This window comes from Suricata suricatta, chromosome 3, assembly GCF_006229205.1.
Source record: "Suricata suricatta isolate VVHF042 chromosome 3, meerkat_22Aug2017_6uvM2_HiC, whole genome shotgun sequence".
NCBI classification, from domain to species: Eukaryota; Metazoa; Chordata; class Mammalia; order Carnivora; family Herpestidae; genus Suricata; species Suricata suricatta.
The window spans coordinates 127471642-127543730 of record NC_043702.1 but is presented as its reverse complement, the minus strand read 5'-3'; the positions used below and the strand labels follow the sequence as shown (position 1 = coordinate 127543730).

Below are 72089 nucleotides of genomic sequence, written 5' to 3'. Positions count from 1 at the left end.
ACCCCTTGGTCCACAAGCTCCAGAAAAGAGCTTGCTTTGACTGCCCCTGGGCTGTCCCCTGCCCTGCACCAGTCCTTATCACACTCCTCAAGGAACTGCCATTCCTGTTCCCTTGACAAAGATGATCACTCAGCTCTCAGACACTCCCGAATGTGGATGCTTTTGCTCATTCCTGCCCACTCCCTCCCCAGGCTCAGTGTGAAGCCATAGAGAGTGGGATATTTGGTGCCCAGATAGAAGCCTTTTGGCCAGGCTGTAGATGGTTTTAGTAATAATAATGACGAAAATGTCATAAGAGATACCAATTACAGAAGATCTGCTGTGTTTCTGTGCTTTCCCTCATCAATTCATTGAGTTCTTATTCTAATCCCTTTGGCCTCCAACACCACCTCTGTTCCACTAAGCCTTGACCAAATGTGGGGGCCTGATCGCCCTCCCTTCCTTATGCACCATCCATTCTTAAGGATTCCCAAGTCCTGGAGTTTCAGATCTTTTATTCATTTGGAATCACCTAAGGAGCCACAAGACAGTTAACATCATTATCTGATAGGCACACCTGGTTTCCTTTCTACATCAATCAACACCTCACAGCCCAGTCCCATGGGGACTATTTCTGGAGTCTAGTCTGTCCCAGACCCCACTAGACCCTCTGGTGTCAGCATTTGGTGCAGAGCATGGGCCCATCTGTACAGCTGCTGGATAGCTTCCTGTGGGGGGGAGTGTTATGCAGGCAGAGGGTTTTTCATGACAATGTGAGCTACGAGGAGTCTGGGGAGACCCAGGGTTGCTCCAGGACTAGCATCTTTTCAAAGGTAGAGTCTTCGTTCTGAGCACAGACTGTGACAAAGGCCATAGCCTAAGAAGGGGGGGCTTGAGATGTCAGCTGGCTGAGGACCCATCTCTCTGTTAGTTCCCCTCTTTGAAGAAGGTGTGGGGGGAGGAGAAGATGGGGAGGGAGAGTTTGAATGTGGTTGCTACCAGACACTGGGGGTTCTTACAAAGGCACACCAGACCATTCTTCCATTCTTGTCATCGGAGAGTTGTAGTGTGATGCCACAGTCTCCACACACACACACACACACACACACTTTCTGCTGGTTCAGTCATCCTCCAGAGAGCAAAGCACATGGCTTGCTTTTCCCAAATTGCCTGATCTCTCTTCTCATCTCCTTTAGATGTACAGATGCTGCAGACCTCCTTCTCCAGATTTCTCCTAGTGCTTATTTCTGTCCTGGTCCTGTGCTGTGCCTGACGTTTCTCTCCTTTGCTTTGAAGAGTGGGGACCCTGCTTTGTAGGATAACAAATAGAAGTGTCAAACACATCAGCACTGCCGCCTGCAAAGAGAAATGGGGCAACACGTGGAGCACCCTCTGTGGATCCTGGGGCCCCGGCAGGAGCTGACATTGTGACAGATGGGGGGACAAGTGGCACTGACACAATCGGGTCATGTGAATGTCAAGGGGGTGAGGGTGGTGCCTGCTTCCCTGCTGGCTGCCCCTCCCTCTGTACCACTTACATAGCATGTTGCTGGAGATCATAAAGAGATAGCAGACAGGTCACTGCTCCTCACCAGGCCTTATGAATCTTCCCTGTCAGTGGCACAGGGCAGGGAAGCAGGCTGTCTACAGAGCTTCTTGCTCTCGCGGCTGTGACAACTGAGTTACCTTGCAAAGGAAGTCAGTCTTAGGCAAAGACCTAGGCAGAGGTTCACATTCAACCTCATCTTTTCCCCAACCTGCCTGTTTGATTAGACTGTCCTGTCAGTCCTTCTTCCCTCTACCCAGGAGGCTCACTCATCTCTCACCCAGAAACCCCTCCCAGGCCTTGCCAATCAGCCCAGGCACAGGATCTTTCTACTCCTTCCTCTTAAATCCAAGGTGGTAATGGTTCACTTTCAATTTTCTTCTTTATTCTGCTTAAAGAGAAGTTTTCCTTTAGTCATAGGTGTTATTCTGAGCTGAGATCTTCTCTGGGTCTCTGTCTTCAATATCTATTGCTGATGGGCCACCTGGGACCCAAAGAGTCAATTCAACTCATTAAATGTGTAGTGAGGACCTACTTTCTGTAGAGCAATGTGCTGACTGATATGGGTTGGTGGCAGGCAGAGAAAGGGGCTGCAGACATGAATAAGCCATGGCTTGTCACATTTGGGGAATCACAACTTAGCTGAGGAGAGACACACATGAGTAGCTATAATATAAGGCTAGCCATGAACAAGAGGTAAAGGGGTAGAGTGAGAACAGAAGGAGGAAGATTAACCTTGACTGGGGAACAAGGACATCCTTGAGGAACAGGTGGAATTTGGCAGGGACTTGAAGGCTGAAGAGGGTCTGAATGGACTGAAATGTCAGGGAAAAGACTTTATAGGGGAGAGGAGGAATTCAGCTAGAGCAGAGCATCTAGAGCAGAGATGGGCAGAATGTTCTGGGGTCTGGACATGGCCAGATATGACTGCGTGTGTGGTGTGGAGTGGGGAGGAAGTGGAAGAGGAAGAGAGTATCTGGTTGGGAGAAAAGATTGGGCACAGCCTTAGGAGTTTGAATTTCATTCCATATTCAGCTTTGGGTTGGAGGACAGAATGCTACTTCACATTCCATTTTGTCTCTCATTGCAGGATTCTCAATGGAATTGGATACTTCTCTTAGAAATGAGTAAGGAAGTGATCACACAGTTCCCTTGGACACTTCAAAAACTGGGGGATGATGAGTAAGCAGTAGAGAAAGGAAGGACAGAGGGGAGGAGCCAGTGGATGGTGCCTTCGAGTGGAATGAATGGGCTTGGGCCAGCTACTTAAACTCTTTCAGCCTGGTTTTCCTCTCTTAAATAGGGATGACATATATTACCTGGCCTCACAGAGGGATAATATACTTCTCCCGTAGGCTGTTGTGAGGCTCATTTAAGAAAACGCATGTGAAATGTTTGGTATAGTATGTCTCGATACCTGGTGGCTATAGTCGTGATTATCCTGTGCCTCCTGATCCGATTTGGTTGGCGACAGCTCTCAGACGCTGGGAATGGACAGCTGTATGGAGGCAGAGCCTGGTTTGTCCACAGGAATGATGTTGCAGAGGGGTGCTCAAAGTCTAGATGATGAGGAGACTTAACAAGATCAATACCACTTTTGGAAAAGATTATATGCTATACTAGGCAGCAAATAGACCATTGAAACTGGATTTGAAAGCATTTATGGAGTCTATTAGAGATGGTTAAACATATCAACACAGAGAAAAATAAATAGTGGCTACCCCTGTGCATGCACATATGCAGCCTACCGGTGCTCTTCCTTTCTGTGTTCCTCTTTCCCTCCCTTCCTGCCTCTCCATTTGCAGGTTTAGGTAAGTAGGACTGATAATGTAACCTCTTCTGAGAAAACCACTACCTGGTATTGTGGCTGCCCTGGGCTAGCTATTTAGAGTGTGTGAGATTTCAGGAGCTGAACTGGGGAGAAGCCTCAATTTACAGTGGGCAGTGGATGAGTTCTTCCTGATTAATAGGCTGATGGGTTTTCTAGGAATAACTTAGACCTTTTTGGTTAGCTTTTTAAAGTTACTGCTGAGCAATTTAGTGCACTAGAGCAGTAATTTCATGTTCTCTGGTGACTTGAAATAATTAGATTATTTTGCAGAATGAATAAATGAGAAGTTAACTCACTGGCATGGATCAGTGTGGTAACATGATTTATTTCTTGTAAAGGTGAATGCTCTAGGGTCTTAACCCTACAAATAATTGTTTTGACTTCCTCCCCTTTCTCATTTGTAATATGCTTTGGGTCATTTTGTGGGGGAGGTTGCCCAGTGGAGTGAGAAGAGCATATGGACTTTGGGATCAGCCAAATCTTGAATCAGTTTTTAGTGGGTGGGTGACCTTGGGCAAATCACTTAACATGCCAGACCCCACTTCTTAATCAGTGGTAATACTTTCCTTATACGACAGGCACATGAATTAAGTCTATTACTAAAAGGAAGGCCCCTAACCCAGCTCCTAGTCCACATTAGATATCCAAACAAAGATTAGATTCATTTCAGTCTCTCTTCCCGCCATATTATTTTCAAATGATTAATGTTTATACAAGGATAAACAGTGAGCACATTAATTAATTATGGTTTTACTCATTTTTAGGTTAGAATAATCCTCTGTCTTGATAAAGTAATTAATGAAAATGTTACTGAGCTTATGCTCTTGGATGAAATGAAAGGTGCTTGACCCAATCCAAGGCAAAACTTCTATCTTCAAACCAACCAAAGATTACCTTAATGTATAGAATTGGAACAGAATCTTGATTAGGGAATTGGGTTTGTATTATCTTCAGTTACAGTGTTATATACAATGGACACTTTATAGCCCTTAGATAAAGTATAAAAATGAATAGAAATCAATAATCAAACTGCATTTGGAGGTTGTAGGGCCATTAGTATTTTAGTCATTGGTGATAGAAGCAGACTTTGCTTTTACAAGTTTGTTGGTTTGTCATACTACCAGACTACCCAGCCACAACAGGCCCAAATTAATTCAGTAAAGTGGGACGGGGATGTGTGCTCTCAGTACCTGCTAGCACATTACAGCATTGGAATTCTTGTTACAATTTATTTCAAGCCTCGAATCTGTATATCACTTATCCGCTGAATTGAACAAATTGAAAGTGATCACATTTAGGAACTATTGGTAGGAGGTTGGTGCTTCCTCCTCTCTAATAACATCTTGAGAGCTAACGGGGTTCACTGATGTTCCTCAAATCTATCCTACCTCCCTCTGCACAAATGAGCTCAGTTGGAGGTTGAGTTTATTGACGTTTAAATGAGTATATTTGGCTCACTGTAGTGTCTATCTAAATGAACACTGCTTTGGTGCATTGAAACTTAATGATTTACTCTGCATCCAGGTGAGAGAGGGGGATGTTGTGGCATTCAGGCAGGGGTGAGGACATATGGAACACATGTCTTCCAGCCAAGAATAGTTGCGATTTGGTTTAAAAAAATGTTTTTTAAACATTTTATTAATTTTTGAGAGACAGTGTGATCAGGGAAGGGGCAGAGAGAGAGAGGGAGAGGGAGACTCAGAATCCAAAGCAGGCTCCAGGCTCTGAGCTGTCAGCATAAAGCCTGATGTGCGGCTCGAACCCAATAATTGTGAGATCATGACCTGAGCTGAAGTCGGACGCTTAACTGTCTGAGCCACCCAGATGCCCCAAGAATAGTTGCAATTTGAATTAATGTCTGAAATATATCGTAGAAAATTATTTTGATATTGGGATAAGAAAAGTTTAGGAATCTCTCACTGAGGTTTGGAAAAGTAAAATAATAGCTGGGGGTCAGGGGAGGGAAGTAGGAGAACGGCCCAGACTAGACTACTTACATATGTCAGTGTTTTCCTACAACTTCAAGCTTCCCCTTAGGGAACAAAAGACATAAGCCATTTGGTGACTGAGCTTAGAATTTCTGAGGCAAAGTCATGGAAACCAAGGTTCACTTCCTATAAATACTAGTGATCAGTTATGGCAGAACTCCTTCCTTGACTCCACAGGCACTCCAGCCACTGTCTCATTTCTATGATATTCATACACAAAGTTTTCAAAAGAGTTGTCCACACACATTGTTTCCATGTCTTAACTTTCCAGTCTCTCTTCAACTCACTCAAGTCAAACTTTTGACCCTACCAATTAGTCGAACTCAGTTTTGCCAAGATAACTGGTGACCTTCAGGTTACTAAATCTCTTCATTCTCACCTTGTTTGAACCGTCAACATCTTGGGACAATGTTGACTATTTCCTCCATCTTTGAACATTCTCCTTTCCTGGCTTCCATGAAAATTCTTTTTCTGACTCTTCTCTAACCTCACTGACCATGACCCCTCAATTTCCTCTTTCTCCTGCACCCAACTTCTAAATCTTGAGACCCTTTAGAGCTTGGACTTGGCTCTTCTTCTCTTTTTCTTTCCAAAGTCTTGTCCTATCTGACCTACTCAAGTGCCATATATATAAATAGGTTTATACTGATGTCCACAATGTTTATATCTTCTATTTAAAAAATATTTTAATGTCTATTTATTTTTGAGAGAGAGAGAGAGAGAGAGAGAGAGAGAGAGAGAGAGAGAGAGAGAGAGGTGGGAGGGACAGAGGGAGGGAGGGAGGAGGGGACAGAGAGAAAGGGAGACAGAATCTGAAGGAAACGCCAGGCTCTGTGCTGTCAGCACAGAGCCCACTATGGGGCTCTAACTCATGAACTGTAAGATCATGACCTGAGACAAAGTTAGATGCTTAACCCACTGAGCCACCCAGGTGCCCCAATATTTATATCATCTGTCTCACCTCCTCTGAGTTCTAGACTTATAAATCCTATTGTCTACTTGACACTGTTGCCTATAAACATTTCATACTGAGTGAGACCAGAAAGGTACTCTTGGGCTTCGCTCTCCACTCTTCATATCATATCCATCAATAAGTCCTGTCACTCCAAATTCAGTAATATTCCTTACAATGTCCACTGCTATTCCTAGTCCCAGCCTACATCATCCTCCTCCTGGACCAGTGCACCGACCTCCTAAGTGGTCTTTCTTCTTCCAGTTTTACTCTATATAACAGTCCATTCTACACACATTGGCAACTTTCCCACTCAAAACCCTCCCAATGTTTGCATTGCCTCTAGAGTAAAACCCAAGTTCCTATCATATATACCAGACCTTGCTTGCTCTGGCCCTTACCTCTCCAATTTTTTTCATACCGTATTTTTATCTTTATTAACCATGCTTCAGTCATGCCAGTCTTCTTTTAATCCATTGAACATATCCTACTCCCTTACACATCAAGGATTTTGCACATGCTGTCCCCTTTGCCAGGAATATCAATTTACATCACTAATTTAATGGCATTTATTATGAGCCTAGCTATTTCTAAGTGCTTTCCATGGATTAACACATTAAATTCTCCTATCACCCACATAAGATGGGAACTGTTATTCTTTTATTTAACAGATGAGAAAATTGACTCACATTTACTCATCTGAATGCTCTTTCCCCCTTTTCCTGTAACAACTTCCTCTTGTTCTTTTAGGTCTTAGTCGAAATATCACTCTTTAAGAATGCTTTCCTTGACTCCCCTATCCTGAGTGCTAATTTCATTCTCTGTCCCTTGTTTTGGCTTTTATAGCATCAATGATAGCTTGCAATTTCTTTATCTACTGGTGTTTTGTCTGCATGGGCTGGGATTATGTCTTCCTCACTCACTCAGAATGGCACCTGACTCTTAAATCTTTGTTGAATGGGTAAATGATGGAATGAATGACCACCTTTCATGGAACTTAATCAATGAATGAGGGATAGGAAAGGGAAAAGGGTGGGTGGGTATGTTGCGTGGAAACACTACATAGATCATAGTAGATCATAGAAGTGGTACCCTGGTCCACATGACTTTTTCCATTTCATTCTATTCTTTCTGAAACAACAACAAAACTAAACAAACCACCAAAAATGAGTGAGAAAGAGCTTAAAGGGAAGACAGGTTACTCATCTATATTTCTCTGATCATGGCATAAACCCTGAAGTAACAAATACCTAGCAGGCACACACTCTGTGGGAGACATGATGTAGACAGAAGTGTGGAGGCAGGAATCAAGCTCGGAAGGTTGACTATAGCAGTCTGTCTAGGGTAGAGGGTTTGAGTATGAGTGCGGTGAGAGATTATTCAGGAAATTAGGTTGTAGCTCGGAATGCTGGCCTAGGGAATGTGGAGGTGAGTCATCGAAGGTGAAAAGCCACTGGATACCTTTGTACAGTAGTTTAGGAATTACTGAGAATCATGAAACCCTCAACATATTACAGATATTAAATTTGTGGTCGAAAGGCCTTGCTGTTATGGCCTTAGCTTGTATTGAGGGAGGTTATAAGAAATGTATTTTCTCTATGCCATTTACTGCCCACCTCTATGAGGACCCACAGTGTCTGTGCCAGTAAAGCTATGTTAGACAAAGTTAGCATATATTTTCTTGTAGCTAATTGTGTTTCTGTCCTTGTTAGGGTGAATAGAAATCTAGACCTCAAATTTAAATGATTTAGATCATTGTGCACGTCTTTTAATCTTGCATTTTCCTCTCCTATCATTCCATGGCTTCATATTAGTTAGATATTATTTCTTTATTTTAATGTTGTCATTTTTATTTTTATTTTTATTATGTATTTTGCATATTTTTATAGCCTCCCACAAATCCTTTTTTTGGTACAATGGGTTATCTTTTGATTAATATATACACAAAAGAAAGGTTTCATAGGCTTAGACATGTTTTGGGGGGTATATTATTCTTGTCTTTGCTAGTGTAAAGGTGACATTTATTTATTTGACATGGGATTGGTGTATGGGTAATTGATTGTACCTTTTCCTTTAAAACAACTTGCTTTATCCTTGTAAGTCATTTGGTCCTCAAGAGGTTGAAACAGGATTAATGGAGGAGAAACACTAGTATAGCAATGACCCTGCCTTAAATTTCATGGGACCTGATGTAGAGAGTATTAATGTTTCTGGGGAGTTGCTGTCCAACCTTAAAAACATAATTAAGTGGTTATGGGGGAACCATGTTCCATCTTGACTCTCTACATCCTAAATGGGCATCTGTTCAGGGGTTTAACACACTCAGGTCCCTTAGTGTTTTCCTTTCCTTTTTAACTTTCCAATTTCCCTCCCCCTCACCCCCAACTGAAAAGAAGATTAAATTGTCTTTAGGATAGTGGTTCTCTAAGTGTGGTCCAGGGATTTGGAGGATGTCCTTAAGGCCACTTAGCGAGTCCCTGAGATTGAAAGTATGTTTAAAACAATATTAAGGCATTATTTACTATTTCTACTTTCCATATTATTCATGTACCATGGAATTTTCCAAAGGCTACAAAGACATATGATATCACAGGTGATGAAATATAGAACCAGAAATGAGAATATAGTTATTTTCTTTAAGTTGGGCATTAAAGATATTTGATAAAATGTAAAACAATGCCATTCTTTTTACTGAAGTTATTTGTATTTGAAAAATATAATTTTTCAGAAAGAAAAATGCTATTTATGTTAACATATAGTGGGTTTATTATAGTCATATTAAGTGAAGAAATAAATACATATATCAACTATTTCTTATTTTTAATTTTAAATATGGTAAATATTGTTAGCATTAACAGTTATTATGGAAGATGACCAAACCCCCACTACATTAAACAGAAGCCTTTTGGGGTCTGTAGTAATTCCTTAAGAATGCAAAAAGATCCAGAGGTCCCAAAGGGTGACAATTCCCACATCAAAACTACTAGCAAACCTGTGAAAACATTTCCTTGGAGAAGGGGAGGATGATTGAAGAATGGAAGAAATAGAATACAAAGGTGGTGTCGGTGAGGAAGTTAGAATGGAAGGAGCTCACATTAAACCAGGGCTTTTGGAAGGCAGAGGTGTGGCTTGCCCACGCTGTCATCTTCCTCCCCGTGTACAGCATTATACCTAGCACACAGGAGCAGCTCAATACAACTTGGGATATTGACTGAATGGATGAATGAATGGGAAAACCCAATTCATCCTAGGGAAAAGTGCATTTGACATGGTACACTAGGTCTAATTACGACCAGTCCTGCCATCAGCTATTAGGGTAAACTTTCATTCATTGATTCAGTTTTAATTCATCCATGTATTCAGTAGGTATTTACTGAGTACCTATTATGCGCCAGCTGCTATGTGTAAGTCACGTTATGTCTTCGATTTTCTCATCTCTAAAAAGGATGCTCAAATAATCTGTGAAAGCCCTTCTAGCAATGTCTTCCTCTGGATAATACCAGAACTCTATCTTTGTCTGTCTTGGATAAGCTAACACAAGAAGGAAGATAACTTTCCTCAGGCAAAAAGCATTGTCTGCTTTAAGTGCTACTGCAGAAACTTAAGTGGCAGATGGTCTCCTGCCTTGGTGTTTTACGGATAGAAACTGTCAGGTTTGGAAATGAAAAAAACCCCCAAAACTTGATGCATGAAATCAGCTAGCTCCATCTTATTTCCTAGATCTATTCGGTATTAGACTTCAATTAAATAATTTCAATTTAGAGAATTTGGAAACTCAACTAGTGTCTCTCCCCTAGTAGAAAGATGATAATCAGAAGTCTTTTGTGAGAAATCAGAGAGATTTTGTGCAGTGAATGCATGAGAAGAAATGGTATCGTCCTCGAAATGGACCATGACTTTGGGAGAATGAATGCCCCATTCCTTTAGTCATTTGTCCAGAACTTCCATTCAGGTTGGCAGAGTTTTAGACATGGAGGCTCCATTTACCTGTTTCTTGGAGCCTTGTGTGAGTAGGTTCCCACCTGTATTAGTCAGTTTCCATCAGATTAGGTTGCAGTAACAAGCAACCCCCACATCTCAGTGGCTTATAACAAAAGTTTATTTCTTGATCACACTTCAGATCATCTGTGGGATGGAATGGCACTGCTCCTACAGCAAATATATTCTTCCTCTAAGAATCTAGGTTGAAGAAACAGCCACCATCTGGGATAGCTCTTCTTATGGGAAATGAAAAAGAGACACGGCTGAATCACACAATGCTTCTTCTGTAGAACGTGGCATGTGTCACTTTGGTTCACAGTGAGTTGGCTGAAGCAAGTCTCATGTGGCCTGTGATCAGTGGGGGCAAGGAGTGTATTTCTCTCACAAGGAGTTTCTGTAAATTGACATTGTTTGGCAGTGGAAATGGACGCATATTTTTCTGATAGGAAGGGAGAGGGAATAATTGAGGACAGTAATAGAATCTAGCAGACCGTTTTTTAAAATCAAGGATTTTAAAAGGATATGTAACATGATACTAGTTCCATGTGTACAACATAATTATTCCATATTTGTAGACACTATGAAGTGAACACTATAATAAGTTTAGTTAATGTTTGTAACCTTACATAATTACACATTTTTTTCTTGTGATGAGAACTTTTCAGATCTACTCTTTTAGCAACTTTCAGATATGCAATGCAGTACTATTAAGCTTAGTCACCATACTGTACATTTATCCTAAGACTTATTTATATTCTAACTGGAAGTTTGTATCTTTCACCTCCTTTACCTATTTCTCCCATCTTCCCCCACCTCTAGCAACCACCAATATGTTCTATCTACAAGCTTCTATTCTTTTTGTTCATTTGTGGGTTTTCTCTCTTTTCTTTTTTTAATTTTTTAATTTAATTCTTTAATTTAATTTAAGTGAGATCATATAGTATTTGTCTTTCTCTGTATTACTTATTTGTCTTTCTTGGTATGACTTATTTCACTTAGCATAGTACCCTTGAGTTTCATCTATGTTGTTACAAATGGCAAGTTCTCATTCTTTTTAATGGCCATATAATATTCCATCTTCTTTATGTGTTCATTCACTGATGGATATGTAGGTAATTTCTGTATCTTGGCTATTGCAGATAATGCTGCAGTTAACATGGGGGTGAAAATATCTTTTCAAATTACTGATTTTGTTTTCTTTAGATAAATACGCAGAAGTAGAATTACTGGATCATTGGGTAGTTCTAATTTTCATTAAAAAATGTTTTTTGTAACATTCATTTATTTTTGAGAGACAGAGAGACATAGCATGAGTAGGGAGGCACAGAGAGAGAAGGAGACACAGAATCTGAAGCAGGCTCTAGGCTCTGAGCTGTCAGCACAGAGCCCGACGCAGGGCTTGAACTCATCAACCACGAGATCATGACCTGAGCCCAAGTTGGCTGCTTAACCAACTGAGCCACTCAGGTGTCCCTATTTTTCATTTTTTGAGGAAATGCTGTTGTCTGTAGTGGCTGTACCAATTTACATTCGCACCAACAATGTAAAAAGGTTCCCTTTTCTCCACATCAGCACCAAGAATTGTTATTTCTTATCTTTTTAATAATAACCATTCTAACAGTTGAGAAGTGATATCTCACTGTGGTTTTGATTTGCATTTCCCTGGCTTAGTGATATTGAGCACTTTTTCATGTAACCGTTGGCCAATATGTATGTCTTCTTTGGAAAAATGTCTGCTCAGATCTTCTGACTGCTAACAACCAGAGTAACAGTTGTTGGCCCCCCATCTCCACCCCATCATCCCTACCCACAGCCTATGGCCCAGCTTTGACAAAGTACACTCAGTTCCCTAATCAGCCATCCTGACCTTCAGGTCCATGCCACTGACCATGTGCCACCTCTAAAATGCTTTTCCTCTCTCCATCCATTGGGTCCTTTTGCTTAGCATGAAGATTCATTTCAAAAGTCACTCATAGACTGATGTTGCTCCTGACCCTCTAGGAGAATAAACTGTTCCGTCTGCTGGTACACCTGAGTCACACTTCAAATACGAGGTTACGCTCTTTTCTTTTCATGTTTGTCTTTTCTGCCAGACCATTAGTTTTCTAAAGGAAAAAACTCTGTCTTAATTATCTCTCCATATGGTGCATATTGCCTGGCCTTTAGTAGGTGCCCAACAAGTGCTTTTTCAATCAATAAATGTGATAAATAGAGTAAGTAATGATGGACTATAGGAAGGGGTTGAATAAAAGGTAAGATATGATAAGCAAAAGCCACACAAAGATTCTAGGATTTGAGGCTTCGGGTGAGAAAACAGAGAATGGGTCTGTACTCTGCCCTGTGAGGGAGTCAACAGTGCCTTGGGGAAAAGTGGCTTTAGTGTATATAGGTCCTTAGGAATATAAATTTATCATGAAAAAAATCAGGAGGGGCGCCTGGGTGGCTCAGTCGGTTAAGCATCCAACTTCAGCTCAGGTTATGATCTCACAGTTTGTGGGTTTGAGCCTCACATCACAGAGCCTGGAGCCTGCTTTGGATTCTGTGTCTCCCTCTCTCTCTGCCCCTCCCCTGCTCTATCTTTCTCTGTCTCAAAAATAAAATAAACATTAAAAAATTTTTTTTTAAATCCTGAGTTAAAAAGACCTGCAAATTGGCTTTTTTTTCTTTATGTAGTAAATAGGTCCTTTATAGGTGTGCTATTAATAACCTAAATCCTGAGATGTCATGCTGCTTCTGACATCTTAAGCCAGCCAGCCCCTTTAAACCGAGTAGGCATGCAAAGGTAAGATCAAACAAGTAATTCTCTTTGCCTGCTGCACACACCATTGTTTAGCTAGAAAAATTAAATTCTTATTCAAGCTTCTCAGTATGTTTAATAATGTTTCAGGTGCATAGAAGCATGTGAGGCAGGAAGGAGCAAAGCCATTCCCTGGGAGTGACATATTTATTAACTATGCTGAGGAATGCAAGACCTGCACCTGGGATGCCGGTCAGGAAGTAGGTGAGCCTGGCAAGGAAGGATGCCGAGAATTCCTGTAACATACCTCATCTGTCTCCTGCAGCACAGGGTAGCTGGAAGGACAGTGTTTCCTCTTTAGTGTCAGGAGACCTGTGTTCAGGTGCCAGCTCGGTGGCTTTGAAACTTGTTACCTTGGACATGTTACTTGTTACACTTTGCCACCCCTCCCCCATCAGTCGCCATTTTGAGAGAACCTTTTATGTACTATATGCTATAGTTCTCTGCTTTACCTTTGTTAGGTTATTATTATTATTTTTTTATAGTGGTAAAATATATGTAACATGAAACTTGCCATTCTAACTATTTAAAAAAATTTTTTTGTTTAAGGTTATTTATTTATTTTGAGAGAGAGAAAGGGAGGAGAGAGAGAGAATTCCAAGCAGGCTCCACACTATCAGTGCAGAGCCCAGCGCAGGGCTTGATCTCATGAACCAGGAGATCATGACCTGAGCAGAAACCAAGAGTCAGACACCTAACTGACTGAGTCACCCAGGTGCCTCTAACCATTTTTGAATATGTAAGCCAGTGGCATAAAGTACATTCACAGTGCCTCCGCTTTAATCTGGCATTCACCCCATGAGACCGTGCGATCATTCTCTTTTTTTCACAGATAAGGAAACTGAGGCTCAGGGAGGTTAAGATGATTCTTAGAAGATTCTTGGTGCTAAATATGAGGTAGCTATTATTATTTTTTTTCTTTCAGGCCACAGCCCGGAAGATCCTATTTAAAGCCTTAGAAAAGGAAAGGAGAGAATGGAAGTTTTAGGCTTATTGATTTTCCTGATATATTAGCAGAAATACATAACAGGCAATGGAGGAAGTGAAAACAGCCAGTTCCCCAGCAGTCTTGCCTTCCCTGCACCCGGCAGATGGGCGTGCGGGCTCCAGCTTCAGCGCTGGTCTCCCAGGGCTGACCCTTTCCAACCACTGCCCCTGGAGGAAGGAAATGAGTTAAGCTTCTCTTCAGACACGTTTGTATCGATTCTGTCAGTTTCATGCTGCTTGCTGACAGGAGATAGATGGCTCATAACGCAGCTGGGCACAGCACATTACGTCCCCGTCTCGGGGCTCCTAAATCATTTCGAAATTTTAAATTCCCTAATCAATATTTTATGGCGAACACAAGACAGTGATCAGGCCTGCTTCTCTCCAGGGCATGTGCTTGCACACTGGGACCGGTGGACGTGAGTGACTGGAGGGGTCAGCCCTGTCTGGGCAGGACTGGAGGCTGTAGCTTCCTGAGGACAGTCACTGGCCAACTCAGGACCAGAAGGGCCTCGGAAGTCACGTGATCCTAGTGCACTCCTTTCAGGGGGAAGAGGCCTGAGGACTTGAGAGATGACGAGGCTGGCCGTTGGAAACCCGGCTCCTGGCAAAAGAGCCATGTTGTATGATATCTAGGCCAAAGCTGTTTCTGTGAAACTGTGCCTAGCACAATGCCTGGCCCATAGAAATACTCAGCAGATACTCGTTCGGTGTGGAACAAATGTTAATACTCACAAAAAGCCAGTTTGGGCCAAATAAGACTTTGTGCTTCTTAAGCACTCACTAAGCACCAGCCTCAGCTCTATATTCTTTACTTGTAAAACATCAGGCCATACTCACCCTCTCGTGAAGTGGGGACTGTCATTATTTTGCATATGGCAAAATTGAGGCTCTGAGGGGTGGTCTGCCCAAGGTCACATAGCTGGCAAGTGAGAAGGACCTCAGACCCTGTGTCTTAACCACTGTGCTACATTGTCCTCCACCCCCACAGCCCCCCTGGAGAGTTTGAGTCTGTTGTTTCCTGGTTGTATTTGGACCCGTATCCACTCTGCACCTGTGTTTCATCACATGGAAAAGACAGATGAAAGAAGAAAAAGGGTGTTTGTTCGGTAACCAGCTGGTGCATCAGAAAGTAAGCAATTGGCTGTCAGATCCAAGGTTTTCAATGATACTGAGTGAAGAAAGATGCTGAAAGCAAAGGTCAGGCTCCAGGGTGTTTAGAGGATGTAGCAGCTGGTGGGGGAGGACAGGGCCCGCCCTGGGTTCCTGAGGTTTGTAGCAGAAAGTAGGTGCTCAACAAAGAAATTTCAGTGATGCTGGCCGTCAGCAGGCCTGTTTAAGTGCTGCTGTAGTGAAAGAAAAACAAAAGACAAAAACCCTCCAAATCCCATAGGCTGGCTAGTAAGGCCTTACATACAGGATCTGGTCTCTCCCTGCCTTCTCTTGGACTCTGCCCCCACTGCTTTCCACCAGTTGTTCCCTTGGCCTGATGTGCTCATCCACATAATTCTCCCACTTCTGGCTCCTGCTTGTGATCTAGAGCCCAGCCCATGACATCACTTGTTCACCTCGTCTAAACCGAGTGCAAGGCCCTTCATGCTGGGTGTCTAGGCCAGCCCCTGCCTTGTGGTAGGTGATGAGCAAACATGAACTGAATGAAAGAAGGGATTTAGGGATGTTTTGAAGAAGGCTCCCCAGGTATCGGGCAGAGCACACTGCCCCTAGACCTGGGTAAGAAGAAAAAGGACAAAATAGCCCCGCCAGAGGGGCATTGGCCTGTGGGTGGCCATCTCCTAGGTGAGGGGTCTCACTTGCCACCTACTAGGGAAGTTCAGGCCACTTTTGAGTGGCTCTGATAGCTGCAAAGTTCTTCCTTATTTGGGCATGAAACCCGACCCACTGTAGCTTTTACTCCCCATTTATTGGTTTGATTCAAATCCTGGGGCTCCCTGGAAGCTGTGCTCCATCAGCAGAAAGCTCCCAAGACACAGAGAGCCCCGCCATTGTGGGCCAGCTGTGCAGGCCAGAAAATGGAGGGAGTAGCTGTTGGGTCTGAGCTGCAGGGATCTTATGATACACTGTGCAGCAGTTTTAGCTGTCAGAGTTAGCTTGCTTTTCCAAGGAAACCTGCAGGGAATTCTGGGTCAATGTTCTTGCAATCCTCCTAGAGCAGTAGGAGGTTGTGCCAAGAGCAGGGGAAGGAAAGCCAAGGACTTGGCGGTTTTCCCTTTTAAAAAACCCCATTTCAAACGTGGCGATAAGAATCACAAACTCTTCCACTCTCACGTTGTTTGATGTGTTGCAAAGCCCTTTCAGGCACATGATGAGGTGCTCTCGTCAATCTTATCACTGCCTCTGGAAAAGAAAGGACTTGCGTAAGATACTCCACCAGCAAGCATTCAACATCCATTCCCCTTCCCCAGTGCTTTACCCACACGCTGTCGATGACTTCAGGCTTATCTGTGATGACGGAGTCACGCTTCTCAAACCTGGGTTCATAAAAGTCACCTGGAAAGTTTGTTAAAACACAGATTCCTAGGGATGCTGGTTCCATAGGTCTGAGGGGCCAGGTGTAACATGCATCTAGGTGCTACTAATGCTGGGGTGCTCCTGTCCAGATGGCTGCAGCCAGCTTCACACCATTAGCTCTCCCTGAACTCCAGTGAGCAGCAGGTAACTGTAAAAAGCATGCTGCGTAAGGTGTCTCACTTGATCTTACTATGAGATAACTACATTTATTCCCATTTCACAGACAAGAAAGTGATGATGCAGAGAGGTCAAGTAGCTCACCCGCAGTCCCTCATTTGGTAAGTGGCTGAGTCGGAATTTTGCTGGACGTCAGAGCAATGGATTTAACCACAATGCCATGCTCCTTTCTGGAAATGAGAGGGATTTCTAGCTACCCGGGTCTCCTGTCCACTTTGGAAGAAGGACCCTGCTTTCACTGGGCACTAAGATGAAAGCTGAGGTCCCTTGGGTTTACAAAAGGACTAAACTTCTTTCTAGGGATCAGGCTGTCCTGACATCTGGGTGCTCTCTATACTGCTCTAGTGCAGGCACCAGACCCTACCCACAGGATCACTTGAAACCTCTGCTAACCTCCAAATGCTATTGTACAGGGCAGAGCAACTCTGAGCAAGACTTCCAAGCAAGTTTGTTGTGGAAACCTCCATCCCTACGTGCTCCTGCCGGTGCCCCCTGTCTCCCCCCACCCCCATTCCTCCCTCCAACCCTACATGCTTCTCTCCCCCCACCACTCCCCTTGTTCCTCCCTCCATCCCTACAAACCCCTTGGGTTCCTCCCCAGGCTCCCTGCAGAGTGATCCTCCTATTCGCTTCCTCCCCATGTCCTGCCCACTCTGTGCTTCCAGCTATGGGGTCCCCACTGCGTGTTCCTCCCTGCCTCCCCAACAAGACTTTCAGAGCTTTCCTGCCTTTTGATATTTTTTGTACAGAATGACAATTATTCAACTCTCAAAATGCAAAGGTTAGCAAGTTCATGAGCAGCAGCTCCTACAAGTCTTCGGAGAAAGGAATGATTAACCAATAGAATTCATGTCTAGCTGCTGAATTTCTGGCATCAGGATGGGCAGGCAGGAGGATTTGGGACAGGGGTCTTCCTCCCTTCCCTCCTTGTACTTTCCCTTCATAGCACTGAGCACAACGTTGTCTTGTATTTCTGTGTGTGGTTGGCTGTTCAGCGACTGCCTTCCCACTGAACCTCAGGCTGCGTACGGGGGTAGAGACTCCATCTGTTTTGCTCTTACTGTTGCCCAAAACCAAGACATGTAATGGGTTTGAAACTTAGTCACAACTCAGATGTGCTAACTGTAATGTTATTTCCTTAAAACTGTCACTACCCATCACTTTTTTGCTATTGTGAAAAGACTTATTCTTGACAATTAAAGGTAGCTTAGTCAAATTCTGTCTCAATTTGTAGTCTTTTTTCACTACTCAGACAGTAAAAACTCACTTATTTATTTTTTTATGTTTACTTATTTATTTTGAGAGAGCAAGAGTGAAGGAAGGGGCAGAGAGAGAGGGAGAGAAAAAGAACCCTAAGCAGGCTCTGCACTATCAGCACAGAGCCTGATGTGGGGCTTGAACCCACAAACTGTGAGATTATAACTTGAGATGAAATCAGGAGTCAGATGCTTAACGCAACTGAGCTACCCAGGTGTCCCCAAAACTCATTTATTTTAAATTCAAACTTTCTATCGGCATCCTTATACCTTAGCATGTGTTCTCTCTTTTCCTACCTGGGATGGCACCTGCCCGCTGGAAGGAGTTATGGAATCATGGCAGCGAGAGGGAGGATGGTCCCTGGCTGATTTGTGTGCTGGCTTCTGGTCCTGGCGGGTCTCTGAGGTGGAGCAGTTGGTCATACCAGCTTTGGGGGGCATGACCCTCTATTCTCAGAGTTGCCTCTGTATGTGCAACTCATGTAATGTGTGGCCTGTCCTCCTGGCTCAGAAGAAGTGACCCTGACCAATGCCCAAAGAAGCTGTGATTGGCGACTTTCTTTCCAGTTGGAATTCTGTAAGCAACCACCTGGAGATGTGCCCCAGAAGGGACAGGCTGAGTCTAATCAGGACGTTCATGCCACAAAACTCTACTCCATGATTTTCCTTGAGCTTCCCCCCTTCCGGTGGAGGTAAACTGCTCCCACTTCATGTCTTTCAACCTGCCTACTCTGCAGACTTCAGAGACTCTTTCATCTTTACAGCTGCCAAGTTCTCACACTAGAAAACCAGGGCTCTCAAGATTATTGTCTTTTCTGTGAACTTAAAAATTGAACTTGAATGTCAAAGCCTTCTTCTTCTTGGGAAATTTAATTCCTGTTCTCTCTTCTACTCCATACCACCAAGTCATGGATAACTCAGTCTCTGAGAGTAGAGGGTTGGTGGGCAACACAAGCCACCAAGTCACCAGAAATGAGAAATATGTAGAGTAACATTGCCAATATTATGTTGCTTAGCTTTAGGCACAAGAACTTATGGAACAAACAATAGTGTGGGCTCAGAGTAAATTCTGGGCTAAAATTAGGGCTCATTTTGAGGTCCTGAGAGCCTTAGAATTTTGAATAGATGAGGACTGATTGGCGCTCTTAAATACCATGTGCTAGGGAGAGCCCAGGGTAACACGGTAATGATTATGATGACATCATTTAATTTACAAGTGTTTTTCCTACCAACTATTTTATAATTTATCCTTCATTTTATTAAGCAATACATTGTATGAAGCATAGTGCTAGGACATGTTCCTATGCAAGGAGACAAGGTTTATTAAATTGCTAGCACTGATAAATTTTCCTCTTCCTCCAGCTAATCAGAAATAATCCTGTTGGGATGCTTGGGTGGCTCAGTCAGTTAAGCATCTGACTCCTGATTTCGGCTCAGGTCATAATCCCATGGTCCTGGGATCAAGCTCTGCATCAGGCTCTGTGCTGAGCGGGGAGCCTGCTTGGGATTCTCTCTATCCCTCTTTCACTGCTGCTTCTCCCTCTCAAAATAAATAAATAAATGAATGTTTATAAAAGAACTGAAATTACAATGTATTTTAGGGGCACCTGGGTGGCTCAGTCAGTTAAACGTCTGACTTCAGCTCAGGTCATCATCTCACGGTTTGTGGGTTTAAGCCCTGTGTAATGCTCTATTCTGACAGCTCAAAGCCTGGAGCTTGTTTCAGACTCTGTACTCCACTTGCACTGTCTCTGTCTCTCAAAAATGAATAAATTAAAAAAAAAAGAAAACACAGCTGTATATTAAAAAAAGAAAGTATTTTAAAAAATCTTGTTATCTAGCCTTATTTTCTCCCCCTGTAGAAATGCAGAGTCTCAGGCACCATCCCAGATTTGCTGAATCCAAATCTGCATTTTGATGAGTGAATTATACACATCACTGAGTAGTTGAGAAGCTCTGCTATAAACAATATTCACTCATCCCCTACCTTCTGACACTGTGTTCGGCGGCCACTTCGCCCCTGGTTTTTTGCCTCCTGTCCTGTCCTCTATCCCTTCTCTCCCGGGAAGATGGGAGCTGGGGCTCTGTAGGTTTACCTACCTTATAAGAACTTGCTTTGCTCTGTGCTGACAAGACATTTGCATTTCAGGGTCTTGTTTAGCTTTGCCTGCACTTAAGCACAGAACTTGAAGTTTCTCCAAGCAATGGTTTCTTGGGGAAATGTCGTCATGAAGGAGTGAGGCAGCTTTTCCTTGGTGACATTCTGTGCCTGAAGATCTGGATCTGGGTTTCAGTATCTGTTGTTCTCCAACTGTGCTGAGATCGTTGTGATCCTGCAATTCTCGCTGAGCACAAACAGAGCCCATCCAACTGGGAACTTCCCCCACCTGGAGAGCCAGGTGGGAGTGGGGGAGCCTGTCTCCCTGACCCTCCCCAGGGAGGTTACGCCTCTCCTTGCATGGATGTTCCCTGTAGTCTACCGACTGGACAGAGGTACTTGATATTGGCTGCCTATTGTGCTCAGTTGCTGATTGAGAAGAAGCATCATTATAACAGTTACTTTTTATTTAGCACCTTCTGTATGCCAGGCACTGTGCTAGATTTATGATTTTCATTTTGCAGCTAATGAAAATAATTCTGAGAGACATTAAGTATGTGCTCAAGGCCATATGGCTAGTGAGTGGCTGAGCTGTGATATAACTCCAGGTTCATACTCTGAACTCTGAAATTCGTTGTTTTGCCACATCACTTTTTAAAGAAATGCTTCTCTTTAATGCCAGGTGGTTCCTAAGTTCTCTTGGGCAAAGGGACAGATTCTCACAATCTTGAGTCTTTGCAGACCTCTAGTGCGGCAGCTCTTAAATTTTAGTGCACATCAGAATCAGTGGGTGGGCCTGTTAGAACACGTATTCAGCAGTTTTGGGAGGGGGAACAGCATTTGCATTTCTTACAAGGTTCCTGGTGATGCTGCTGCCGCTGGCACAGGCCACACTTTGAGAACCACTGTCTTAATGGTTTGGGGAAGCTGGGAAGTGTTGGCAGCAAGGCACCTGTGGTTCCCAGCCCCCGCCCCCCCCCCGCCCCCGCAGCCCATAGCGCCAGTGGGCAATGCTGCTGTAACACCTATGGCTCTCTTAGTGCTTCCTGAACATTATTTCACAGGAGAGCAGGATGGTTATTCATATGTGTTGCAGTGTAGCGTCTCTTACCTGGGTTGTGTTCAGGCTGGTGCACTGCCCTCACCGCATCAGGGTCACCTGCTAACAAGCCAGGGCTTTGAAGGCGTACAATAACATAAGTAAAGGCCTGGAAACTGAAAGCATGTTGATTTATGGGCATTTCCCAGGGACTAGTAATCCAATTCAGGGGTTGGTGGGGGGAAGCCCTGGCTCATTCTCCCTAGATGGCTTATCTGAAATTTATGAGATTTGTAGAAATGAGTTTCACCATTTGCCTTTCCTTAGAGTTAATATTATTATTATTTTTTTCAGTGTGCATAGCCAAGGTTCCCAACAGGGTCAGCTTTGAATTTTCATCATGGGACATCAAGCATGCTTGGATGGACCACTAGGGGTCCATCTACATGGCAACCCAATAGGCATTCGGTCAGAGGGAGTCCTAATGTATGGAACACTGGGGCTAACAGCACTGAGCTGTGCAGTTAGATAGGGCTGGTTATGAGTGCTGGCTCCGCCATTTGACAGTTGAGGGTCTACAGGCATATTACTTAACTTGTCTGGGTCTCATTGTCTCCAGAATCAAGGCTGATATAAAAAAATATTTAGCCAACAGATATGGCATGGGCATCAGCTAGTCAGAATGGATGGAGGCCAAATCAGAAGTGATGCCAGCTGTAAAGAAGCCAGGACCAGTGTGGACGAATGGCTTGCTTTTTCAAATACGATGTGGGTTCCATCTGTGATTTATCTCTGTGCAGGGGATATGGGTTTGACTCAGTAAGGAGGTTGGTGTGTGTGCGTGCATGCACACACACACACGCACACAAACATGTGCTCTCAGAGAACAGCAGGAAGCTTTCATGGGAGTGAGGCCACACATTCTCTTTGAGGGTCAGGAGGGATACCTCTTTTGGAAGCCTTGGACTATGGCCAGTTTGGCCTGTCCCACTCCCTTTCTACAATCTGGTAGCCCATGTATATGAATCTAGGAATGAGAGAGGATCTCATTGGTCAGTTCATCTTACTATGCTATCTTTGGGGAGAGGCAAGGCTAGAAGCTATTGGATGTATAGAATATATTGAATTTATGGAAACTATTGCCTGAGATATTGAAAAGTACAAAAAGGTGGGTAAAGGCCTCCTCCCCCAGATACAATGGAGGACCAGAATGCTCTTTGCATGGTCATATAGTCATTGTCCACTCTGGGAAATAGGACAATGCTACTACCTACCTCATTGGTATGAACTGAGAAGGAAATGAGACAACAAATTTGAAACAATGGCACACAGTAGGAACTTAACAAAAGAAAACTTTGTGTTGGACCACAGATCTCCTAGGCCAAGTACGTAATGCAGCAGGAGCTCTTTGAGACTCGGAGGGGGACTTTGTCTACTGCCCGAGGGCCAGTGGAAGAGGTGATTTTACCTGGAATGCTGTATGGACCTTGCTCATTGAAATCCTGAGTAGGAGCTTCTGGGAAACTTGTACCAAGTTCTAGGACAGATGAGCTATGTTTATTATTCTTGGAGTGTAAGTCAAACAAAATGCTGCTGAGTTGTAATAAGCAAAGTGGAGGAGGTCTTCCTATTTGGGGCCTCAGAGAGTATCAAGGTTGGTGGCAGTAGCATCTGTCACCTCTGTGCAAAAAGCATGGGCAGCTACAGAGGCCACAGCATGGCTGGCAACAGGGTGAGTGACTGGGTCAGTGTCTGCAAAGAAGAGAGATGGTGGCCATTGGGCAGTTGCATACCTGTGTCCTCCCCAAGCTCAGATGTGGCCTCTGCTGGCCCCTGTGGAGGCACATGGCAGCCACGAGGGAGCAGGTGGGAGGAGGGGCTGCTCTGCTCCAGTTCTAGGGACAATCAGTGATTCAGGACACTCTGGCCCCCTGAGAGCCTGGGGGAGGCAGGTGTCCAGCCACACGGCAGCTGGAGATGCAGAGCCAGAGCCCTCTGCCATTCTTGTGCTCTTCTGGACTGCCATTCCCTGGGAAACAGCCACCGACTACGCCTTCATCCTTGGACAGTTCATCCTCTGTCACACCCCTCAGTTATCTCAGTATTTACCCTACCCCTGGGTTAATTTAGAAGTTTGGCTGCTCTATCCCCCCCACCGAAACTCTCTTGTCTCTGGAATCCATGTGATTTGCTACTTCGATCATCCTCCTACCTCCAACCACCTCCTCCCGCCCCCATTTCTTGGAAGTCTCCTTCTTCCACCTATAATTTTACATCTGGTGCCCATCCTCAATCTCACTGGGCAACTCTGGACTGAAGAGTTCAATTGTCCCCTCATGAATGAGCCCCTAAATCTCCATTGCGATCTCCAGTGAGACTCTCTCTTCAATATTTGGATGCCATCTGCTTATTCTTCTTTAGTTCTGCCAGGACCATTGCACCAACCTCCTAACTTGGGGTCTTGCTCCAGGCTCACTGTTGTCTAACCCACACTCTTCCTGTTGCCTGAGTGGTTTGTTTTGCTTTCCCCCAAAGTACCCATTAGATCATACCCCCAAGCAGCTTCAACGACTCACCAATACAGACAGGATAGCTGCCTAGTGTGGTTTAAAAGCATCTTGCTACTTGGGGTCTGCTTCCTTGCCAGCCTCATTTCTTGTTTCCCTCCCACCCCTCTCTCCTACTCTGGCCTAACCGAACTTGTTCCATTTCTCAAATATACTGTGTGTTTCCACCTCCTCATGCCTTTAGACATGCTGTTATCTTTTTCTAGAATGTTCTTCCCCCTCCTGTATGCTGGTGACTTCTTCGTCTTTCAGACTGGGCTGTAGAAGCACCTCCTTTGTGGGGTGGTATGTGACATCCACAGACGCGTGACCTGGGCAGGCACACAGGGCCCTGTGCTCAGAAGATCCTCATACTTGGTTTAATGCTCTTCTGTCACCATCTTAAAATTCTGAGATTTTTATTTTGACAGAGGCCCTGCATTTTTATTTTGAACCAAAGCCCATAAATTATGTATCTGGTCCTGCTGACACCCCTCCCCCCCCAGCAACAGAGACACAGCACAGCCGTGACACTTAGTAGGTTGTATTGTGGTGGTTATTATCTGTCTACTTCCCCCACCGGCCTGTGGACTCCTCAGGGGCAGGGCCTGTGTCTCGCTCCTCTCTATTCCCCAGCCTGCCAGACAATGGATGGCACACAGTAGGGGCTCAGTAAATGCTTGCTGACAGAATTAATTCATGTCTGTGGGTCCTTTTTTCCCTTAGTCTGTGAGAACAGCCTTTCCTTTTTGAAAACATTTGCCATGTGAAAAGCAGGCACCAGAAACTGTGAGCTCCAGTTTCAATTTACTTTTTTTTTTGAACTTGGCTTTATGATGTAATGTAACTGCGTTTGCTTCTGGGAGTTCCAGTTTCCTTATCTGTAAATGAAGGGTACAACGGAACAGCTGGACACAGAAGGGGCTGCCGGCCTGCAGCTCCTCCCCCGCCCCTCAATCTGGGTCTCTCCGGAATCTTGAGAATCCTTATCCTTTGTCCTCATTTCTCCTCACCTTCTCTCTCACTCCCCTTCTTTGGTTTTCCGTCAGGAAAGGCAGGGCCAGACTCTTCACTCAGCAGAAGCAGTGTTTGTTGACATTTGGAAAAAAAAAATGAAGAGAAAAGTCAAAGATCCTTCAGAATCTTGGTGTTTGAATATTTAACAGTGATGAATGCTAGAAACATTGACAGGTTCTGTGTCAGGCTTCATTCTGATCCCTTGGCCCATTATTTAGTCTCTAAAAAACAAAAGTAGCTCCACTTCCAGGGGCCTTGTGCAGAACAGATTTGCTGCTCAGCTTTCCTGCCCGTCGGCTCCCTCCCCCAGCTGCCCTACTGCTGTGCGGCCGTCCTCTCGGACTGTTCCTCACCCAGGATGTCCCCGTGTCTGGACGTGGGCGATGGCATGGGAGGACCAAGCAGGAAGACCTGGTAGATGGGCTCTAGGAGCCCTCGGCCCTACCTCCACCACCTTCCCTGCTTTTCCCCATTGGGTTTCTGTGTAAGGTTTCACTGGATCAAGGGGATTGTAATGCTAGAAAATGCATGAAAGCGTCTGTCTTCTGACCCAGGGTCAGATCTCCGTTTGAGTGTGGGGCCTCAGCAAGCTGTACTGACTCTGTGGCATACTCTTGTCAATAAAGAATCCAAATTACTTATGCTTTCTGTTCTTACTCTCAGCCAAATTATTATGGAGGCATAGGGCTCCTGGGCTGGCCTCCTCATCATGTTTCCCTGGCCGTGGGCTGAGTTTGGGCTCGCCATCAGAGTTCTTGGCAAAAACTAGGACAGAGCTGTTAATAACATCGCCACAGACATTAAATGGCCTTAGACCCCACCTACTTCTTCACTTGAGGGTTTGTGGGCTTGGTAGGAGGCCTTGCAGTGTGGGAGGGGGTAGGGGAATCTGCAGTTCTGAACACCCCTGTCGTATTATTCCCAGATCCAATAATAATAATAATAATAATAATGATGATGATGATGATGATGATAATAATGTTTTCCCCAGAGCACTTCTGGTCAGCCCAGCCATGGAAAACCATGGAACAGAGGAAAGCATGAGACGTAGAGCAGAGATGCCTGAGTTTGAGTCCCCGCTGTGTCACTTAGCTAACTCCGAAGCAACTAAATGTGCCTGGTGCTATGTTACCTCCTACAGGCAATAAAAAGGAGTTTGCATTCTAATTGGGGAGAAAACAAATCTTAACTCTCTGGGTAGCAAGATAGTTCTCTCTCTTTACCTTTACTCCTCAAACAAGCCAGAGAGAGACCCAGAGATGGAGGAGCAGGACCTGGGCACAGTATCTTTCACCATGCAGGAAGGTTGGGAGGGGACAAAGGTAGAATAATCAACTCATAATTGCATTAAGGGGATAAATGTGTCTTTCTAGCAGCCCTGGTGATGAGTGTTGGCAGGATGTGAATCCTTGCAATTTGAGATGTGTCTGGTATATTCAGATATTTGGGAAAAGAGCAAACTACAAACTTGGATGATAAACCCTAAAGTTCTTCCTCTACCCATGGACCCAGAGCCCCCAAACACATGTCCAGCAGCAGGAATTGAGGGCAGAGTAGATCTATCATTGACTTACCACAGACAGCAGAGCCTGAATGGAGGTCTTGGGGCTACAGGATCTGTGGAGGGAGGGAGTGGGGCCTGGGTGTGTGTGTGTGGGGGGGGAGGTTAAAGAAGGGGAACTTCAGGAAGGGGTTAAATAAGATGGGGACTGATGGAGGAGTGCCTGGGTGGCTCAGTCAGTTGAGTATCTGACTCGATTTCAGCTCAGGTCATGGTCTCACAGTTTGTGGATTTGACCCTTGCATTGAGCTGTGCAGTGTGGACTGTGTACTGGCTGCTTGGAATTCTTTCTCTCTCTCTTTCTCCCCCACCCCCATTCCACGCACTCTTTTTTTCTCAAAATAAGTAACTAAACTTAAACTAATATGGGGACTGAAGGAAAAGGATGAAAAAGCAGCCTCGGAACAGTGGGCTTGGTCCCACAGAAGACTTCTCTGGGATCCAGCGAGTGTCTGTGTGCCAGTAACAGGCATTATGGGAGTTCAGCCTCAGAGGAGGAAGGGTTTCTTGAGGCACGAGGGATGCCTCAAGGAGCAGGCAGGATTTGAACTTAACCTGAAGGGCCAGAAGATCCTGCATACAGGCAGCGGGGATTGGTGAGGCCATCTCACGTGCAAGACTGATTCGGTTAAGATGGCATGTTTTCAGTCCTCGCCTCTCCTGCATCCTCCTGTCTCCTCCTTCTCCTCCTTCCAACGGAGCATTGACATTTCACCTGGACCCGGCAGGGGCTGTGGCCCCTTCTCCCCCGCAACAAGCCTGGAGCATTTACTCAAACCCGGGACTGGCCTTTTCTGGGGTCTGGAGGAAACACAAACAAGCCGTGCCATGCCTGGGAAGTCTAAACAGAGGAAGGCATATTTCACATTTCCAATTATGACACAATCTGGTCGGTGTAGAAGTGGGAGCCTGTTGACTTTAGCAGCCCAGCTGCTCTTGTCTTCCGGACAGCAGTCGAAATATCCTCTACGCAGAGGGGCGGACAGTCTGAAGTTCTGTTGGGAGTCCTCCAGGACGGCCACACAAGAGCAGCGGGGGCCTCTGTGCTCGGCCTTGCACGAAGCATGTCTAAATGTCAGTATCTGCTGAGAGGAGTAAGTCCCATATTTCCTGCACTTCACTGAGAAATGTAATTTATTCGAGCTTTCCATTGTCTCACTTTCCTGACCCCTTCTCTCCCTCATACCTTCCTTCAGAGGAGGTAGTTGGGGAAAAACCCTTCTTTTTTTAACTTAAAAAACCTTTTTAATGTTTATTTATTTTTGGGAGAGATCGAGTGAGAGTGGGGAGGAGCAGATGGAGAGGGAGACACAGAATCCGAAGCAGGCTCCAGGCTCTGAGCTGTCAGCAGAGAACCCGATGTGGGGCTGGAACCCACGACTCACCTAGGCAAAAGCTGGACACTTCACTGACTGAGCCACCCAGGCGCCCCCCAGAACTCATTTCTTCCTGAACATCACAAGCTGTGCCCTGCCTGCTTTCCCCAGCCCTCAGCCCTTTCCCTCTCCTCCTTAGATCCCTGTGCACAGGTTTTCTCTCCACCAAGAAGGAACAAACCCCTCTAACTGCCAGGGTTTTTCAGATGTGGTCACCGAACCTGCCTTTGTCTCATGGGTCCCTTTCTAACTTCTAATTACCTTTGAATGCCTCACCTTCTTCTATTTACCTTTTGAACCCCATTACTTGTTTTCCACCTTAACAAAGAGGCCATGCCACGAAATTAATTGCAAAGCAATGGAAAATGTAAATGTAGTAGAAAATATGATTAATCTCTCTTCTGAAACAAATGTACGGTTAAAAATGCTTTATTCATTTGCAGCTCAATCCCTTGTCCCACCTTTTAAAACACTAGATGAGCTGGTACAGCTGCTTCGGTTTCCTGGTGAGGGTTGGTAAAAGCCACCAAACCCTCTTACCAGTGTTTATATTTGAGGTTTTACTGGAAAGCAGTAAGTGTGACTTAAAAAAATATATAAATATACCAGAATTTTGTGAAATGAAAACTACCATCTTCAAAGTTGTGAACTGATAAGCACCCCACACATGCCACCTGCGTGTTTAGAATTGGTGATGCAATTCTCTATCAAAGTTTCATCTGGTTCTGTTCATAAACCACTGAAATAGGTCAGAAAGTTCAGTATTTTAGCATCTAAGTGATAGCGGCAAGGTAGCTTCTTCCACGTGAAAGTGGCTTAAAAAGTCTTTGTCGGAGCAAGTATCCCGGTTTTTAGCTCCAGAAGGTACCACTCACCACAGTTACCATAACCTCATGCCCACCGGGCGGCTGTTACATCAGAACGGAATTCATCAGACTTCAGGATCGGTAATCCCCTTATCTGCTGATCTGCCTTCCGAAGTTTCAATAATCCCTGGTTAATAGTGATCTGAGGGCACCAGCGTGGTTCAGTTGGTAAAAGCGTTGGACTCTTGATGCGGTTCAGGTCATGATCTCACCATTCGTGAAATCCAGACCCGTGTACTGATACTGTAGAGCCTGTTTGGGATTCTCTCTCTCCCTCTCTCCCTCTCTCTTTCTACACTCAAATAAGGTAAACATTAACAAAATAACAGTGGTCTGGAAGCAGAGGATCCGCCTCCTGAAGAATCATCCAAAGGTCAGTAGTAGCCTGACTTTACATCACATGCCTGCATCATTCACCTCGCTTCTGTCTCATCAGGTAGGCATTTTATGGGCTCTGCGTCATCACAAGGAGGGGGAGTACAGTACAATACGACATTTTGAGAGAAAGAGAGCCCACATTCGTGTAACTTTAATTGCATGTATTGTTATCATTCTATTTTATTATTGTTGTTGTTGTGAATCTCTTACTGTACCTAATTTATAAATTAAGCTTTGCTATAGGTGTGTCTGTATGGGGAAAACACAGTATGGCTAGGGTTTAGGACGCTCCACTCCGTGGTTTCAGGGGTCCACTGGGAGTCTTGGAATGTATCCCCTGCAGATACAGGGGACTATTGTATGTAGTAGAAGACCACATTCGTCTCTCCATTGTCATCCTCATATTGGCCCCAAAGTTTTCTGCCTGCTTTATTCCAATGATGTTTGACCGTTTCCTATCTGGAGACAAAACTTCACTGTAGCTAGACTGCAGACTACAGTATTCAAAGAATAGCTGCAGACTCTGAATAGGATTCCTGGAGAGCATTTCCAAAATCTTCTGAAGGATTATAGCATCAAAAAAGAGAGATTTTGTCCCCAGGGGTCCACCTTGAAGGAGATGGTTATTGGGTTGGGGGCAGAGGAGGCATTCTTCCCTTGATTAAATGCTCCTGTGTAGAAGGCTATCTTCTAGAATAACACTGCTGAGCACTCACCACCCTCTCTCTACCCCTGTCCATTCTTCCCCGGGCAAAGGATAACTGAATCTGACCCAGAGTTAGGGAGAAGGACTGGGTGTGGGTGGCTCAGCCTCTTCTGAATCTGAATCTACTTTCAGATTCACCGGTCTGCAGATCTCTTAGCCAGAGCCAAGACACCTGCCCTGGAGAAGTCTGTGTGGGTGGGTCTGATTAACCTGGAGGTAAAGTCTTAGTAAGCCCTCTTGGCCATAGATTTAAAACCTCACGGTCAATAATGTTGGCCATATTTTGAATTGTGTCTGTATGACTCCTGTGTATCTCTCTCATTTGGTTTTAATCTCCAGATGATAAAGAAAGAGGTGTTATTTGTTAGCCTTTTAAAACACCATCAACTATGTTCATTCGGATGTATAAATTCCTGTTGCCTGTCTTAGGAGACCAGCTTCCTGTGTCACAGATATGTCTGAGATAGTAAAAAGTAAGAAGCCACGAGAGAAAGTCTTCCTTGGCCCTATCCCTTTACTTTATTTTAAAAATTTCTCCACAAATATGGAAAAAGAGAAACATGTCCATTTCCTGCTTGTGGAAGTTTCCTGTGAGCAGCTTTTCTTGGCCCTTATAAAAGAGGATGATTTTCTCATGTTGGGTTATTTTTAGAATTGAGGAAATGCACAACTTTTGCTGTAATACTTATTTCCTCCTCAAATATAAACTCTGACAGGGCAGCACTGTGTTGTTTAATGTGATCACACCTTCTTTTGCTGCCAGTTGTGTGGCTGTCTCTCTTTGCCTCCTCCCTGAGGCTCAGGTGTGGTTGTTGCAGAACCTTAGGAGGAGCTATTCTGGAGAGAGGTCAAAGGATCTTTCCTCCTGAGGACCCATGTTGCAGCAACACTCTAGTGAGACTTTATTTTCTTTCATGGTTTCCTTGAGCCCTTCCAACCCCAAGGGCAAGTGACATAGTTCACCCATCCACAGAGGCAGGAAGAACAGGACCTTCACCAGGATAGATATACATTACCCCCTAGCATAGTGTGTGTATATGTGTGTGTGTGTGTGTGTGTGTGTGTGTGTGTGTGTGTGTGTACATCAGGCTCTGCCAGGACCTGCAGGTTCTGACCTGGACACTCTGAAATTGGTCTCAGACTAGTGGAAAAAGTTCTATCAGCTTCTCCTACAGAGTCCCTGAAGGCTCCCCCCCTCCCCTTTGTCTTGGTGCCTTCAGGCTCCAACCACTCCTTTGCTCAGGAAATAGAGGTAAGTTGGAGATGGAAGTGTGGGGGAACCATTATGTGGTCATTCCGCAATCTTTCCAAAAATATTCTTGATTCCAGCCTATTCTAACCAGGTATTAGGCCCTTGTCTGTCTCCAAGAAGCAAATACCATCATGGTTTATAGGGATCACCTTGGATCCCCAGGAACTTGACAGCCTGTTTGGCCCCAGTGGGAAAAAAACAAATCAAGCCCTCTAGCAAGGGTGGATTTGATTGATGTGCAGCACAATCTGACCCCTTCCTGGCCTGGGCCTGGTAATTTGTCCAGGCTGCTCTCTTGTCTTGGTGGTCTTGGGAATCTCTTCTTCTCTAGTCCAATCTAATTTCCCTTTGGGCTTTGTCTTCTCAGCTCTGCACTTCTGGTTTCTTTGCCTTCTTGTCCCTCTCATCTCTGGACTTGGGTTAGGGGTTCCTTTTAGGGAGGGGGGCTTTGTTGTGTGTATGTGCCCACTACATCTAGTCTCTAGGCGGAAGTGCCTTTTTATAGACCCTAATCCCTGTCCTGGACCCTTGGCTGGGGACCTGGCTGGAGCCAGCTCTGCCCTCTCTGGGTGGTGGAAATTAGTCAGGCGCCTGATAGTGAATGTGCCCGAACTGGGGGCTGACATGGGGGAGTTTTGCCTTGAATTGTCAGCAGTCCCTTCTTATTGGTAGGTGGGGAATTGAGTGATCATATTCTGTGACATTTCCAGAGTGAGTTTGGTAATAATGGTTTTGGATACCCCAGGTTGTCTCCAGTATTTTTATAGCCTTCATGAAATTCTCAAAATAAAGTTGCTTTTACTTTTATTTTATTGAAAACAGAACAGTAAGGTATAAAGCTGGATGAGCAAGAAAAGGATTATCAAATCAGAGAAAACTTCTGTAAGATTTCTTTCTGTCCTACTGTCCTTGTGTCTATGGCATGTGAAAATTAGGCCAAAAGAGGCTTAAGTAGGGGAAAAAGATTTTAATAGTAGAGAAGCCTTGCCTCTTGATGTTTTATTTTTTCCCTTTTCAAATACCAAAACCAGACCCATAAGTCTGGGTGTTTAATTTTTGTTTCTAGGACACAGAAGGGAATCTAGAGTTTTTAGAGCTATAAGAAAATTACAAGTGATTTGATTCAAAATGCCTGGCCTGGACATGAAGTAACTAATAACCCAATTGGTGGGATGATACAGGCGTGGAAGTGGGTCCCAATCTCCTGACTTCCCAGCTAGCTCCTTGCCCACTGGTATCCCTCCGTGACCAGAGGAGGGAAAGGAAGAGAAAAGGGGTCTCAGTATCCCTGTTCGCACATAGACACCAATGATGCTGGGTAGAAACCAAGAGGTGGGAGAATGCAGAGGATGAAAGAAAGGCTTGGTACTTTTAAATGTCAAGCTTAGGTCAGCTGGTTGAGAAAAATGCAGAATTCGTATGTAAGTGTTCACGAGATTTCTCAATATAAAATTTCTCTTAAATTTTGCAATATAAGGTGTGTAAGTCATGTGTTTAAAACAGTATCCAAAAACCTCACAGAAGCAGTTATGAAATATTTTGTTTCACTGGCAATGGGACAAAAAATAATTGGGCATTAAATCAAGGAAATGGGGAAAAGGGAGCTGCAAATCAAGGGAAATAGTGGAAAATTAGGTCTTAGTGGAGAGAAATGTGTACATATGAACTGCCTGATGTTTCAGGGAAAGAAATATGGTATTGTAAATCTCCTCTTTAACCCTTTAAACTCGAGGGCTGAGTTGGTTCCTACCTGCTTGGTTATGTCTGGGGAGCCAGCCACTCTTGGGGGGCGGTGCAGAATTGGCTTCTCCCCGTCCCCTATTGTCAGAAATGGGGTGTGATGATTTAGACACAACTCCTGTCTTAGCCAGGACTTGGAGACCCATGCTGTGATCATATTCTTAGGACCATCACAACATCCCCCTTCCTCTTGCCTCTGGCTTGCAGAGGGGGGCTGCATTCTCATGGCAGCACCAGCCCAGGGAGGAGAGACTGCAAAGCCTTTCACTGGAGGGCACTAGGGCCCTGCCGATGTGCCACCTGGCTTCATTAAATCCCGCTGAAAGCATGCCTTATTATCTGTCTACTATATACATAATTTCTATAAATTATATATTAAAAATAAATAATAAACACCTTTTTAATTGCATATCCTCTTTTTCTCTTGTCAGTTAAAGTGAACTTGCAAAGCTGCTTAACACAAAAAAGCTACACAGACATCAACTCTTGTTAGATGCAGTGCAAGCTGTTACACTGATTTTCCGTAGCGGCGAGGATTAATCACAGATAATCATCACAAAAGGATCACACCCATATAAATAATATAAAAATAGCAAAATGCCCAAACTGGAAGTACTGAGAAAGAAGAAATGCACTTAAAAATGGATAGCTCTGAGTTACCACTTAGGGGCGAAGAAGAGGACAAGGACAGGGGTTGGTGCTGGCTTTTGAAAGAGCCCGGATCTTGTCTGTGTGATTGGGGACCTTGGGCCAGAAGAGCTGCTGAGTGACTGGCCCTGGGATGCAGGCAGGCTTTTAATCTCTTGTCCTTGACGATATTAATTCGTCAGAGAGCGGCCTTTAACTCCTACTGCCTACATGTGAACTAGGTCATGAAACTTCTTAGAGGTGGGAAATGTGCATGTGCACAGCTGGGAAAAATGATTCAAAGCTTCAGCAGAGTTCAGGTGAGACACGAGGGAGAGCTTTTTTAGAGAAGGTCAAATGGTGACTTGATGGCAGAGGAAAGAATGGCGTTCCTATGTCCAGAAATTGTCTAAAATGAAAGTTCTCTCAAATGACACAGGCTGGGTCTGGGCTGGTGGAAGGACAAGATGGCACCTGGGAACCTCATCAGCTTGGGTTCTGTTAGGTTGTACTTTTGGGGGGGTCATTGAAAGGATGTGAGATGGACCCCAGCACTCAGAGGCTCCTCCCTCCCTCTCTGTTTTTGGCATGTGGGTTCTGTTTGCCTTTCCAACTCCCAAGGACAGAATCCTGAGATGGTGATGCAATGTTGAGACCATCTGGATGGTGTGTGTGGCCGATGGCGTGCGTGGAGTTAAGGCCTCCCTCTGAACCTTGAAGGTGTGCAGGCAGTTGTGGACATCTACTCATTCGAGGGCCCCAGGGTCCAGCCTCGTATGTAAGTTCTCTTTGTGTATTCAACTTGCCATCTGCCAACCTGCAGGGGCTGCCCCTTTCTTCAGTTGCCAGGGTCCTCTGAGTGCAGGGGCTGGTTTCAGAGTACATCTGCCTGGGATGCTCCCAGGCTTCCAAACTAATACTCGTGTCTTTCCAGGGTGTATGGCAGCACTTAGACTAAGTCCATATACAAGGTCATTAAAGAAGCAGCCGTGGCGTGCTGCCCTTGACTGGTACTCTGGGGCAGGTAGAAACCCACATGGCTGTCTGTGATGTGATGGTCCCAGTGAAAGGAGCGTTAGCAGGATTGCCTGCCAGAAGGTACAGGAGGTAGGAGCCTGACAGAGCCCTTCTCCTTGCTCACCATGGGGATTCCTCACATGGGACTGATGTGCGTGATCTCCAGTGCTGGGAACCAGCAGGAGGCCTGACCGGTTGGGGCCATATCCCAGCCTGCAGAAATCCCTATGAAATTCTAGAGGGGGACTTCATTCACCTTCATCTTTGCCTGAGACCCCTTCTTGCTGCTAATACCCACCCACCTTGACAGGGAATGCATTGCATGCTTTACTTTGGGGTCTATGGCCTGGTCATATGGGGACTCTTCATCTGCAGCACATACAAGATTATCCTCTTTGTTCCTTTTTGGTGGGACACGTGAGGAACAAGGGTGTGGCACAGGATTAGGCAAGAAGAGGTATTCATCTTTCTTTTTTTATTAAATTTTTAAAATGTTTATTTGCTTTTGAGAGAGAGAGACAGAGACAGAGCACAAGCAGGGGAGGGAGCAGAGAGAAAGGGAGACACAGATGACAAAGCTGCGTCTGAGCTGTTAGCACAGAGCCCGATGTGGGGCTCGAACCCACAAACTGCGAGATCATGACTTGAGCTGAAATTGGCCACTTACAGGACTGAGCCACCCAGTCGCCACAGGTATTCATCTTTCCACCTTGACTTCAAGGTGTCACAAAGTCATGGGAGTTTGACATAATTTTAAAAAATGTTTATTTATTTATTTTGAGAGAGAGACAGAGAGAGGTGGGAGGAAGAGCAGAGGGAGAGAGGGAGAGACAGAGAAAGAGTAGGGAGGAGGGGCAGAGAGAGAGGGAGAGAGAATCCTAAATAGGTTCAGAGAGCTGTCAATGCAGAGCCTGATGTGGGCTCGAACTTACAAACCGTGAGATCATGACCTGAGCCGAAACCAAGAGTAGGATACTTAACTGACTGAGCCACCCTGGCGCCCCTGAAGTCATTTTTGAAGCTAGAAAGACAGGAAACAGGGTCTGGGAGCAAGGGAGCACCATCTGTGGAGAATGAAGATATTGACATGATTATGGATCTTAGAACCAGGCGCTGTGAGACGGGACGGGCAGGCTAAAACTCACGGCTGCCGGTGTGAATGTTGCTGCGCTGGTGTTCGAGGCCCTTGTGTGTGCCGTCCCTGTGCAGAGCAAAATAAAATGAAGCTCAGGTGAGATCCCGCAGGGAAGATCCACTGAGGTCTGAAATGCTGCCCTTCCGGTCACTGGCAAGAACTCAGCTTGTCCTCAGGCTGGACTGGCTCTGCGTTGGACTTTACGAGGCTGGCGAGGCAGCATCTTTTGTCAACACTTACAAGTCAAATTTTAAAAGAAGAAGCGTTGCCCCTGCATCTTGTTTTCTGACACCTGTGTGGCTGGCTGTGCAGCATCTAGATAGAGAGCCTTACCTGCAGCCTGCGTTGGGATGTGCTGATGGGCTGAGCCCTAGGCCGTCTCCCAGAGACCCCCGTGATCACGTGGTGCTCCCAGAAGCTGAGACTGGGGGGGGCGGGGCGGTCTCTTCACAAGCTGTTCTGCACGTTGTTTTTCCGTTTTAACCTTCAGGTAGTTTTTCCCATCCTCCTTCTAATTTCCTGATTTGCTTTCTTTGGAATCATGTGGTTGTCAGTCCTGAAGACGGCAAGACAAGGCATCTGCGGGCTAATGAACAGCTGCGGGAAGATAATTAATGCTCTCCCACCTTCCTCGCTGCCTTTACCACCTCACCACGACACAGCCTGCAACATCTGCGCTTCCCAGCAGCCGGGCTGTAAAACACCCTTCCCTGCTCCTCACAGAACAACCGTCAGATGGGCCGGCGCCCACGTTAAGGGCAGAACTTACAAAATGCTACAAAACATGAGCTGCGTTACTCCCAAGTCACAGATGTCGCGCCGTTCTGTGAGAGGACCGTGGAGGACTTGGTTTGGGACGGGCCCGGTCTGCTGTGGTGTGGATGGGGAGGGAAGCGGGAGGGTGGGGGGAGCAGCTTCCAGTCGCTTTTTTCAGGGAAGGGTGCTGAACCTGCAGGCTTTTGAGATGGTCCGGGACTGCTTCAGAGGAGAGGGCGGGGTCATCGCAGACTCCTTAGTGTCTCCTCCAGGGGCAGGATGCGAAACAACGACAGGACCGAAATAGCACAGACACCATTCGGAGCAGACATCGGGGGTGAGCCCTCGGCCACCGTAGTGCGTACGACCTGCATAGCAGCCCTGCGCTCACATTCCACGATCCTGTGTCAACTTCAAATGTAGTAACATTCACTGAGGACCATATTTTTTAAAAATGTTTACTTATGTTTATATTTAGAGAGAGATAGAGAGAGGGAGAGCGAGGAAAGGAGAGATTCCTAAGCAGGCTCTGTGCTGTCAGCACAGAACCCCATGTGAGGCTCCATCCCACAAACTGTGAGATCACAATCTGAGCCGAAATGAAGAGTCAGATTCTTAACTGAGCAACCCAGGCGCCCCCCCCACCCCGCCCCCCAGTGCCTTTTTTAAATGCCAGAAATGGTTTTAAGTGCTTTTGATAATTTTGCACATGAAAGGTATGACCAAGATTGCTTTAACAATAATGTTAATTTTGTTTTCTGGTTTATGAGTGTCATTTGCATGTGCAAGACTTTAGTCCCAGCTGCAGTTTCAGGATCACAGTCTCTTTGACCTCTTGTCCATCACCACCCTCCATCTAGGTATTTCTGGGCATCTGCAGGAGGTGTCTCATCATTGATCATTAATGGGCCTTTCATATTCTCCTGGTTGTCCTTACCCCGTGGATGGTACCGTCGACCAAAAATTGTGTTCCTGACCGGGGTGCTGTGTTCTCATACTCTTACCTGCAAACTCTGCTGACATTTCTGTGCTAATAAAGTACATCAGGGCCCCACCTTGTCCTCTATGCCCTAGTGTGGCGTGACTGTGCCTGAAGTATTACAGTATTCTGTGAAAGCAGCGCTTTCACTTCTGCTTGTGGGCCTGGGCACTATTAAGCCAAGCCCAACTGGAAATCTTACACGTAGGATCTTATTTCCTTAGGTTCCTTATCTCTCCACGGCTGGAGCCCCAACTCTTTCTCCTTGTAGGCCACGTTCTCCCCATGTAAGCATCTGACATGAGGGCTGGCCTCACGTAGGCTCTTTGTGGCCTGTGTGGTTACGATCACCTAGCATCAAGTAATTCAACTAATGTCAAGTCTCAAATTGCCTTGCCCAGGGGATATTTTCTGGTGTGGTGCACGAAATGATGTAGCATTATGCAAATGTGGTCCAAATAAGTTTGAATAGGAGCAGGGAGATTTTTTCTACCAAACAGACCTTAAAACTACGTTTTACCTGGAGGAATATGGAGGCTTCCCAGACAACCTACTGGTCAATGACCATGGAAATGGAGCATAGCATGGGAATTTGATGCTATAGGGTTACAGAGGCAGACAGCATTTTGCAGAGAAGAGAAGCGCAGCACCGTTCTGGAAATTAACTTAAGTCACTTCTTAAAATATTATTTGTTGGCCAAGTGCCTAAGACAAAACTCAAACTGCACTCCAACCGAGATGAAGCCATAGAGGCAGAACCATGTGGGACCAGGAGAAGAGAGCCCAGGCAGGCCCACGGTAGTAGCTGCTCACTGTTTATCACTATTCTTCAGAGAGGAGGCATAGGAGGGGGATATCAGAAGTCATTGCCTCTCTCTGTAAATTCTCAATAAGTCCTTTTGTAAAAAAAAAAAAAAAATACTTAATAAATTTCCATGTTAAAAAACTCTTTCGGGGCACCTGGTTGGCTCAGTTAAGTGTCTCACTCTTGATTTCGGCTCTGGTCATGAGCTCATGATTCATGAGATCAAGCCCCATGTACTCTTAGCTCAGAGCCTGCTTGGGATTCTTTTGTTGTACCCAAGACTTCTTTATCGCCTCCAGAAACCAGAGACCGCCAGGGAGGCCGAATCACGCATGCAAAAGCAAAGGGCTTTATTACGAATTGAGGCCCGGCCAGCCTAAACTCGGGCTCACAGACTTCAACAACACACTGCATCCACGTGGAGCGAGCCCCGAACATGGCGGTGCAGGGCTTTTTATGAGTTTGGGAAGGGGGAGTTACAGGAAATTGTGACACAGGTACAGGGGTCCAATCATTATAGCATCACATCATTGACAGTAACTTTAACCAATTACAGAGTGGACCCAGAACCCTCACGTAGGGCGAGACTAGTCTTAACCTCCATCTTTAGGCCCGCCCCCAGAAATGTTAATGGTGTTAGCTGGCCTTCAAGGTCAGAGGGGAAACCCGAATCAAATCTGCATCCTTACACTTTCTCCCTTTCTCTCTGCCCCTACCCCCGCTTTCTTTCTCTCTTGCTCTCACTCTCAAACTAAATCAACATTAGAAACCCACAGAACTCTTTTAAGTATTGTTAAAATACAGATATCTGGCCAGACAGGTGCTACATAACTAATAGAGTTTAGTCTCTGGTGCCTAGACTTTGCAAATCCGCGATTGCTTTTTGCATGTGATGAAGGGGAGCAGGTTGGCTACCCCAAGATATACCTCTTTGGCATATTGATTATTATAAACTGGTTATTGTTAAGAAAAACCTCTGAAACTGGGTAGAAGTTAGCCTTTTGTAAGAGATAGTTACATTTATAAAGGAAATCTCCACTTATAATGGTGTCTCTCTTGCTGTACCAGGAAGAGGAGGCTGACTCAATCTCTAGAAGCTCTTATCAAAGGGGAAGGCAACAATTTAAATTTTCATAACCACTATGCCCTTGTTTACTGTGCTCTTCCTGCTCAGCTCCCATAACTGACTCCCCACCCTCAACACCTTCTTTTCTTTTTAGCTGAGGATGGTATTTCAGGGGATGGTTTCAGCCACTTGAGGAGTTATTTTTTCTGGCTCTCTAGGAAGTATACATGTTGTTCAACTTTTATTTTTTTCCCCCCTCCTGTTGATCTGGCTTGTGTTGATTTAATTATTGAACTAGCCAAAGAACTGAGAAAAGTAGAGAATTTTTCTTGTCCCCAATAGTACCAAGTAATATTACTCTTCATTATCTTCATTATTTAACTTTCTGCCTTCTTTTTTTCTCCCTTGACCTATGGATTCCATTCACCTTGAGTCTGGCAAATGAGCTCTTCATGATAAGTTGCCCTAGAGAAAATGGAATGAAAGGCAAGCCCTGGTCCTTAAGCTGCTCATGCTCTAGTGGGGGAGATGGACAAGTAAACAGTATAGAATGTGATAGCTGTTATAGAGAAATATAGTAGAGGCAGTACGTACATATGGAAGAGATACCAAAACCAGATTTGGCAGTGGGGGAGCGTGGGGTTAGATTAAGGAAGACTTCAGAATAGGGGTGACTCCAGAGGTGAGTTCAAATAAGTATTAATTAGATGAAAGGGATTCTCAGAATAAAAAACATATACAAAAGAATGACGCCTTGGAGAGCACACTATGACTGTAATGCCCAGAATACAGTATCCTCAATGACCAGAGACCACCAGGGAGACCGAGGCACGCATGCAAAGGCAAAGGGCTTTATTACGGGTTCGAACTCGGACTCACAGATTTTTCCAACGTAGTGGATCCGTACTGTGAGCCCTGAACAAGGGCTGAGTAGGGTTTTTCTGGGGTTTGGGAAGGGGGAGTTACAAGAAATTGTGACATAGGTACAGTGACCCAATCATAATGGTACAACAGTATTGGCAGCAACTTTAACCATGCACATTGTACAGAGTGTTCGTTACTTTTGGTGGGACACAATTACAACATTTAGGGTATCTTTGAAATCAGCCAATTACAGAGCGAATTCAGGGTCCTGTTTGGTGACTATCGGGTTAACTTTAACATTAGGTAACAGGGTCCTATCTAAAGTTTCTATCTGTAGGCCTCACCTTTAGGGATATGGGGAGAGGTAGCTGGCCTTCCCTGATTGGATACCGCAAAGTGGTATCTTCTGCCTCGGGTAATGTGTAACCACCTAATAGTTCTGGAGAGACTGACCCCTAGACCTTCTAGTTTAGAGGGGGATCTCTGTCATGGAGTCGGTTAGGTTCAGATTTTGTCCTTACATGATCAAAGAATTGTCATTAATTTATTGCAGTTCAAAATTTTGATGCGAGTGTATCCGGGTTGAGTTATAAGACTTGGAGAGAGACTTGTAGGTAGAGGATTTCATGTTTAGGAGACCATGGTTTGTTCAAAAAACAACAGGATACCACTGGTCGATTTTAAGCAGCGGATGGCATGGTTACAGCTTTTTAGAATGTTCACTGCCCACAGCGGCTCCAAGTTGAGTAGTAGCTGATGTGGGAAACTTAGGCAGAAGGAAATAGCAGATCGAATTAAATTTCCTGGTAACCTGCAGCCCATTGAAAAATACTTGAGGCAGGCAGAATAAAACTTTTCCCCAGGAACTCCCTACTGTCTTCATCTAAATGCTTTGCTAGAGGGAAAAACAATCTTAGCCTGACAATAGCTAGGCCTCCAGTACCTTTGAGCCTTCTTTAGCATATGAAAATCTCTTTGGAAACTTCCCCTTGGCTATGCCTCAAACTCCCAAGTAAATAACCAGTCTCTCCACAGGGTCTCGGGGCAGATCTTCCTGCCCCCTGGGTCCTGTCCCTATGCTTTAATAAAGTCATCTTTTTGGCATCAAAGATCTCAAGAATTCTTTCTTGGCCATCGGCTCTGGACCCTTCCACTACTCCCAAAACCCCGATCAGTAGCAGAATCTTCAGTATTAAAGCTCAGACAGAATTCTCTTGGAGCCTCAAATGGGTACTTGCATTTCCGGGTTTCTCCACGGTTTTTCAAAGCCCACAGAAGAGTAATGCTGTCCCATTTGATGGAACTATGAAGCCTACAGGATTGGCATCTGAGAGGCCTTGGTTGACCATTTTCAGTTTAAATGTTTAGACCAGCTCCAGCATGGAGAACTTTTAATGTGCCCATTTTTGACAAAGTTAAGGATTAAAGAATGTCAAAGAGCCTCAACTCCTTGTCCTTAGAGAGCTCTCTTGGTCTTGGCAAAGGACAATATGTTGACACCGGCTGGAGTTATCACTACGAGTGGAAAGATCAGGGAGTTGCTGGTTGGTTTAAAGAAGCTTCACAGGCTGGTCAATAAAACTGTTCTCAGCCTTATGGACTTCAAGAGTTTTTATTATCCAACATAGCATTATAGCATTATTTGGACAGAAATAATACTACCACCCCCCCCACCCCCGTTATTTCTGAAAATGTGATGTATTCCTTCATTGCTCTACCTGCCTGGAAGATGTATTTCTAAAATCAGGCAGAAGAAAAGTGGATGCCTGCTATTCACAATGCAATTACCATGACAAGTATTTCTAATTGCCACTTCCCTTCCTCCAAGCCATCCTTTTCTTCAGACATTGTAGGATTGCTGGTAATCTTGGGTTATTATCACCCTGAGCTGCTAACCTGAGTCTTGACAGTCCTCCTGGAGACCTGTGTCAGAAATAATTACTGCTGAAGAGAGGTGATTCTTCCTTCGTTATTAGCAGTTGCTGGTGTTAGTGTCTAACATTGATTAGCAGTTTGAAGCAATGCATTCTTTGGGCTCCAACACACATTTTGTTTCTTCTTCTCTGCCTTAGAGGACAGCATACATTGTTTTTCATTTCCTAGCCGTCCTTTGCCCTTTCTGTCTGTCTGTGTGTCTTTAGAAGGTTCCTTTCATGCTCTAGTGATTTATTTACTTCTAATGTTATTCCTTCTTTCTTGTTTTTCAAAGAGTTTGCTGGCTGTACTGGTGAAGTAGAGAGAACTTGCATTTTGGAATTAGATGCTATGTGTGGTTGAGAGTTTTCCAAGAGCTGAGACGGCCATTTAGCACCCAGTAACCCGGGTCTTTGGCAACAGAAGTAGGAAAGGCAGGGAGAGATGAGGCTGATTTGAACAGGAAGTAGGGAAAGGCAGCGGTGCTGCTTGCACAGATGTCTGATTCCAAGAAACTCACTTCTCTTTTAGACAATCTCTTACCCTGCTCATTAGCTATGGAAACTGGGATTGCCACGGAGCCTGGGGGTGCGAGAGAAGTTTTATAACTGTGGCTCTGGGAGGGGTTTGCTTAGCATTTGTTTTTGTCTGCTCTGAATGGTGAGTGAAGGCATTTACCCTGCTCAACAGCCCATCAGCAGATGTCACCCCTGTTCTGAAGGGAGTGTCTTACATATGGTTGTAGACAGTCAAAAGAATTTCAGGAAGGCAGTTAGGAACAGAGGGAAAGTCCTTCTCGAAATTCTGGTTCTTCTTCCCTTCTTGAATGAACTGGGCAGGAAAATGTCATTAAATAGCAAACTTTCTTTCCTGGTCTGTTTATTCTTCTCAGGATTCAACAAAAGCCAAAATCATAGTGCTCAAGTGTATTTTAGGTGTTTTTGCGCTATAATGTGGTTGCTGTGATTTATTGAGTTTCTTCCATATTTTAGTCCTTGGATAGAAGCCACTTCCTTGACTGTGGCTCTAACTCTTTGAAAAGGCAACTGCCCCAGAGTCCCCCCGGTAATTGGATTTGTTGTACCATGAGGTTGGATGGCCACTGCAGCCCAAGGTCTCAGTGTGACAGCCTCATGTGACATAGAGTTTATTTGATCATTTGGACATCCATTCAACAAACATATATTAAAATAGTACATCATATTGGGTGATAGTCTAGACATTACTAGTATATATTGATAATCTATTATGTTTTAGGAGCTTGTACAGTTGTTAACATAGTGGCTCTGTTGCACTGCAGTTCTAATATGGGCTTTGAGCTCAAACAGATCTGTTCTAAGTCCCAGTTCCATCAGTTGGTACATGTGTGACGTTAGACATGACCACTAACTTCTCAAAGCCTCAACACACTTATCTATGAAATGGTGGTCATATTAATTTCTATTTGGGGAGGTTGCTGATAGAAAGAAATGATTTGATACATATTAAGTGCTTGTAATACCTGGAACATCATAAATTTATGCTATCTGATTTCTTTTAATCTTCTTAAGACCCTGAAGAGTAGGTATGATCATGCTGCCATTCCACATAGAGAGCCCAACATTACAGAGTTGGGAGAATTTGTATCCTAGATTTTGGAACATTTAATCACTATGACCACACTTACTGCTTTATAGTGGAAATAGCTGAGGGCAAAAGAAGCCATGGACTTGGGTCCTCTGACTCCCAGGTCTCCTTTGTTACTCTGTGTTTCCCCTCACTTGCTTTATAGTCTCCATGGCCATCTACAAGGAAACTCTCTGAACTGGCTACAAATGTCTGTCACCACTACTGTTACCATCAGCCCACCCTTATTTGAGGGTTGACTGCATAGTTTATATTTTCCAGACCATTTTCATCTCCTCTCTCTGTGCTCTTTGGGCCTTTCCATCCTCATTAACACCTCTACCGGAAAGGAAACGGAAAAGGAAATGAAACTTAAGCCACTCAGTTTTGCTCCTTATTAGCAGCTCTTTTTAAAAGATTTGGTGGATGGGGAGGCTGACTTTTAGCTACAATGGGGTTTTCTGTTAATAGCAATGGATTTAAATTAGCTGGGCTACCTTTCTTGCTGTTACCATGGATAGATGAGCTTCGATTGTCTGAGCCCCAGTGGGCATGTGGCCACATAGACCTCCTGTGGGCTCAGCCAGCAGCTCTGGCCCTTCTGGCTTGCTGCCCTCCCTGCTGTGCCCCCTTTACAGACCCTCCTCTATGGGATCCTCATTCCACATTAGAGGTAGAGGATCCTCTCTAAGGTCACTGTGCCCTTGGCCATGTTATTTAGGACCGCCACATTGTGAGAGGAGCCCCCAGATTTGTGCAAGGTGGTGGCACTGGGCTGACCTGAATTGGAAAAACACAAAGCTGGAAATCAGAACATGTCAGACATTTCCTTTCATTTCTGTTATATTTTAAAACCTAGCTCCCTTTCGAGCTACACTTCACTTTCCTTGGAGAGTGCACGCTTTCCTTTGCCAGCAGGTCCTTGGGGCTTCCCTGATGCTTGTTACCTGGATTTCATTCGGCCAAGGGCTGGGAAGAGAGCCTGGCAGCCAAGCTCCTGCTAACCCTGCCAAGCAGATCTCTTTCCATCAGGTTTTGATCTTGGAGTGTCAGGAGGATACAGTCCTCAAATGATTGCGCTCTTTTGGTCGACTTCACTTCTTAATTCTTCTGCCCTGTTTAGCATAGACTTTCGACATCTCCTCTTGTCTTTTATTACCTAAAGACTTTCTCTGTGACCTGATTTCCTGCCACCAAGTATGGGCTGGATTTTAATGGTGTATATGATACTGAGCAGCTTGGGAACTAGGGATGGCCACGTCACTAAATGGCCTCAGTTTCCCTGTCTGTAAAATCATAGGTCTCTTCTAAAAGACATCTATGGGCCCTTTGGTGCTAACTTTCTATGACTCTAAAAATACTTGTTTTAAAAAGTTTCTCTTCAGATTCACAGAACCAAAAAGTGATATATAGGAAGGAACTCAGCCAACGGGTATATAGGCTAATATTTTCAATAATCATATGATTTCAAATTCTAGATCTCATTTTTTTCCCCTCATAGAATCTTCTGTTAAAAGTTGTAACAGTGTTGTAAGAGAAATGGGATACCATCGGTAGAAACTGAGTGTTTCATGAAATAATAAGAACAAATCTAAGCTATTATTACAGGTATTTTAAGATTTCTCTGATGTAACAAAAGAGTAGTTTCTTTATTTTTAGAGTCTCTAGGAAATGCTCCCCCAGAATTTAGGGATACTTTATTCATATTTAGAGTTGTAAATAATTGTTTTTGAAATTAAAAGTTTTTATGTGATGTTTGAAAAATTTTGGTAAAAGTAAAAATGGTTTCTTTTTTATAAGTAAGGAGATCAAACTCAGGAAACATGATGCCCTAGAGGAGAAAATATACCAGGCGAGAGTCAGAGGTTCAAGTCCCAGCTCTGTCATAATTAGACCAAAAGCCCATTAAGGGCAGGGCTCTCTTTCCCCAGCACCCAGGACGGCACCTACACTGAGTCCCTACTGCCTGAGGTGCTCATAAATATAATACATATCTAATAACAATTAAATGAAAGTATGATAAATAAAATAATAAAAATAAATAACTGGGTGACCTTGGGCACCTTGGTTAAATTTCCCAGGTCTAGTTTCATTAACTCAGAAAATTCAGGGGTAGCAAGAGCACACCATATTCACTGTGTGTTAGTTATCTTGACAATAAATTATACATATTAAAAGAAATATTTATAAAATATATGTAATATATAAAAAATATATATCATATATAAAATACACATATAAAATATATAGTCTGTGTAAATGCATATTATATAAATTTATAAAATATTATATATATGTATATAAAAGAAAACTCAGGGCTAGGCGCTGCGTGAGACACATAAAGTGTCCCTGCTCTGGAGGAGTGGGTAGTGTAAGCAGAGATAGCATCCCCGTCTTGACTGACCACAGACTCAGGCTGTCTGGAGGAGAAAATGGAACAGGGCATTGTTGTTACCATTCGCCATTCGTCGGGGTGTGGAGAAACGCCAGGCGTGCCTGCTCCTGACACGTACCAGTTTCTGGGAAGATGCTCCATGGAGTGGGGGAACTTTCAGGATTTCCTCTTCTTGTCCTGCTTATTTCCACACCACTGTCCTCCATCACCACCAGTTAGAGTTCATCCTGTGGAAAAGGCCTGAGCCTTCATCTTTGTAAATCCTCTGCAAACGATCACTCGTGTCCAAGAGGCTGTAGGCACAGCAGTCTGCTCTTTCTCCTCCGAGGTGTTGGTGGAAGTTGCCCACCTTTGACTGCCATCCGGAAGCAGATGATCCTCCCTCAGCGAATTGTCAGAAGGTCCACGGCAGCCTACATAGGTCACAAGGCCTGCGTCATTCCCCTCACTTCATCTCATCCTGCAGGCGTTTTATCATCTCACATCATCACAAGAAGGGATTTTGAGAGAGAGAGAGAGAGAGAGAGACCACATTCACGTAACTTTTATTATAGTGTGTTGTTCTAATTGTTTTTTTAGTGTTAGTTGTTGTTATCAATCTCTTACCATACCTAATTTAGAAATTAAACTTTATTATAGGTGTGTATATATGAGGAAAAATATAGTACATATAGGGTTTAATACCATCTGTGTTTAGAACATCCACTGGGCATCCTGGAATGTGTTCCCCATGGATAAGGGGTGGGGGGACTACTGTATACAGAGTATTGAAGAAGCTTCTTTGAACACAGCTGGTTTTAGTGGGGACATACAACCTGGAAGGTTCTGATTTGCATGCCTATTTTCTCCAACCCTCCCTTCGTCTTCAAAGAAATTTGAGTTCTTTTATTTTATTCTGGCCCTGGCTCTCATAGGGATTTGGAACTGAATAACATATTTCATAATTTGAGAAAGAGAGAGCTTGGGAGCCAGGGGATGAGAGAGGCAAGTTGGTCATCAGAGCAGGAGCTTTTAGGGTTGAGCCTTGGGGAGAAAAAGAACAGTGCTGTGTTTTAGGAGGAAGAAATGGGGGGAGGGAAGGGAAGGAGGGAGATAGGAGGGAAGGCTGGGGGTGTGGGTGAGGGGTGGGAGCATCAGGGGCTCAGAGCTGGCTGGATCAGGGTACCCCTGCAAGGAGTTCCTGGGAGGGGGGCCTGGGCCTGAAGCCTTTATACTGTGAATTCGGGAAGGGGTTGAAGACCTTGTGGAAATCAGTGAGGGTCTTGCAGGGTGATGAGGGCAACTATGTATGTTATAAGTGGAAGCCACGGCTTTTCCTATCAGGAGCATTTAAGTTACTCTGTGACTCAAGAACCATAAATGTTCTGGATAAAGAAGTTAACAAACAGGTCCCTCTCTTCAATTCTGTGAGACAGCCATGCTATATAAGCCTAACAGATATATTTTAAACTCTTATGGGTTCCTGATTACAAAAGTCATGCTTGCTAATTGTAGAAAATGTGAAAAATATTAAAAAAACACCTAAAACTCTTCTGAGAGATGACCACTGTTAGCATTCTGGTATGGAGCTGTGCAGCCCACACACACGCTTCTAAGAAACAGTATTATAACATTTATGTCATTTTCTGGCTTGCTTTTTTTTTACTTGACAGTATGTTGGAAGCCATTTTCTGAATTCACTAAGTTGAGAAAAAACAACAACACAAAAAGTCCTTGTGAGGTAAGGTGGGTTTGCAAGGCCTCCCATCATCAGATGGTGACTGATGTCTGCCCTCCACTCTATTATTTTTGCTTGAGCACCGAACCCCAAGGCACCTTGTTGACTGGTATCAGGAGTGACTTGCCCCCTTATCCAAAAATATGCTAATTGTACCTTGTGAAGGAACTTATTACAAGAATTTTTTCTTTTGTGTTTATGGGAGCAAATATTACGTTTCCTGAAAAACTTGTTTTTCTTCCCCTCAAGAAAACAGGCTATGACCCCTGCTCACAAAGAACTAACTTTTGCCTTTAGTATGCTAAAAATATTGCCTTGTATTTGAATGTGAAAGATACCTTCCTTCCCCAAGTGATAAGCATCTAGTCACCTACTTCAATCACTATTGGTAAAGATTATGCATGAGTCTTCTATCAATCTATGTTCTGGAAAGTTTTTATATACCAAAGAATTTGTCATCGGAAATCATTGTCTAAGGCATTGCCACTTCTGTTTTGTACCCCATACACTTTTTCCATAAATAAAGCTGACTTTCCTGTCAGTGCAGAGATGTCTACCTGGTGAGCAGAAAGAAAGCCGATGATCTCTCCCTTTTGCCGACACCACCCATCCTTCAGGGAACCCTGGACCTGCTGGAGCTGGATTCCGGCAATAATAAGTTCTGAACTTTTTTATAGTCTTCAATATTTGCTTTCAAGATAACTTTTTGAAAGTTTATTTTTGAGAGAGAGAGAGAGAGAGAGAGAGAGAGAGAGAGAGAGAGAGAGAGAGGGAGGGAGGGAGAGAATCCCAAGGAGGCTCCATGCTGTCAGCACAGAGTCCAATGCAGGGCTTGATCCCATGAACCCTGAGATCTTGACCTGAGCCAAAATCAAAAGTTGGATGCTTAACCAACTGTGCCTCTCAGGTGCCCCTGCTTTCAACATAATTTTTCATATATACCTTTCACTCTTAGCTGGTTCCTCATGGCTGCTGATGCCACCAGGAAGCTTGGGGGCAGATTGGGGTTCACCAGCTTTGCTCTTCTTCATGTGGAAATGACCTCCTTATGCTTTGTCCCATCTCAGAGTTTGCAGAGCCCTGTTTTTCTTGTCAAGACAAATACTTCAGCCCTTGCTCTTGATTGCAGTCGCCTCTAGAAACCTGTCTGCACTGGCCTCCATCCCACAGTGTTTCCTGTCCATGGGCGTGCCCTAAGCTTAGTTCATGCCCCTTAATTCCTCCCACCTGGTAGGTGTCAGAAGAGAGTTCTTTCTCACTTACCTTCTCCCCTCCAGTGTCTCTCCTCCAACCTGTATTACATATTATTGGCATATTAATCATCTTAAGTAATAGCCATGATTTCTCACTCCTCTCCTCAAAAGCATTTCATGTCTCTCCACTGCTTACCATGTCAAGCCCAGTCACCCTAGGCTGGCATGAGGCACCTCTCATGTGAAGCCTAATTTCTCAGACAAGGGAGGAAACTTTAGCCCTTCTCTGTCTCCTCACCAAATCCAGTGAGTCACAATCTCCTATTGAATGTACCTTGCAGGTATGACTGGCCCTCCTGTCCACCTTCTTTGCTCCTGCCTTGGTTCACTCTCCTAATTATTGAAATACAAGAGACCTGTCCCTGGCTTTCCTGCCTCTAGTCCTTCCTCCCTACATTGCTCTTCACACTGCACACAGAGTGTTCTTCTGAAGTGAAATATGACCATTGTACATTCCCTTAAAATGTTTAATGGCTTCCCATAGCATTTGGAAAAAGTCCTAATTTCTTAGCATAACCTAAAGACTCTTCCTGATGGGGGTCCTGCCTCATGTCTCTTGACTACTTCCTTGATGTTGGGCTTAAATCACAGTGTCTTCAGTCCCTGTGTACCCTAGAGGTGCTCTCCAGTCCCCTACATAGTGCCCCACCCCTCTTTTGTCTTCTGTGGCCTCCTTCTCTGAGACTCTGCCCCTGTCCTTGGGGTTAAATAGCCATCTTCAGTACTTCTACAGTGGCATGTTCTCCCCTTTATCCTAGCTTCAGTCATATTGTTCCGTAATTGCCCTTCGTCTGTGAAGTAAAGAAACTTAGGATCTTTGAGGGCAAAGATGGTGTTGTACATATCTTAGTATTTTCCCAGCACTCAGTACAGGGGATACAGCATTGTTTATTCATAATCACTTTTGGTTTCTGGGTGAATGGATGAATACTAATATTGTGCAGGAATGTATCAAGCATTCAGACAATGAGAGGATGGGGCAGTGGGCACTTATGGTTCCTCATGACAATATAAGCAAAAGGACATTTGAATCTAACATGCAACTCCCATGATTGCTCTAAGTCTTTATCCTTCTGTCTGTGCTTGAGGCTGTTGATACATACTCTCCTTTTGGGCTTTTTATGTTCAGGGTTTCTTTAGATGTTTGCATGTGCATTATGGCTGGGGCACGGTGCAGTTAGCTGTGACCCCAGAGGGGAGACCCTGTGCCTAGGAACCTGAGTGGAGTCATCACTATCCCAGGGCCACTTGATCTTTGCCCGTGATTTGATAGCTGTGTTCCTGGTACGAGACAAGCCTAGGGTCCTCCTCTACTGCCATCTTCCCTCCAAAATCCACCCATAATTTAAGAGTAATGATGATGGTGATGATGGAAAAACACAAAAAAAGTTTTATTTGTATCAAGTCCAGGCTGAGGATATGAGTGATGCCTTTATTCTATACTGGTCACAAGGTACTTCCCTTATAATAAGCTTGATGTGTCTCTGGCCCAGATTGCTGAACACTATCACAGTTTGTTGCCTTCTAAGAATCCCTGTGCTTTCATTTTTGGCTTATGGCAAAAATCAGATCAGGTTGCTCGTCCTTTTAACATCCTTTAGTAGCTTCCAGCTGCTTTTGGATCTGAGGTCTCTGTAATGACCTATGAGCATGACCTGGACCCTGCTCTTCATTTCACACATATCCCACATCCCTTCCTTCCTTAATCACCCCATTCCAGCGGGGGCAGAACTCCTTCCAGCTTCTTCCTTCAGTTTCTGATCTCTTTCCCACTTGAGCATCTCCTTTATGCTGTTCTCTCTGCCTAGGATTCCCTCCCTCTGCTTTTTGCACAACTGATTGCTTCTCTTGTTTCAAGTCTTAGCATGAGGCACCCTGACCACTCTCACTAGTGGGTCCTCCGCTGTGTTCTATCACTGGACGCTTTGTGTTTTCTTCATAGCCTTTCTTACCAGCTCTAATAATTATGAATTTATCTTTTGGTTCATTGCTATTCTTCAAATCTAAGGTCTAGCACTTACTGGCCAAATAACCTTGAGCAAATTATATAACCAACTTTCACCCACATCACCTCATCTGAAAATGGAGATTTTTCTTGAGAGCTATTACTTTATGCCAGGTACTGTACTAATTATTTAACATGGATTGACTCAGGCCTCCCAGCAGAGGAGGGTAGAGAGAGTGCCCAAATTGCCCAAGGTCACACAGCTAGTTAATGGTGTAGACAAAATTTGAACCCATTCAGTCTTGCTTCCGAGCCCATGCTCTTTCCTGCTTTGCCAGGCTACGTGCAAATGTTTGTTGAATACATAAATGAGAAGCTTCCTCCTCAGCTTTCCTGATTTTTCTCTGAAAGTGTTCTGCGTGATAGCAGGAGTGTTTGCCAGCTTTCCAGATCCATGTAGAATGCCTAGATACCCCCTACCTTGCCCCACTTACCCTACTTGGAAGGAAATGTGGCTTCTTTGGCCCCCTGAAGGCTGGAAACCAAGCCGCAGCCCCCAGGGTGGCCCTGATGAGGTGGAGGCAGGGGCCCCCCGCCTTTGTGCAGCAGGAGCTGGTTTCAGACAAATACGCTGTGTGTGCTCCTGGCAGCATCTGCTGCCTGCAAACATCCAGCTACAAGGAATTCACTCTGAGTTGATTCTTCTTTTCTTTTCCTTGACAAAAGGCAAGAACTATGCAGGGAGGGAAACCTTTACTCTGAAAAGAATTGTTAAGTGCAGAACTGGCTTTACTGTTCCACTGATCAATTCAGAGGACCCGGGAGCCTGGCAGCTGGGGCAGGGACTTGGCTCAAGAGGGCCCAGGATCTGAAGCTCCCCTCTCCCCAGTGGTCCTTGTACGCAAACCCCTGACCTGGGGGAGTGAGAGGTGCTGTAGAGACAGGCTTTGCTCTCCAGCTGTCAATGACAGATGTCATCATGCCCAAGTCCATATTTCCATTTTTAGTGCCTTCTTTCTTTTCTTCTCTTTTCCTTTCCTTCCTTCCTTCCTCCCTCCCTCCCTCCCTCCCTCCCTCCCTCCCTCCCTCTCTTTCTTTCTTTCTTTCTTTCTTTCTTTCTTTCTTTCTTTCTTTCTTTCTTTCTTTCTTTCTTTCTTCCTTCCTTCCTTCCTTCCTTCCTTCCTTCCTTCCTTCCTTCCTTCCTTTCTGTGAACAGAGTAGGGATTCCTTTGAGCATCTCTTCTAGTTGATGAACCCCCACCTTTGGGGCTTTGCCTACAAGTACTGCCCTCCTCCTCTATCCTTCATTTTACCAGATGTATCTTTGTGTACCAGGCTTGTAGCAAGGATCTTTTGAGTGAACATGTAACCCACAGTGTCTCTCAAATGACCCTGAGCAGGTCTCTCCTGCAGTGGAAGAGCATTGGGAAGAGAGGATGTGGTGTGAGCAAAGGCATAAGATCAGGAAATTGTGTACGTGATTAGAAAATCATGAGCTCATGCATCTGACTGCAGATAGGATGCTAGTGAGGGACTGTGTGGGTTATTCTCCAGATGCCCCTTATATCTATTTTTCGCCTTTCTCATCCCTGCTCTGTGTTCCCGGAAGGGGACTCCCATGGGTCCATCACAGAGCCTCCCTTGCCCCGAGTTTTCCTGTTGGAGTTCAACAATGAGAGGCATGGCCAGCTGTCAGAGCAGGGGGAAGTAGAGGTGGGGTTATTTCTTCCTTTCTTTCTCACCTCTCCCTCCACCCACAACCAAGCTGCTGGCATTCTGGCAGAGCTACTGTCCACCAATCCTTTAGCCACACTCCTGTCATAGGCTCTTCTTCCTTCACCTGAGGCTCCCCCAGGGATTGGGGAACACCATTCCTAGCCTTCACCCCTTCGGGCCTAGCCACAGTATGGCCTCCCAGTGGTTGCTGGTTCCTGCAGGGCTCACCTTCCCTTGATCTTTCTTTAAACCCTATGTACAGCCCTATCTGGAAACTTGGAAATCATTCAGTGTTTCCAAACACTGAAAGGACTTGAGCGGAGGTATAAAGAATAAAGAACAGTGAATGCAGGAGCTGGTGTGAATGTGGAGAATGGACAGAAGTGGGCAGCTGACCGGATGTGTAGAAATGGAGAAGGAGCCTTTGAAGCTGGCTCCACGTCCCCAGGCTGACTGAGAGCATGACGGCACCACAAGCAGAACTGGGGGAGGGACGGGAGTTGCGGTTGCCTTTGGTTTCAGATAAGTTGAAAATACCTCGACCCTTCCTCTAAAAATTGTGGTCCTTGTGGTTACCCCCCGCTCTGAAGGGCTGTGGTAGACGAAGTATGTCATCAGCCCCCTGCCCCCCAGGCCTGTCATAGCTCAGGCAACACCACACACGGATGCGGCCCTTCTGTGGAGGAGGCTGCTTAGTAGGCACCCAGTACAGTTGGGGTGCTCTAGAGAGTTAATCCATAATGACCACCTGGGGGTAGCTGGACAAGGAGATCTCAAATCTTTTCTGTAGTCGAGTTTTTTATGCAACAATGAGTTGAAACAGCAAAACACATCATATGAGGACATTGTGAAGGAATAAAGGCTACTTAGAAGGCTGAGGGGAAAAGGAGGTCCGTTCTGTGTGACAGCAGAGGGCAGCTCTGAGAGCTATGAGTGGAGGCTTCTGGGAGGTAGGCTTCCACTTATAATGGAGACAGCCTTCTAAAGTTTGATTCACTCTGCCTATTGGTGGGATGAGCTCCTTACAGAGTGATGAATGCCTGGTCCCAAATGGGATTGAGTTGGAACTAAATGCTTGCAGGTCACTGACTCTAAAAAGACTTCCTGTATTGTGCTATAAATTGGGCTGAAGATAGTCACATCATATTCTGTTTTCCTCAGTTCCAGCCCAATTTTTCTGTGATTTTCCTGTTGCCTCACCACAGGCGCAGAGGTGAGTCAATGGCCACAAGGCTAACACCAGCGGCTGTCTAGGTTCTTGGCCTTTCGTTACAGGTATGTTCTAGAGAGGATCAGCAGCACAAAGAACGAACAGAACATGCTTTGTGAGTCAGGCACTGAATAATCTCATTTGTTTTTATGTCTCTGCTATGGTCATCTTTGTCTTCTTTAAATAATAGGCCATTTCCTATCAATTCAGATTAACAGCATGAGTTTGATTGGTCAGCCATGTGGGGAATATGTGGAAGAGAGAACAAATGTGCTTTGATTCCCTAGTGGTTCTACCAGCTGGGGAGTTTCAAAGATTTCCTTTTAAATCTCAACTGAAGATGGGATAAAGGAAATGTGCTGTGATGAAAGCATGTCTGGAACATAGGAAGGTGGCAAATGAGGAATTTCTTGCTAAATGGGGGCAGAGAATAATCTCTCTTTTTAGGCTGGAGGGTGGTAAAAAGATACATGTTTATCTAGAACCACAAAGGATTAGGGTTTTTCTACTTATAAATTGACTTTAAGTGTATAAATGGTTTACATACATTCTCTCATTTTATCTTGTGAGGCAGATGTGGCCAATAGTATTTTCCCCATTTACCAGGTGAGCAAACTGAGACTCAGAGATGCCACATTTCCTGCCCAACATCATACAGATCAGAAGTGGATGATGTAGACTTTGAACTTTAATCTTGTAGTCTTTCTACCTCATCATAATGAGAGATTAGATTGTAAACCAATTGTAAACACTTACTGTGTATTTATTTTATGCCAGACACTGGGCTAAGCATTTTACATGGGTTACAATAATTCCCATTTTCCAGATGTGGAAGCTGAGAATGCTCCCTCTAGCTGTGTGGCTCTACCAAAGCAAAGACTGCAGTTGAAACTCAGTATTGTTACAGGCTTACCTTATCTTTAACACTAGGTTGAAAAAAAATGAGAATGTGCAAGTGTGTGTGAGCGCTGGTGCAGGTGTGCCAGGAGCCCTCCCCAAGCTCCACGCTTGTGTCTGTAACGACCTACTGGCCATCTCTACTGGTTTATACTCCCAGACACGGAAATGTCCCATCTCTCTGAAATGTTCCACTTAAACTCCCTATCTCCTCCCCAACACTGTCCCTCTTTTTGCGTTCTCTATCTTGGCCAGTGCCATGACCCAAGCCAACACGTATAGTGGGTGTTGGTGATGAAGACCTCTAGATTTGACTTCAGTAAAATTGCATCTGGCCATTCCCACTGGTGTGCCTTAGGTCAGACCCACATTACCTGACTCTGGCGGTATCTATCTGATGGAGTCTCTCTACTCTTCCATTCCTACAGTTATCTCAAGTTCTGTTTTCCAGAAACATAGGTTTTATCCAATTATTCTTTCTCCAAAATCTTCGTTAGCTTCCAGGTATAGTTATTCATTCCTCAGATGCTAATTGAGTAACTGCTTAAGTGCCAGGCACTCTTCTAGGTGCTAGGTATTCTAGAGTGAGCACAGCAGTTACAGAGCCCCGTCCTTGTGCCACTTCGGAAGTACACTCTTCAGCCCAACATTCAGTGCCACCTACAATTTGGCTCAACTTATTTTTCTGGCCTTTGTCATCTCTCACATTCCTTGTCATCCAGTCATGCTCAGCATTCTGGTGCCTAGAAATTTGTGCCTCGTTGGGTGATTACCTTCACCTGGAGCTCCACTCATCTGTCCAGATTTCCTGTGACCCCACTCACCTGCATCTCTTCCCCGAATTCTTTCCAGATATAGTCAGAATTAATGTCACTGATACCTTGAGCACAGTGTTTCTGCATGTTATGTTTATGATCACAACCTGCATGATTTCTATATGTGTTTGTCTCCTCCTTAGACTGAGGTCTTTGAGCAGAGCAATGTCTTACCTGTATTTGTATTCTCAGCCCTTTGTCACTCCCTGGCGCATAGGAGGTGCCTAATAAATTTTAGCCACTTTGAAATACTATAGCCTTGATAGCACCCCTAGTCCCCCATCATCTACCTCCTCCTTTTCCAAGATCCTTAACAGGCTTATTTACACTAATAAATACATCTTGCACACTGGTGTACAGGTTCAGGAAGGCACGCTTTAGCCTCTAGGTGGCAGTGTTACTGTGCGCAAAGTGAAGGAATGGCGCAGCAGGCCAGGAAATTGTATCAACCCCTTAGGGTACCTGCCTTCCTGTCTCCTCTTCCTCCCTCTGACTTTCCCTCCTCCGTTCTCCCTCACTCTCCCCTTTCTTCTGCCTGCCCCCCCCCCGGCTCCTCCCACCTCCATTTCTCTACATCTATTAAATTTCTTCACAGATTTTTTTGAAAACACCAAAGCATATTGTAAGCCCTGGGGAAAACCTACAGTGCTGGCCTGAGACCCTGTCTCCTGCCTATACACTCTGTGTAGAATTGTAAATTTTAATATTTCTACTAGATTCCTTTTGAATTTTGGAGGTGTGAGGGATTATGATCTTCAGAGAAGGGGAGATAGGAAGCATTTGTTTTTAGAAGCAGCCAAGGAAATAATTCAAAATGGCCTCACGACATGTCTGGCTGTCTATCTCCATTCCTGGATGTGTCCTAGGTGTTGGGGTTGAGCTAAACACTCAGCTTTTCCAGGCAAGTCTGGAAACTGACTTGTCAACCACATTTAGGGAGGGCACGAGGCTGTATCAACAGGGGATGTTCCATTCAACTTGGGAGGAGGGTGGTGGAGCTTGTTGGGAGCCCAGCTCCAAGGGGGAGAGGGAGCAGGAGAGGGTGGTGGGCCGCGCAGGGTGGATGCGGCAGGCTCCAACAAAGGCAGGGGAATGCAGCCCGGCTTTGCTCTCTGATAACAAATCTAAATCTCTACCTGCCTATTTTTCCAGAGTGCCCACTGCTCTAACAATTCAGCATTTTAAAGGAAGATGGTAGAGGAGGGAATTGGTAATTTAAGCATGAAAAATGTCATTTTGCCTCAGAGCAAACTGCCTTTCTATGCCCAGGCTCCTTTTGTGTGGTTTGGATTTAGGCATATCTGGAAGATCATTTGCCCAATACTAATAGGAATTCTCACTGTGCTCGTTTGTTATGAGATGTAATGGGACTTCCTCTTACTGTGGGAACAGCAGCCACCTAGTACCACTGGTTTCTGGTTTTCTGTTACCAAGAGAAACACTCTGTCTCTTTCTCTATCTGTCTCCTCTCTCACTCACACACACACAGACACACACAGACACACACCAAAGAACTCCTGGATTTTGACTTGCATGTTTCTCTTTGAGACAATTAAAATGCAACCATCTTCTTCCAAATCCTGTGCTTCTATTCTTTTCCTGCTCTGAGTTTGAGGTCATTTGGTTTAGAAGGGAGGCCCTTTCACTTGCATGAAGTTAATTAATCAGACTCTTTTCCTGCCAAATTCTCCACTATCTTTGCTTTTTAAACAGGAGCAGTGTTTTCCTCTCCTTTCTCCTTCAAGTAGCATGTGTTTATCTATGACTCTGGGAACCATGCATTTATTGTTCAGTTCTTGAATTCACTATTTATCATTTTTTAAAAAAAGTCAGATACAACTCTAAGAGGTTTAGAGGTTTACTTGACTTTTCTGTATCCTTATAAAAGTATGTTCCTTTGGAGAAATCTTTTTTTCTGTTCTGCCCCCAATTCTTTGATCAGTGCCATTGATCTCTGCCACCTCTGGGTATTTTGGGGCCCTGCGTGAGGTACCATGTTTTCCTGAAACTGGCTAGGGCCTCGAAGCCCTTACTGTTGGCTCCCAGCAAATGCTGCCAGTTGTCTGTTGGAGAGTATACGTTTTTCCTTTCTATCTTTAAATTGGGAGAGAAGGACCAGAAGCATCTGTCAGATAGTCCAAGTCTTTATAGTTTCCCAAAGCTCCTTGAACAAAATCATACCTTTCTCTTCTTTTTCTTGCCTTCTCAGATGATTTCTCAATGAGGTTCAAACAGCCTTGTGCCTGGGCCACAGCTTACACCCCACGTCACTCATTGCTGAGTTTCTCTTGTGTCGTTAGAGTCCTTGCAATTTGACTGGTGCTCCAGAGCCTGAGAAACATAAGGAAGCTCTCTACCCACCCATGTGAGGTATGCAAAGATTGCTTGCTGGGACTCTCGGACAAAGGCTTTTCTAAAAATGTTTAAAAAAATTGTCTATGATGCGAAACGAGGCTATTCAGAAGTGATAGCTCACAGGGTATCCAGAAGCCTGACATGTGGCTAAGGAAGAGGAATCAGACTGGCTCTGCGGTTGACAGTATGGGTTTCCAAGTGAGTCAAACTTGGGCTCTAATCCCCGGTCCATCACCGTGTGGCACCAGGAAAATGACTTAGCCTCTCCAGGTCTCCTTTCTTTATAGGAAATGGGGACAGTCATGGTACCTCAAAAAGTTAATCTGAGGGTCACCTGAGATAGGGCAGACAAAATTCTTAACACGGTGCCTGAAACATGCCAAGTGCTCAGTGAATGTCATTTGTGATCTACGACTAAAACGGTGACTCTGAAGGCTGGAAGGTGCCTTAGCGATCATCTACCCACTCCTTCCTCTGAGAGCTGAGCATGAGGCACTCCAGAATTGCCCACAGTCACTCAGCCAGCGGATGACAGGAGAGTGTCCTGACTCCCAGCCCAGCAGACCCTAGACCTTCCATCCTGGTCTGGTGGTGGTAGCAGATGGTAACATACTAGTTATGATTATATAGTTATTCATTCAATAAATATTTATTGAGTGATGCAGTGACAAGAATACACAGGTCCTATATAGAGTAATCCGGCTGTATTATAGGGGAAATAAAATATGCACCGGTAACTAAAATTCAGAGCACTATTAAGTACTCATTAAGTAAGGATTTAAAAACATACCATGGAGGGCAGTGAAAAGAGGCCCCTTAAAGCTGAATGGGAAGGTAACAGTGAATACTTGTTTGGCTCCTGTTAACGTGCTAGGTGCAATGGGCATACAGACTCTAAGAGCAGGAACCATTTCTTACTTATCTTTGCATACCCAGCACTTAGCATGGTGCAAGCACGTGGTTGGTGGGTAATGGATATTTGTGGGGGGATGAGTGACCCAAGGTTCTATCTCCTGTCATTAGCCTAGAGGGTGTCATGAGGACATGAAGACTAGCTGGCAGCACTGCTACCTCTGCTTCTCCTTCCTCTGCTGTTTGTTGCTTTATCCGGCTGTGCCTGTGGGTGCCCATAGCAGGATGACAGTCCTCGGAAGTCAGCCCTGTGGTAGGCACCATTGTTGCTCTGCCCTAGGGGGGACTCTGCTCTTAAGTATCTGACTTCTCCCCAGGGGCCCATCTCTCCTTTCCACCAAAGCCCTTGTGTCCTGCATCCCACGCCCACAGCTCTCTGCACTATGCCAATCTGATCAATGATTCCATTTTGTCGTGTTATTGCCCAGCTTGGCTGCTCTGTTAGAGAGCAAGCTGAGAGCTGTGATCTGATTTCTAGTGGGTTCTGCTGCTTTGGCTAGAGGATCGAGAGGATCTGTGTGGGTAGATTTATTTCTCAAATATCTTCCCCAGAAACCTGTGTTGGCTGTCTTTGTGGAACAAATGGATATCATCAGTGTTATTGATTTGACCTTTTCCCCTCTCCTGGTGGACAGTGTCTGTGCCTTCACTGCTCCATTCTCTTGGGTGCAGTGAGACAATTTAGAGTCATTTCCAGGAATCCCACTTTCCCTTTGGCATTTTGGAAGAAGAAAATCATTTTTTAATTGAAGTAGGATCAACATACAATATTATATTAGTTTCATGTGTACAACATGGAAAAACAATTTTGACGTGAGCACAAGATAAGATGTTGCAATGCCCCAGATACAATGCTAGTTGTGTGGCAGGCTGGAGTTCATGGAAAATAATTCAGTGGAATGATGTGGGCTTTTATTTCTAATGGCGGTTCCTTGTCTCCTGGGAACCCAGCTAACTGGTTGGGCTTTTCAGTGATTTGTGGGTGGTATGGGAAGGAAAACATTCTGATTTTCCCCTTATTCTGCAATGAGGAGGAATGCAGGCTCCGAGAATATTCTTCCACTCTAGTACTGAGGTTACTACTAACAGTGGCTCTGTATGTTCCTCACGTGGGAGGTTTGGGGAAGCAGAAAGTTCTCACAAGTGTCAGGCTTGGGTAGCATAATCAATTTTAAAAGGAATAACCTTTGTATAGTTTTGGATTTTTATTATGAAATTATACATGTTCGTTAAAGGAAAAAACATTAAACTATCAGATAAACAAAATCATGAAAGAGTTATTAAAACGCCACAGCGATGCTAACAGCTTACAGATCTTTAGCTTTCCAGCTGTAGCATGGCCACCTCTCAGGGTCAGAGGACAGAAGAAACATAACTACTTCTCCACCATCGATTAAAAATAACCAGGGCTGCTTTATGTGAACTGAAGTTAATAATGAAAATATTTTGTATTTGTGTACTTTATTGTATCTATAAAACATATTTAAGTGTATCATCTTATTGAATCTTGTAATGACCTTCTTCTGATTTATGTTGTGTATACTCTCATTTTTATAACTAAAAAAATCCCCCAAACTGAGATTCAGCAAGGTATAGAGACTTCTTCCAATTAAATAACAGGTAAATGGCATATCTGGGACTTGAACTGAGGTCTTTTGATGTCAGAATGAAAGTGCAGTGTACTGGGTTCCAGCCACCTTATCATTTTATAGGAGCCCTGTGTCTCCGTCAGTGATTCCTACAATAATACTGTGTAATAAAGTATCTCAAAATTCAGTAGCTCAAAACAAGTATTCATGCTGTCACGTGTTGGCCCACAGATCGACTGAAGTTAGCTTATCTAGCCTGGCTTTGCCTGGGTGCTCTGCTTCAGGCTCCAGGTTGGAAGAATTTGGCTTAAGCCTGTGCCTTGGGTTTACATCTGTTCCATGTGTATTTATTTTGAGGACCAGATAGAAGAGGATCCTCTCTTGTGGCAAATCACTGGGATACAAGACCTCTGATGACTACGTAAGCACATGGGGAAAGTTTCTATTCCCACCATATCTACTGATATTCCAGTTGTCAGAGCAAGTCACGTGGTCATACCCACGCAATGAGGAAGGATATACTACCCACAATGGAAAGGGAAAGGGAGTGAATAATAATACAAGCCATCATCACAGTCTGGCTTTTTATTCATTGTTTTGTGCATACAAAATATCTTTACTCCCCTCTCAATAGCCTTAAATATCATCTAGGCCCTATTAGGCTTAATGTCTAAGACCTTGAAATGATACCAAATCCAGATATGACTTCTATTGACTGAGATACTTATGAAATAAAGAGATAAGTTATTTGCTTTCTGACCACCCAATATTCAAAATTAACAGGGACAGAATAACTGAAATAAATATGCCTAATTACAAAATGGAAGAATAGTAGGCAGACTGAAGTCACTGACACCAGCCATTCTGAAGTCCTGCTGTACAAGTGTAGCCAGATTTCCTCATCATAGAGGCATAGAGTGTTTTTTTTTTTAGTAAGCCAGGGATTGGCAATGGTACAGGGCCACCTAGTAAATATTTTAGGCTTTGCAGGTTGTATGTTATCCATTGTAACATCCCAACTTTGTGTTATGTCAAAAGCATAGTAGACAGTATATAACTTTATGGGTGAAGTTGTGTTCCAATAAAACTTTATTAAATCAGGTGCGGTGGGGTTTGGTGGGTGGGTCCTGCCTCACTGACCCTTGGACTAGACCCTGGTTCTGCTCGTGTGGCTCATGGCCCACTGGGCCACTGTTCTTCGTGTCTTTGGCTCCACTGTTTTTAGACACCATGCGTGGCCACTTCTGAAGAGAACTTTGAATAAGCCTTTCTTTCTGGATCAGCAACTTTTTCAGCCTGCTTTCTGCTTATAAAAATTTGGGAGCCAGAGATCTTTTTACAGCTTAGACGGTTGTAGTCTCAGGTTGATGGCATTTTGCCAGTACAGGTATCTCACAAATTTTGAGTTTCCTCCATTTGATTTCAGTCAACTCCATGTTTGTTACACCGATGGTTTCTTTAGAGACAAATCTCTTTCTTGAGACCTTATTTTGGCTACCTCGGGTTTATCAGGCCTCTGTGGGATCATGCCTTTTATATTTCTCGGAACTCTCTGTCCAGTTGAAAAGTACTGATAGGCACCACCTCTGTTCTTTCAGAAATTGTAACAAAGGATGTGACAATCACACACTTGATTTGTCCTGAGGCTGATAAGATGCTAAGGTAAACACAGTTTTACTTTTCAAACTTGCAAGTCCTGAAATCTCTGGGCATTCTTATATTCTCTCTCAGTATTGCTTGCACTCTGGTCAGTTTCCCCTAGAAACTCAACTTTGTCTTGCAATACCTTATCCAGTTAGTAACAACCAAATTATACTATCAACATTCTGCCTTGACACTTTCTTGTCCAGTGCTTCAAGTTCTTTAGGCAGATTTCTGTCCTCCAAGCTATCACAGATGAGTTTTGCCAAGAGCTTCATCACTAAATAACATGGATGGCCTGTTTCCAGCTTTCCATAACACTTTCCTCATCATCTGCTGCCTAATCACCAACCCACAGTCACATATTTTAGGTTCTCATTATGACAGTACTCCACTTCTGATAACAGTTTCTGTGTTGGCCAGCTATTGCTACAATAACGCTATGTAATAAACTACCTGGAAACTCAGGACTTCCAATAACAAGCAATTAATCTTACATTTGCAGGTCTGCTGTTGGATTGTCATTCAGCTGATCTAGGGTGAGTTCAGCGAGGGGCCTTGTTTTAGGTTGTATATGACTGGAGTTGGCTCGAGGTTGCGAATAGGAAATATCACTCGGGCTTGATGTGGGGTCTGTTCTGGGCTCAGATCTTTTCCATAGGAATCTACTTTCAGTTCAGGATTATACTGGGGATAAACTCTTCCCTTCAGCATATCACTGGAGCACTATAAGTTGAACCACACATTTATTTTTTTTTTAATAATTAATTTTTAAATTTACATACAAATTAGTTAGCATGTAGTGCAACATTGATTTCAGGAGTAGATTCCAGTGATTCATCCCCTATGTATAAGACCCAGTGCTCCTCCCAACAAGTGCCCTCCTTAATGCCCCTCACCCATTTAGCCCATCCCCCACCCAAAACCCCTCCAGCAACCCTCTGTTTTTTCTCTATATTTAAGAGTTTCATATGTTTTGTCTCCCTGTCAGTTTTTATATTATTTTTGCTTCCCTTCCCTTATATTCATGTTTTGTATCTTAAATTCCTCTTATGAGTAAAGTCATATCATATTTGTCTTTCTCTGACTGACTAATTTCACTTAGCATAATACCTCTAGTTCCATCCTCATAGTTGCAAATGGTAAGATTTCATTCTTTTTGGTTGCTGAGTAATACTCCAATATATATATATACCACATCTTCTTTATCCACTCATCTGTCGATGAATCACACATTTAAAATTTGTGCTGGAATCATACTTAGTAACACTTCAGTGGAGAGAGCATAATATGTGGCAAGCCTAACATCCATGGAGCAGGGAGGTTTACTGTGACCTCAGTGGGAAGGGGAAGGGAGTGAGGTTTTTTGCTGAATAACAATAAAATGACTAACTAGGATTAACTTCAAAGATATTGATGTCAAAAGGAAAAGGAAAAGAGGTAGGTATTTAGCAAATGCCTTACTCAAGACATCTGGTTTTTCAGTTTACTCCTCACCACAACCTTATGGCCAAATTCTGGCCAGTGAGATAGATGCAAGTGATGTGTGCTTCTGGATTGTATCATTGAAATAAATGGGCGTCCCTCCCACTGTTCCCTCCACCTGCTGCTGCCTGGAATGTGACAGGGGGAGCCAAGGAGCCACTTTGATCCCCAAAATGGAAGCCATGGAAGACGGCAGGCTGCTTTCCTAGTCCTGGGTTGTTACATAGAAGAGAAAGTATGATCTTGTTTAAATCATGTTTTTTCTATTCCTGTTACCGCAGCTTAGAGAGTACATAATACTTCTTCTAGATTGTTACACAATAGGGGGAAAGCTGTCATGTTTGAACCACTGCATTTTGGGTGTTTTTGTTAAAGGAACTTAGTTTCTTGCTTAAGAGAGATTATACTACTACTATTGATGGTTGTTGAAGGGATCAAGTGAGATAATATGAAAAGAGAAAAAGGAAACCAGCAGACTTCTGAATAAGCGGCACTTGTCATAATAATATACTAGATTAGTGATATGATTGGTATAAAATAGAAGTGTATTTAATGTAATGTATAAAATATAATTAATATAATATGGTGATGATTATCGGAACTACTACTGATCAAGTACTGGCCATATTCAGTGCACATTAGCTAGCTCTTTTGAACTGTCAATCTTAGTCCCCGGGGCAGCTCCTCTTTCTTCTGCCTCCATCCCCAGCAATGTCATCTCCTCCAGTTGTGGCCCACTCAGATTTCAACCAGGATGTCCATAAATAGTCCTGAGAATAGTGAAGAGTTAGAGGTGTTTGATCTCAGGCCTTAGTGAGATGTGTTGAGTGCGGTTGGGGTATTGGTTTCCAAAATAGAGGCAAGGTGTTTTGTATTCTGTCCCTTTGGCCCCACATTTTCTGGACTTTTAAAATACAGCTCAATCCCTGCCAGACCCCTCTCAAATGCATGTAGGTAGTTCAAGGAAAATTCATCACCATTTCTGGAAAAACAGCCTTACATTTAATAGCCTATGGACAGAAGATCGATAATCTTCTCTTTGCAGAGGAAGAATAGTATATTTTCATTATATATTCAGGGTTTATAGGGAGATGTTATGAGACTGGCAAAGAGTGGCTCTGGTGCCTCAGAGAACCATCCTGCATCCCTGCAGTGAGTACTTGCTGAGCACTGTCACAAGCCAAGTGCTGCACTGGGAATACAAGACAGAATGAGATGCATTTTGTACCTACAAAGAGCTCACTGTCTAGCAGTTGCAGGTAATGCTTAAGAGAATGGACTGTGGAGTCAGTCTAATTGGCTTCAACCTTGGCTGATGCTCAGTGGCCTTATGACCTTGGGAAATTCACAGATTTGTGCCTCTGTTGCTTCTTCTGTCATACGGAGATACTAATGTTAAGGTACTTCATAGGCTGGTTGGAAGTATTAAATAGTTCATATACGTAGAGCACTTAGAATGCTGCCTGGCATGTAGCAACTAACTCTTTTGTGTTGGCCACTATTATCCACTGGACTGTAAGCCCTGTGAGGTCAGGGTGTCTTGCCTGCTTTTCTCACTGCTTTATCCTTGGCAGTTAGATTTAGGACTTGGAATGTATAGGCATTCAATAAATAGTTGACTAAACTTATAGATATTCAATAAATATTTATTGAACAAATAGATGATTGGCATCAGCTGTTTATTCCTTGCAGATCCTCTCCCCTCCAAAGACAGGGTAATATTTACTGAGCACTTACTGTCCTCCAGACTCAATGTTAGTTGATCATTTGATCCTCCACAAACTTTATGAGTTTGTTAACCTCATCACATTTTACAGATGTGGAAACTGAGGCTCTGAGGGATAAAGTAACTGGCAGGAAGCCACACAGACGTAACTGGCTGATTCAGGATTTGAACACAGTAGATTTCTGTTCAGGTGCTTGTGCCGTTGAACCACTGACCTGTCCTACTCCTGATGTCCCTATAGATGGCCAGGCTGATGGCTTCATCAGCACCCTCACATGCACCAACCATGTTTCCTTACACAGGTGTCATCTGCAGGATGCAAAGGGAGCTGGATACCAAGGAAAAGAAAACGCACAGAAACCTGATGTGGCATCTTGGCTGCTGGTTACTATGCACACGATTTATCAGCTCAGAAGTAGAGAGTGAGCTTTGGCTCTTGGGTGCTGAATGGCTCGTTGACTTGGCTGCTCCTGTCTTCCTTCATGTTCAGGAAACAGAAGATACAGTCAAACTTTGAGCTAATGGGTGTGTTCCATTCATTATTTACCCAGGACAGTGTTTCATCATAGAAGCTCCTAAGTGTTCGACAAAGAAGAGAGCATCTCGTTAGTGCCTAGGAGGTTATGAGGTAGGCAGACGGTTACTGTTTTTCTTCTTTTCTTGGACAGAAGCACAAATGTCTCAGAGAATGTGGCAGAAGCTTAAATTCTGGGGACTCCAGCAAGCAAGTGGGATAATCCCTCTTTCTGTTTCCTTCCTTACCTTTTGTTAAATGTAGAATAAACCCCTCTCCACTCTCCTGCTGTAATGCGGGTGCTGCCAGGTTGGTATTTACATGCAGTACAGTCCTACAGGGGCCAGAGAGAGCAAGAGTTCCTAGATACACCTTGATATACATTCTTGACTCAGCAGCTGCCCCCAGCCCTGTGCATGTTGGCAGAGTTGATGGGACAGTGGGGGTGTCCATAAGTGACCTGGCACCTTTAATCCTTGGCCAGTGGACCTGCCCAGTTATGGATACATAACAAGGTGTCACATAGTGTTAGAAAACTCTAGTTAATTAGTGAGCGCCTGGGTGGCTCAATTTGCTAAGCATCTGACTTCGGCTCAGGTCATGATCTCTCAGTCTGTGAGTTCGAGCCCCACATTGGGCTCTGTGCTGATAACCCAGAGCCTGGCGCCTGCTTCAGAATCTGTCTCCCTCTCTCTCTGCCCTCCCCAGCTCAAGTTCTGTCTCTCTCTCTCTCTCTTAAAAAATAAATATTAAAAAAAGAAAACTCTAGTTAATTAAAACTAGGACTTCCATCGCCAGGAACCAATGGCTGAAAGAACCATAACTTGATTACTTAACAATATCTCTCCTGTTGAATAATCACAATAATAGTAACCACTATGGTAACAATAGGTGATATTTACTGAATGCTTCCGTAGGCCTGCACAGAGCTAAATGCTTTGCATGCATTATCTAATTTGGTCATCAAAACAATCTTACGAGGTTTTCATGTAACAAAAATTAAGCACCTGCTATATGCTCTTTAGTGTTCCAGGCATTTGGGATAGATCAGTGAATAAAACAGCAGGAGAGAATAAACAATAGACATAATAAATGAGTCATATGGTATGCTAGAGGCGATAAGTGCTATGCAAAAAGAAAAAGTAGAGCAGAGAAAGTGGTATTAGAATAAGCAAGAGACACAGTGCAATGTTAGATAGAATGGTCATGGAGGAGGTGATGATGGACAAAGGCTTGACAGAAGTGAAGGCGTGAACAGTAAAGAGAGCTAGAAGGGAGGGCACTACTAGCAAAGGCCAGAGATGAGAGCCTGCTGGGTACTTTTCAAGGAGCAGCAGTGGGGTGTGTGTGTAAAGGGCAGAGCACTGGGAAGTGAATCGGAGGAGGGCAGTAGGAGATGGCATGGGAGAGGTAATGGAGGGCACCAACACTGTGGGATTGCAGTGAGGAGCCATCGGAAGCTGTGAGCAAAAGCGTGCTGTGATCTGACTTTTTCCAGCTTCTAGGGTAGATTATTAGTTTGACATTTTTGTTTTATAGCTGAGGAAACTGGGATGTATGTAGATGGGCTTGGTAACCTGTCCAGGATGACAGAGCTAGTGATGGAAGGAAGAGCAGGAAGACTCCCAGGTCAGCCTGACTTCAAATCCCATGCCTTTAATGGCTGGACTAGCTTGTCTGTATAATATGGTTAAGAACGCCCTTTCTTGCAAACAGATAATTTTCTTTTGATCCTCATGTCTTATTTCTGCTACACCTAACCCTCCTCTCCTTGCCCAGCCATGCTAGGACATGGTAATTTTTGGTTCAGTCTTGTAAAAAGCTTTAATCTCTTGCTCTTAATGCATCCCCTCACCTGTTTTTTTAATTAAAAAAATTTTTATTATTGCAGTTGGCATGCAGTGTTATATTAGTTTCAGGTGTATAGCAGAGTGATTTAACAATTCTGTACATTACTCAATGCTCACCATGGTAAGTGTAATCACCATTACTTGTTTTTTTTAATTTGCCAATTCATCTGATACTAAGAGAGAATTCGGTAGGATTCCTTTGCTATCTTTTGTTACCCCACTAAGGGAGTGGTGAGTGTGCACCCACTTTGGGAATGGAAGAATGATTCCAGGCTTTGGACACTCTTAACATCCCCTTCAGTGGCCTGGGGAGTTGATGGCAGAGGGATCATAGCCACTCAGTGGGAAATTGGGGCTCTATTTCATTCCTTTTCCTGGAACTAGCACTTCTGTCTCAGTAGGGGCCCCTTTAATGAATCAATTAAGGAGGGTATTATTATTGGAAGCCGTTTTCAGCCCAATTAAGACCTTGCGACATGTCAGTTGAGATAATAAAAGTGAGTTAAGTCTCAATTTTTCTTTATTAGGGTGTTTATTAGAAGATTGAAATGTTCATTAGGTGGAGTGAAGTAATACAGTCATCTTGTGCTCATCGGAGGCACAATGGAACCTGCGTCGCACTCAGGGTTAAGGTGGAGGTTTCTTCCTAGACACAGAGCCGAGTTCTAACTTTGCTTCTGCTATAGGTAAAAGCAAATTTGTGAGGGTCACACTCAATGTAGAGAATTTTCTTTGGTTCATGTGACTATGTCTACATGCTTAGGAGTAAGATAATGGGTCAAGATTTGGAACATTGATGAGCCGAACATGAGGTTTGGGAAGGTGGAAATTGCAGCCAGACCCGGGGATTAGCCCAGAGACTAAAATCACAGAGTTTGTAAAGCATATAATTTTTGGCCATAACATTTTTTAATTATAGAGAAAAATATAAAGAGTAAATTGCTAACACTCATCTATCCTCCCAGACTTCTCAAATTTTAACATTTCCCCTATACAGACTTCCATTTTTTGCTTAACATTTTGGATATAGTTGAAGCCTCTTATGGAATCCTCCCTGTCCCATTACCTGTCCCGACCCATTCCCATGAGTGAGCTACTCTCCTGAATTAGGTATTTATCATCCCTTACAGGTTCTTATACCATTATTCTATATAGTGTATCTATGCGTTTATAACAATACAAAGTATTGCTTGCCATCAGGCTTTGTATAAATTTTAGCATATGGGCCATATATGTCTGCAGCTTCCTTTTACTCATGCAATATTTTGTTTTTGAGATTCATACTCGTTGACATAATCAGGTTTAGTTTCCTTGTTGTATGCATATTTATCTCAACTAATTTATCCATTCTCCTGTGGATGAACCTTCAAGATATTTGCCGTTTTCCCTTATTACAAATAATACCACAGTGAACTTCCCTGTGTATGTTTTCTTGTGGATACTTGCAAAAATTTCTCTAGGCTAGGGTTTCTCCAACTTAAAAAAGGAAGAGATGCATTTTATGTTGTAATTTAGTAACATGCGTGTTTGCATAATCATGAACACACACACCACAAATAAAAGCTTATGGAAACAATACATCATCTTTCTATCCATGAAGTACTGTGATACATACATTGATATCTGTCTGTCCTACCTCATCCTTTCTAATCCCCTACGAATCTATTTATTCTATTTTGTGTAAGTGTCTGACTAAAAATTGATTCCGTAATGCAGGAATGAGTCCCAAAATTCAGTTTGAAAACCACTGTTTCTGTGATATATTACCAAGAAGTGGGAATTTTGGTCATTTTGGACTTTACCTAGATCTTGATAAATTGTTCTCCTAAGTGGTATATTCTTTATTTAAAAATTTCTGGGTATTTTGCCTTAGGTGTGTCTGTTTTAAGCAATCATAGTTGTATTTAAAACAAATTCCAATATGATATTCTCTGATGTTTTATTGAAAATTTAATCAGTATACCTACATAGTGATATATTTAGACTTACTTTAATATTTTTATTTTGTGTTTTTATCATCTTTCCCTCTTGTATTTTTTTCTCTTCTTGCCTTCTGTGGATTAATCAGTTTTCTGCATTTCCACCATCAACCTCTTATGTTTCTTCTGTTGGCTTGTAAGATACTGTGGTACTGTTCTTTTATTGGTAGCTTCCTCTACCCTTTACTTGACTATAAATATTTATAAATAATTTCAAGTTGTTAAGTAATTTTATCCTTCTTTTGAACATAATATGGCCCTAGCACGCTTTCCAATGAATACAACCCTGGCACCTTATCTTGTTACTGTTGTCTAATGTTTGGCTTTACCTGTATTTTTTTTTAAAAACAGAAGAATGTTATTAAATTTTATGGCCAACAGTTAACTAAATTTATTGACTTAAATTATTTTCTGTTCTCAATTTTAATTTCCTGTGTTGCCATGATTTCTCTCTGTATTCATTTCTCTTTTTGTTGAAGTACATCCTTTTGTTCATCTTTTAGTAAGGAAATATAGATAATATACTTTTAGTCTTTTCTGTGGCTAAAAAATTCCCTTTGTTTTGTTCCCCCTCTTGAACAGTATTTTAACTGGGTCTGTAATTCCAGTCTGACATTTTTTTCCTCAGCTTTTCTGAGACATAACTCCATTGTCATCTACCCTCTTTGTCACTTGTGAGAAGTCTCCTGTCATTCCAAATGTCATTCCTTTGTAGACAATCTCGCTTTTCTTCTGGTAGCTCTGAAGTGTTTTTCTCTCTTTTCTCCCTGAGGTTCTGCAGGCTTCCTAGTGTCTGTTTTGGATTTATCTTTATTTTTATTGCTTATTAGTCAGAGGGTAGTCTTGATGGGGGGACTCTTGCATCACTCAGTTTGGAATCAAAATCTTATCCATTCTGGTACTGTGTTAGAAATCTCTCATTCCATTTTCTATAGTTATTAATTACTGTTTAACTTAATTTTTGTTGCCAAAATAAGTCTAGTTAACATCCATCACCACACGTAGTTACAAATTCTTTTTCTTTTCTTCTTTTTTTTTTATTTTACAAATTCTTTTTCTTGTGATGAGAAATTTTTCTCTCTTAGAAACGTTCAGTATTATTAGCTATAGTCATCATGGTATACATTACATCTGGAGGACTCATTTTATAAATGGGAGTTTATACCTTTGGACCCCCTCATCCATTTCTCCCTCCTCCCCAGCTCTCTGCCGTACTGCCTCTGGCAACCTCCAGTCTATTCTATGAATTCTTTTTTTTCTTTTAGATTCCACATATAAGTAAGATGATACAGTATTTGTTTTGAGGTCCACCCATGTGTCACAAAAGGCAGGATTTCTTTCTTTTTATGGCTGAATAATATTTCATTTTATATATACATATATCACATTTCTTTATCCATTTACCTGTTGATGGATATTTAGGTTGTTTCCATATTTTGGCTATTATAAATAATGCTACAGTGAACAGGGGGGTGCATATATTTTCAAAATAGCATTTTCATTTTTTGCAGATAAATACCCAGAAGTGGAACTGCTAGACCATATGGTAGTTCTATTTTTAATTTTTTGAGGAACTCAAAACAATATAGCCATAGTGGCTGCACCAATTTACATTCCCACGAATAGTGTATAAGGGTTCCTTTTTCTCCACATCTTCATCAAAAATTATTATTTCTTGTCTTTTTGATAATACCATTCTAACAGGTGTGAAGTGTGGGGAGCTGCCAGAAGAGCAAAGATCAGCTGCCTGCAGGCAGGGCAGTGTTATCACTCCCTAGCTCAGCGCTGGAGACAGTCAGGCTGGGCTTTCTTATCGGCCCCTCAGGCGCTGTGCTAAAATTGCAGTTTCGGTTTCCTCTTTACCCTAGCCTTTTCCTAAAAATCACTTGACCCTGTTTCCTAGCAACCGACCTACTCAGCTGCCTTGCTTTCTGCTTTCTACCCTTTATAAGATGTATGTGTTCTCTCAATAAATGAGGCTTGATCAGAAACTTGTCTTGCCTCCATTCTCTGTGCTCCCTGCCCTACCCCATTCTCACTCCCTCCCTCAGGACCTGCTACAACTGACCTGCTGGATGGGTCAGTGAAGTGATACCTCTTCATGGTTTGACTTACATTTCCCTTATGATTAGTGATGTTGAGCATCTTCTCATGTACCTCTTGGCCAATATGTATGTCTTCTTCAGAAAAATGTCTCTCCAGATCCTCTGTCCTTTTTAAAATCAGATTGTTTAGTTTCTCTTAAGTTATAGGAATCCTTCATATAATTTGGATATTAGCTCCTCATCAGATATATGACTTGCAAATATTCTATTGTACTTGTAGGTTGAGTTTTCATTTTGTTGAAGGTTTCCTTTGCTGTGTGGAAGCTTTTTAGTTTGATGTAATCTGACTTGCTTATTTTTGTTTTTGTGGCCTTTTGCTTTTGGTGTTAGATCCAGAAAATCATTACTGTCAAGACTGATGTCAAGGAGCTACAGCTTATATTGTTTTGTAAGAGTTTTATGACTTCAGGTCTTATTTTCAAGTCTTTAATACATTTTGAGTTATTTTTGTGTATGGTGTAAGATAGTGGTCCAGTTTCACTGTTTTAAATGTTGTCTGTTCAGTTTTCCCAACACCGTTTATTGAAGGGACTGTCTTTTCCTTTCTTTATTGTATAATCGTGATTCCTCCGCTATAATGAATTGACCATATAGGCATGGGTTTATTTCTGAGCT

The 72089-nt window shown here is 43.7% G+C and overlaps 2 long non-coding RNA genes across 2 annotated transcripts; one reads left to right on the top strand and one right to left on the bottom strand.

Moving 5' to 3' along the window:
- Positions 1-35206: 35206 nt before the first annotated feature.
- On the bottom strand, positions 35207-35900 carry LOC115286669. The gene is made up of 3 exons (XR_003906201.1): positions 35715-35900; positions 35392-35447; positions 35207-35310 (listed from the first exon to the last, which is right to left on the bottom strand). It is a non-coding gene; the product is annotated as an uncharacterized LOC115286669 (long non-coding RNA).
- Positions 35901-61796: 25896 nt separating this feature from the next.
- LOC115286684 lies at positions 61797-65715 on the top strand. The gene is made up of 3 exons (XR_003906210.1): positions 61797-61836; positions 62321-62354; positions 65329-65715. It is a non-coding gene; the product is annotated as an uncharacterized LOC115286684 (long non-coding RNA).
- The last annotated feature ends 6374 nt before the right edge of the window (positions 65716-72089 follow it).